This window comes from Nicotiana sylvestris, chromosome 7 (genome assembly GCF_000393655.2).
Source record: "Nicotiana sylvestris chromosome 7, ASM39365v2, whole genome shotgun sequence".
Taxonomy (NCBI): domain Eukaryota; kingdom Viridiplantae; phylum Streptophyta; class Magnoliopsida; order Solanales; family Solanaceae; genus Nicotiana; species Nicotiana sylvestris.
This window is the reverse complement of record NC_091063.1, coordinates 125,916,925-125,989,013: the sequence shown is the minus strand read 5'-3', so window position 1 is coordinate 125,989,013 and position 72,089 is coordinate 125,916,925. Positions and strand designations below refer to the sequence as shown.

The window sequence follows — 72,089 nt, the reverse complement described above, 5'->3', positions numbered from 1 at the left end:
CAAACGGCATTATATACGCATATATGGGTATGTATTCAAATGGCATTATATACGCATATATATGTATGTATTCAAACGGCGTTATATACGCGTATATATGTATGTATATATATGTATATGGGATATGGGAAAGGTTATGGCGTTATATATGCACCACTACCTGATCAGCTGGTATACGATGATGATTTTGCCCACAGTGGCTGATATGATATGATGGGATGCCCTCAGAGGCTGATGATGTTATGAAACATGTACCTATGCACGACATGATATTCATACGCATATGCATGACGCTAAAAGTAATTTATGATTTACAAAGTTATTCAGACTTACAGGATGAGTCATGTAGTCTATATTTCTTCCATGTCTCTTATGTACTTATTTATATGCCTTACATACTCGGTACATTATTTGTATTGATGTCCCTTTTGCCTTGGGACGCTGCGTTTCATGCCCGCAGGTCCCGATAGACTGGTCGAGAGCCCTCCAAGTAGGCTATCAGCTCAGCGGAAGATATTGGTACGCTCCATTTGCTTCGGAGTTGCTTGTTTGGTTAGTATGATTTAGACGTGTATTATTTGGTATGGCGGGACTTTATCCCGACCATTATGATATTTATGTATTCTTAGAGGCTTGTAGATGTATGTCGTTTATGTGAAAGATTGTACGGCCTTGTCGGCCAATGTTTTGAGTTTATAAAAGATCATGTTGCCCTATTAAGCATGTATGTCACGTGTATATGATGATGTATTAAGAAGATACGTTACATTGGTACTCGGTTGAGTAAGGTACCATGTGCCCATCGCGGCCCATCGGTTTGGGTCGTGACACTAAACTTCCTTTTTTTCTTTACATATATGTGCATTTAAGCTATCCAAACCTCTTTTACTTTAATTATCTGAATTTCCTTGATCATATATCTATTTAGACTGTGAAAGCTACTTTATTTTGCAAATACGCGCTTACTTGTTAATTAACTAATTCACATAGTTTAAGTTCGGTCGGGACCCACCGTTGTGGACCGCGAGGGGTGCCTAATACCTTTCCCTCAAGGTTATTTCGAGCCCTTACCCTAATCTCTGGTAATGCAAACTAGTTACACGAGTTAATTACTCTAGGTGACCTAACACACCTTAATCCGTTAGGTGGTGACTCTTCAAATTCAAATACCCAATTCCCAAAAGGAAACGAGTTTTCCCCTATGAATGTCTAAACCCAGACCCCGCGAGGGAAAAAGGGGCACGACAGGGCATACGGAACTTCTTAGGGATGGGCATCGGAGCCGCGCTCGAGGAAAACAACTTTTGTGTGAATTTTTTAGCGTCCAATCCTATTAAGACCGAGGGAGCCCTGGTATTTGATCAACATAGGAGTTATAGAGGTCTCCACCTTTTTGTCATTATCCTCTATCTTCTTTTCCCCAAACTCAATCCTCTTGGTGAGTTCCTCAAGCATCTTCATAATTGTGGGGTCAGTCCCCGAATCGTTCTCGTTTGATCTTTCTAGCACCGGTTCAGTACGTCAAGTGTTTCCTGGTTCGACTATACTTGGAGTTTTATTCTGACTCTGAAGTTGAGCGGTGGCAATCTATTGAGCTTGTAGAATCTCGAATATCACTTGGAGGTTGATTCCCCCATCTTCTACGCCCTGTGTTCTTTGGCCCCCAGATCTAACTTCTCTATGTACACTTGCTTTGAGGTTTGCGCCTAGATCCGCATTCAAATAAATATGTGAACTAACATCCACTGGCTCTACATTTGGCACTTCCCCAGGGTTTATCGGTGGTACATATACCCCTGGAGCAATTATGTTGTCATTTTCTCCGTGAAACCCAAGACCATCATCACCGTGTACGGGTGCATTCTGCGAGTTTGACATGTTTTATCCTGAAATCAAAGAATATTTGACAAGAACAAGTGTGAAAATAACGTGTGTTACCGAAATCAGTATTGAAATAAACACTATTATCTTTTGCCCAACGGTGGGCGCCAAACTGTTTACCTCGAAAATACGAGTAACAATTAAATTTGATTTGTGGTTTTAAAGATATGTGATTTAGTTCATTAATAATTAATAATCAAGAAATCTGAAGTATAGATGAAAGAAAAAAGTAAGACCAAACCAGTAGATGAGTCAGTTTCGACCTCGAGCCTAAATGACCTCGAGATTGGTCAAGAACAATAAAGCAAGAATAATAAAGCTATAGGACAATTATGATGAACAATGAGCGAAAAGTAGAGAGTATATTCTTTGACAATGATTAGATGATGTTTACAAATGGTCGGGGTCCCCTTTATATAATAGGGGAACCCTAAATAAGGTACATTTCTATTTAAGGTAAGGAATCTTATTGGGACAGTTGTATAACCGCCTAGTACGGATTTGTACTAATTCATACAAATCTATTCCGGAATTTACGCCTTGATCTTGGGGATGTGGAGGGAATCTTGTCCTTTTGTAAAAAACTCATGACGGCATTATCTCGGAGTTGGTCATACTTGGCTCCGATGTTCCTCGAGCACTTAGGTCTTCGAGCCTGGTATTCTACCTTCGAGCCCGAGCTTGATCAATATCAAACTTTTGCCCTCGATGCAACTTCTCGAGCCTACAAAAACCAAAGGCATATGATTTTGACCATATACATTGATATTGGTAACTGCAATACTAGGAAATCATGTGTATGTGTTCTTACCTAAACTTGAAATCATCTGAATGACTGGTTTGCACTTATGTCCCTATATTCCTATTAGTTGTTAATGGGTAAGCAAGAGATTTGCTTCTATGTTTGGTCCTGGTCTGTTGGGCCATGTTTGTTGTTGGATTTGAACGTTGAATCCAAGCGTGTTTTATCCACCCTTGTGCACATGTAATTTGGTCTTATGGGTTTACATGAAGAGCGAGGCTGGTGAAGTTCCATATGCATTAGTGGGTTACTTTATATTTGTAATTTGGGCATGTAATTATTCTATTTTGGTCCATAATAATTTGTAAGAGCAAGCGCTGGGGAAATTAGTAAAAAGGAGCTGGGATATTCTTATTCTTGTATGAATGGTTAGAAAGCATGTCTATAGGGTCTAAATGATTTTATTTGCTACTTGTTCAACATGCTCTATTTATATGCACTACTTGCCAATGGACAGCATGCATATAGGCCCTTAACCTCGCATATTCACTTAAAATCATGATCTAGGACTCTAATTAACTGTTAATGTTAATATTGCCAACAAAATTCATAACTTGTCAAGAAAACATGCCTATAGGATTCAATTGACCTCGTTTTCTATTTGTTCGGTATGTTTTATTTCTGCATAGATAGTATGCCTATAGACACCATGTTAAGTGATTGAAACTACTTTTTCTTCAACTTGTGTTCTATACATTCATCTGCCTAGAGATCATGACTATTGGGTTTGCAAATAAGAATTCGCCATTATTGTTTTGTCTAGAAGCGGTCCCAACCAGATCGTTTATAGAACTCAAACGATGCAACATGTTCACTCATCCTCGCATGAATCTTGTACCTGATTAATTGTAACTGGTCATTTACGCATTCACATAGAAATCATGCCTTAAGACTGATTATTCAAAATGCAGTAGTACATAACTGGTCGTCTTAATTTTACAACTAGAAGAGCATGTTCATAGGGTATTTCGCCTAACCATACTTCCACTACCCACCACTGTTAATCGTTATTCTCTTGACATTCATGCAAGTCTATTTGTGGGGGTAAACGTAAACCCTTTGTGTTAATTGAATATTTATATGAAGTCTTATTTATTTTAACTATGTGGTGCCTAGTCTTTTAATTTTGAGCAGCCTAGGTTGAGTTTACAACTACCTATATAGTGGTACAATACCTATTGGACCATAGGCATGAGACGGGTAGGCATGTGTAGGGCACGACTTAGAATTGAACTAGTGCGCTTTAGGTAAACAAGTTAAAGATAGTAATCGGGTAGCAGGAGATGATAATCTGTACTCCCTAGATAATATGAGCAACCCTTGTACTCAAAAGGGTTGCAAAGTATTATTTATGTTGCAAGGGGTGATCCTTTAGGCTAAAAAATTTAGGACTCCTCATTACGTTTAATTGTTCCTTGTATATCTGTTTGTTAAAGAACCTAGACTTGACTAAGATATATCTTATATCCTCCAAAGAACTGTACCAATTAGTTTATGTTCTTTCAAATTATTTCCTTTACTTGTGCATGATTTCTTTCAATTAGTTGCTTCATCTTATTCTACCTTAACAGACCAACTACTCTTTACTCTCCCTTAATTTTTATTCTCACTTAGAATAATTATCTATAATTTGATAATCCCCACATAATTTATAATTCGGCCGGGAACCACACTTATAGACATCGAAGAGTACCTGACGCCTTTTCTTTGAGGTAATTTGAGCTCTTACCCGATGTTTACTAAATCGGACTAGTCAAAATAGAGTTATTGGAAAATAGGTGCTCTAACGCACATTAAAAATTATTAGGTAGAGAATCTTCTTTTTAGTACCCATTTAAAAGAGTTATCACACATCGAAACTCACTTTCGAGAGAAAACGGGGGCAACATTTGTATGACTATGTGAACTCCATGAATCATGTTAGAGATCATGTCTAGGTGTTGATTCCATGTCTGAACATGATATACATTGTTATAAGGTGTATCCGCCTAATCTGAGCTATAATTATATACTTCGTACATGCATACACTTTAGCATGCTATTTATCAGTCTTTGGGTACATGATTTGATATTCGTTGATTGTATATATGTATTTATTGTACATGGTTTTTGTGTGATGGACTGGATTCTTAGCACGTGAGTTGTCTGTGTAGTTGTTGGAATTATGGCACGTGAGTTATCTATGTGGTGGTTATGATTATGGCACGTGAGTTGTCAGTGCGGTGATTAGGCATGGGATTTTGTCCGTGCAACATGTGGATAAGGATCCATCCCTATAGGGTCGTCCTCTCATGTTTCTCCTTGATGATATACCCGCGGATTATGGAAACTGGACAGTGGTTGAATTTTGTGTATCTTCTCTATATGAAAACTCTTTGGGTGTATACATGATCTCTTACTAAGTATCCTCTCTATATGCTAGTTCGGGAATATACACATGCCTTCTACGCATATCTTCTTTATATTCCACATGATATAAGAAATGATCAAAGTACATATGTTCTCTATATGTCAATCTGTGCATTATGACTTGTCTAATCATGCATATCCTCTGTATACGCCATTGTTGAAGGACTTCTTGGTATTTATGCATATTTTCTTTATATGGAATCATGGAAGGATTATTTGACATTTTACGCATATCTTCTATATATGCAAGCTCAAGGATTTAATGATGTTGGATGCATATTTTCTCCATATGTTGAGTTGTTTAACTGGAACAGTACCTATGCATATCTTCTCTTTATGCAATTGTTGATGTTTTATATTATATCAAATGCATATCTTCTTTATATGTTCGACTGTAAAGAGACTAGCGCACATCCTCTCTATGTGCATTATTTGATGGTACTTACAACAACAACAACAACAAACCCAGTTTGATCTCAACAGGTGGGGTCTGGAGAGGATAGTCTGTACGCAGACCTTACCCCTACCTAATGCAGGTAGAGATGTTATTTTCAATAGACCATCGGCTCAAGAAGGGCAAGAAGAAGAGGAAAGCAAGGAATGAAGAAAAAAACGTCGCCCACCGTGGGGCTCGAACCCATGACCACAAGGTTTAGAGCCTTGCGCTCTACCAACTGAGCTAGACGGGTTTTCTCACTATTTGATGGTACATGTATTTCATATTTTGTCTTTGATAATGCTGCTTGCCAAATTGATGTACTTTTAAGGTTTTGCACCTCTCAAGTAAAAAGAAAAGAGAAAAACAAAAGCATCCCGCTAAAGTTTTTCACAAAACTAACGAATGCATTCTTCAAACTCACGTTAGAAGAATGTAAGATAGAAAGAATCCTCACCCACACATTCCCCAATCCTGCAAGATTGCAAGAAGCATTGAATAAAGGAAGAAGAATGAAATAAAAGATCAATCACGTTTTTGAAGCAAAAGCTTAGAAAAACGAATCACCAATGTTTATTTTTAGCACATTGAGCCCTTTAAATAGACCTTACAATGAGTAAAATTGATAAGGTTAAGGAAAACTAATCCTAATTAAAATAGAATAAAAATAAGTCTTAGAAAACATATCCTAGCTAAAATAGGAAAAAGAATTCTACTAGGAAAGGGCTACCAACTAATAATCCTAATCCTAGTTTGACTAGAACTATAAATATAATCCTACTAAAACAAGAATTAAGAAATCTCAATCGTGGAAAAAAAATCCTAATCTTTAATGGATTCTTGGACTTCTTCAATTTCTTGAAATTCTTGGGTTTCAATTGGACTAAGGCTAATTAGTGTAAGCATTTTAAATTCGTGGCCCAATTCTCCAAATCCATTGGCACCTTCATGAGCCCAATAAGCCTCCATTGTTGTAGAAAACATGGCCTTCTTATTCTCATCATGCACGTTTATATTTTTGAGTTGTACAAGTTATATATAGTGAGTATCCTTGTTCTGAGACCTCGTCACTACTCCCACAAGGTTTATCAGGATACTTATTGAGTAAAAAAGGTCGGTTGTACTCATACTACGCGTCTGCACCTTGCGTGCAGATCTAGGATCCAAGCTGCTGTGAATGACGGAGGTTAGCATTGAATATGTACTTGCATTCCAGATATTGCGACAACTTGTTCTTGGTAGCTCAGGATTGAACTTCTTTTTAAGTATATTTGAATAGATGTTGTATTCATTCTTTTTACCAGCTTTGTAAATTTAAATCTTAGTGGCTCATGACTTGTATTACCAATCCTTGGGATGTTGTATGGAATTCAACTATTTATATTCTTTGTTAATAATGATCTTTCACTTGAGTTACATTATTCTATATTTGTCTTAACAAGCATGTTGGGGTTAGGTGTCATCACGATTAGGTCGATTTTGGGTCATGATCTGGAGAACGACACTGCCTCCCTTATAGGGTCTCATATGGAGCCATCTCGATACTAGACTAGTAGTTGTTATTATATGTAAACTTTGCTAACAGTAGAAAATGATCCCACTGGCCTCCAAAACCAATAATACAGGCCCGCAACATATCCTCCGAGATCTGAATGGTCCACCTGGACTGCCCGTTCTTCTGAGGATAAAATGATGTACTCAACTCAACTTGCGCGCCCAAGTCGCCCTGAACAGCCCTCCAGAAATACAATGTCAACTGAGTGCCACGATCCGAGATGATATAAACAGGTACACCATGCAAGCGAACATTCTCTCGGATGTAGATCTTAGCCAACTGCTCTGAAGTGTACGAAGTCGTGATCTGAATGAAATGCGCCGATTTGGTCAACTCATCCACAGTGACCCAAATGGCATCAAACTTCCTCAAAGTCCGTGGAAACCCTACCAAGAAGTCCATAGTGATACGCTTCTATTTCTACTCTGAAGATCCTCCCGGTCTTCGATGCTCATACTTAACCTGCTGACAATTCAAACATTGTGCAACATTTCCAACAATGTCCTTCTTCATCCTTCTCCACCAATAATGCTACTTCAAATCACGATATATCTTCATAGCACTTAGGTGAATGAAATACCATGAACTATGAGCATCCTCAAGAATTAACTTTCCCAAGCTATCCATATTAGGAACACAGATCCGACCATGAAGGCTCTATACCTCATCATCACCAATAGCCACCTCCTTATCATCATCGTGTTGCACCGAGTCCTTAAGAACAAGAAAGTGGGGATCATCATACTGACGTGTCTTAATGCACTTAAACAAGGATGACCGAGATACAACACCACCAGGAACTCTGTTTGGCTCCAACATTTCCAATCTCACCAACCTATTGGCCAACGCCTGAACATTCCTAGCTACCTCTTGTCACGACCCTAAACCTAGACCCAGTCATGATGACGCCTCTCGTGAAGACAAGGCCAACCAACACATATCCAATTCATTTTAAGCAATTAAAATAACACAATTTAAGTCTTTAACATGATTAACTCCCAAATAAATAGTGAGACAATACAATTTGCAAAATAGACATAGCCCAATATCAGGGTGTCACCAGTCATGAGCATCTAATAACCGATTAAAAGTAGGAAAAGTCTACATAGTCTATTACAAAACTAAAACAAGGGAACATAATATGGGGGAGAAGCACTAGCTGCGAACACCGAGCAGCTACCTAGTGAACTCCGAACCGCCTGAGCTGGAAGCAATCAGCACTGGCTATTGGGACCCGAGGCACATGTATTTGCACACAGGGGTGTAGGGAGTAATGTGAGTACTCCGACTCAGTGAGTAATAATAATAAATGAAGACTGAGCAATAATCACGTAACAATACAACAACATGCTATAAGGAAGCAATGTAAAACCAATAAAAGGCAAAGAAACAGTGAAATCTTATAAAAATACCTTAGTTCAAAATAAGCTTCTTTAAAACACTTTTTTAACAGTTAAACAAGTAAATGACAGGAAACTAGAAGAGATAAATACATAAAAACCACCCCTCGGGCACAATACCAACAGAATTAGCCCCTCGGGCTATATCTCATATCACAATGGGTACCCGTGCTCACTGGGAGTGTACAGACTCCGGGAGGGGTCCCTTACGGTCTAAGCGCAATATCAAGCCATCTCGTGGCATAATCAATAGGCTCTCGGCCTCATATCAAGCCACCTTATGGCGTACAATCTCAGGCCCTCGGCTTCATAATCATAAATTAGCGTATCACTGTTGCGGCGTGCAGCCCGACCCAAAAGTATCCTCACAATACAGGCCCTCGGCCTTACTCATTCAGAATCTCATAAGCCACTCGGGCAACAATAATATGCTCAGCCCAAAATATCATTTAAATATCATTTAATGTGTTAAAACAGAGTAAACATAGCTGAGTTATGAAAACAGTATAATATAGCATGACTGAGTACATATATTAAAATCAAAATAGTGAGGAAATAGCAGTAAAAATCCCCTAAGGGTCCAAATAGTTGGCACGAGGCCCAAATATGGCATTCAGCCAAATGGTTTTCAATCAAATACGTGGTAAACAATCATTCGGGATGGACTAAGTCACAATCCCCAATGGTGCACGACCACATGCTCATCATCTAGCGTGTGTGTCACCTCAATATAGCACAACGATGTGAAATTCGGGATTTCATACCCTCAGGATAACATTTACAATTATTACTCACCTCAATCCGGTCCAAACTCTAGCCTGCGATGCCTTGGCCTCTCGAATCGGTCTCCGGATGCTCCAAATCTAACCAAAATCAGTGCAAAACTATCAAAATATGCTAAGGGAACAAAACCCACTCAAAAGAAATCAAATCACAACACAAATCTCGAAATTGGCCAAACCCGACCCCGAGACCCACGTCTCAAATTCCAATAAAATTTACATTAATAGACTCCTTATCACTCCCCGAGTTCATTCATATCAAAACCACCAAAATCCATCCACAAATGACCCCTCAAATCCCAAATTCTAGGTCTCCAATTACAAGCCATAGTTCTTTAATATTAGGCTTAAATTCCATGATTAATTAGGAGAAAACACATTAGGATCGAGTATTAAGTCCATAAATCTTACCTCCAAGTGTTCTCCCTTGATTCTCTCTTCAATCCTCTTCAAAAATCTCCAAAAACGCTCAAAACTGGAGGAACTTAGCCTCAAAATCGGGGAATACCCCTTTTAAATCATTCTGCCCCGTCATTAAAATTCTTCTTCGAGAACGCGGTCAAAGCCTCGCGTTCGCGAAGCACAAACTTAAGTTGACCAAAATCCCCTCTTACGCGAACGCGACCAACCCTTACGAACACGAAAGCTTAATTTTCTTACTCACCATGAACGCGACACTCCACCCGTGAACGTGAAGAACAAACCAACCTGGACCCAGCTGCTCATCTTACTTCTACGCAAACGCGACATGAACCTCGCGAACGCGATGACCACGAGCCTCAACCCTTCGTGATTGCGGGACCCCCTTCGCGAATGCGAAGGCCAAATTCACAGATTCCCAGCCTAACCCTTCGCGAACGCGAGGGCCCACTCGCGAACGCAAAGGCCAAATGTCTGCAACACACACACAACAGTTTCTACAACTTTCCACAACATGAAATAGTCCGTTTGACCACTCGAAACTCATCCGAGGCCCTCAGGACCTCAACCAAACATGTCAATATATCTCATAACATCATTCAAACTTGTTACAACCTTCGGAACGCTCAAAACAACATCAAAACACCAAATTCGCATCGGATTCAAGCCTAAGAATTCCAAAATCTTCTAAATTCCGCTTTCGATCAAAAAGTCTACCAAACCACGTCTGAATGACCTGAAATTTTGCACACACATCCCAAATGACACAACGGACCTACTGCAACTTTCGGAATTCTATTCCGACCCCTATATCAAAATCTCACCTATCAACTGAAAAACGCCAAAATTCCAATTTTGCCAATTCAAGACTAAATCCACTCCGGACCTCCAAAACACATTCCGATCACGCTCATAAGTCCCAAATCACCTCCCGAAGCTATCCAAACCATCGGAACTCACATATGAGCCCTTTAACACATAAGTCAACATCCGGTTGACTTTTCCAACTTAAGCTTCCTCAAAAGAGACTAAGTGTCTCAAACCTTACCAAAATCTCTCCGAACCCGAACCAACCAACCCGGTAACACAAAATACAACTGAACAAGGCAATAAGAAGCAGAAATGGGGGAAACACAGTAGTAACTCATGAAACGACCAGCCGGGTCGTTACAACTCTCCCCTACTAAAATGAATGCTAAACTCCACATACTCTTCGCCTTCTTACTTAAGGCATCTGTAAAATCTTGCTTCTACAGAGCCGCACCTGGGGAACAGCCTTGCTGGTGCATGAAGGCTTCTGCGCCAAAAACTTTGCACTTACGAAACAGCCTCGCAGGTGCATGACTGCTTCTGTGCCAAAAACTCCACACCTGCGAACTCCTTATCCCCAGGCCCAAATTCTACTTTTACGCTCACCTGTCTGCATCTATGGACTTGCAGGTGCGAAAATACCAGAGTCTCACTGCCAACAAAACTCAAAATGGTCTGGAACTCATTCAAAACACATCTGAGCCTCCCTCCCCCCTTCCCGATCCCGTACAATCATACCAATAAGTACTAATACTTCCCCTAAACCTGTTCAAAGACTCAAAACACCAAAATTAATATCAAAATAAAGAATCATTTATCAAGATCAATCTCTTAAGTTCATACACTTTCAACTTCAAACCAAGCGTATGATTCAAGCCTAACCAACCCGGAATAAACTCAAACTTTGCACACAAGTCCTAAATACAAAAAATGAACTTATTCTAACTTTCGGAATTAAAATCTGAGTCTGATATCATCAAAGTCAATCCCTCCCCCTCCCCCTCCCCCTCCCGGTCAAACTTATGAACTTTCCAAACCTTCAAATTTCTAACTTTTGATAATTAACGCCAAATCCACCTAGGAACCTCCAAATCCAAAGCCGGACATACGCCTAAGTCCAAAATACTATATGAACCTATTGGGACAATTAAAATATGAATCTGGGATCGTTTACACAAAAGTCAACCTTAGACAACTCTTACAACTTAAGCTTTCAAAATGAGACTAAGTGTCTCAATTTACTGCATAACCTTCTCGAAACTAATTCCAATCATCCCCCCAAATCACCAAACATCAAATGCATATACGGGGATCATCAAATAAGGGAACTGGGTTAAAATACACAAAACGATCAGTCGGGTCCTTACAATTTTTTATGAACTTTTTGTTGGGCCATACTTCATATCATATCCTACTATTTAATCTTTAGCATATATTTTTTGAATTCGGCACCTAAGTCGCAATGCAAATGAGACTAAGAGCACGTCTGGTCAAGCTGCCAAAACTATTTATTTTGAAAAGTACTTTTATTCGAAAGTGCTTCTCAAGAAAACTACTTTCTGGAGAATAGTAATTTGTTTTTGATCAATTTATTTTACAACTCCTTTTTGCTATATTTGATAAGAAAATTATGTTTGGACAGTCTTTCCAAAAAATACTTTTGAGAATCAAATTACGAACAAGGACGATAAATGTTCAATTGATAATTAGTACTATTTGTAAGAGAATTGAATTTATAAAACACAAAGTAACGATATACGTTAAAGATTTTAATCAATATAAATTATTGTTATCCAAAGAAATAATATTGGGTATATAGATAATTCAAACATATCAATATACATCGTTCAGTATAAATTAAAAACTTCATAAATCATATATAAAATAAAAGATCTACTTTATAATAGAAAGATTATATATATATATATATAGTGGGAAGCCCTTAACTCAAAAATTAAATTACTTTTTCCCCCTGATAATAGGTGAATTTAACTATATTCAGGCCCTAAATAACCGCCTTCTTGCATAGTTTTGATAATAAAAGTGATAACAAAATGCTCTTATTAGTGCTTTTCATGACTTGCAGGTTATATATGACTAGGGAAGGCTAGGGAGTACTTTTGGAGTCAAAAATTGAAGAAAGAGAGGCCATCCGTGAAATATCCCAAGTGAACCACGCAAAAATAGGCTGAAGAATCAGAGAAATGATTTTGCCGCGGTTCCATCGCGACCGCGGCAGAACCGCGGTGAAGGCTGCTCGTGGACAGAAGGAGATTTAGAGGAGTTGTTTGGCCGCGGTTCCACCGCGACCGCGGCAGAACCGCGGCAGGCGCGAGAAAGTATAGGGACTAAAGTGCAAAACACGGGATTTTTAGCCCAAAACCCTATTTTAAATATTAGACTTCGCCAAAAGGAGGCATGTATTGATTTTTAGAGTTTCTTAGGAAGAAAACCATTGTGAGAGATCACCCAAAACATCTTCCTTCTTTTCTTTGATTTTTATTGCTAGTTTATGATGAATCTTATCTTAGTTTGTTTACCCATAGTTATGAGTAGCTAAATCCTTTGTCTAAGGTTTTGATGGAACCTATTGGGGGATGAACTTCTTGTTTATGTGAATACAAATTGCTAGTTTCAATCTTTATTTGTTCAACTATGTTCTTGTTGTAGTTAATTGACAGGATCCTCAATTAGATGTGCCTATTTAGTGCGCATAACTCGGGAGAGAGTACATATTTAGGTTATTGTTGAACAACACTACTCCCAAAGTATAAGAGGGATCTATAACTGCGGGTTTAAAGGCGGGATTAGGGATAACGAAGCCTTGAGTGCAATCTGAAGTGAACTGTGTTAATTAAAGCTAGCTAGTGTATCTCGGGAAAGTGCATTGAGTATATTACTGTGATTACTCGGGAGAGATTTGCGGTAAGATGAGCGTTCATGATTGATAGAGGTGTGTTGGTAAATTTGTATGAAGCATAAATAGAAGGGATTCTATCATTAGGGGAAGTCATTACCTTAGCGTTTTCTCATTATTGTTTACAACCTTAGTATCCTTAATTTGCAGTTGTTTATTTACTTGCAATTTTAGTTATTAAAGACACCATCAACTGTGATTCAATGTTTGGGAAATTGGTTCTCAAGAGTTTAGCGGGTTTAAAGATAGTGATTGATAGGTTAACTCTCTGTGTATTCGACCCTGGGCGTAATACTCGGGTTATATTTGCAAAGTCCGCAGAGTCCTTTTTAGAGGGCATAGTTGGGCGTGATCAAATTTTGGCGCCGTTGCCGGGGAATTAACGGAATTATCAATTACCATCGATAGAAATACAAAAATTCTTAGGGAAGTCAGTTTACTTTACACCAAATATTTGATTGAAATTTTTGACGGTTGTTGACGGGGTTGCTCAGGTGTATGCTGAGAAACTCTACGAGGACTGGAGAACTACTTGAAGGACTCTCAGACCCCGAGAAAACATTCCGGATATTGAACCGTACCAACAAAAGACTTTAACAACCTCATCAAACACACAAACTCGAAATTGACATGGGTGACGCAGACGGAAATGTCAGAGATATGGCACCTCCTGTGCCTGAGGCTGCACTATATGACTGGGCACAACCCACAGCTGACAATCTGGCCACTGCCATTGTTGTGCCCGCGATACAAGCTGAATCTTTCCAGATCACGAACAACATGTTGCACTTGTTGCAAAACAAGGGACTATTCTCTAGGACACCAGCCGAAGATCCTCAGCAGCACTTGAAGAACTTCCTGTCGATTTGCAAAATTCAAAGGCAACCCAACGTAACTCCGGAAGCAATCAGGTTGCTATTATTTCCATTCTCGGTGACAGGAGCTGCTCAAGTCTGGCTAAACTCACTCCCCATAAACTCTATAGAAACTTGGGATGAGTTAGTCAAGCAATTTCACATCAAATTCCACCCGCCCAACAAAACAGCTCAACAAATTGATGAGATCGTGAGTTTTAAACAGAAACCAATGGAGACACTGCATAAGACATGGAGCCGGTTTAAAGGAATGTTGGTTATATGTCCACACCATGGTATTCCAGATCAGATGTTGGGACAACGGTTTTACATGGGACTGTCAGATAGCATGAAGAATATTGTAGATGCCTCAGCTGGTGGGGCATTTTGAGCGAAACTTGGAGAGAAGTTCAGAGTCTGCTTGACAAAATGGCTCAAAATTCGGGGTGGACGACGAGGAATGCACCCATCACTCTAGTGGTGCACTCAGTGCCTTTTGACCCATCAAATTCTATGGCTGAAAATGTGGCGACGCTCTTGACACAGATGAGCATACTCACCAAAAAAGTGGAGGAATCAGGGCAGAAACAGTAAGTGCACATTGTAGATACTACCAATGGGGGCTTGTGCACACCTTGCATCAGTCAGCCAATGGGTAATCCTTGGAATGAAGAACATGATCATCATCAGCAGCACCCTGAAGACATGAACTATGTGTCAAACTATGGAGGCCAGAGACAGGGCAATCAGAACTGGGGTCAGCAAACTCAGCAGCCATACAGGCCACCTTAGCCACTGTACAACGCTGGAAACATGGGAGGTATGAGACCCTCCAACAATATGGCACATTATCCAAGGTTACAGGGGTACAACAATCAATAGCAAGGGTATCCCCCACCTCAGCAACAGCAGGGTGGAAGGCGAAAAGAAGAGTTCACTAGACTTGAAGCAACGATGCAGCAGGTTATTGGATCCAATGCAAAAGTAAATGAAAGAGTAGATGCACATGACGCAACGATCAAAAATATTGAAATGCAATTGGGCCAAATTTCAATGTCTCTGAACATTCATCCTCAGGGGACGCTACCTGCATATACCCAAATCAATCCTAAAGATCAGGGCTCGAAGCAACTGATGGCGGTGAGTCTCCGTAATGGCAGGGATCTTGATGTAGAGCAGGAGAGAGCTCGTGACAATATACAAGCTGAGACACTCATTCAGGTACCCATTGAGCTAGATGATTCCACAAGGCTGACAGATGTGACAATCCAGCCTGCTCAGGAAGAAAAGAATACTTAGCATGAGACCAAGAAAGTTGCTGAAGCAGTTGAAGAGCCGGTAGTAGAGATAGTAGCTGAGAAAGAAAAGTCCCAAGTGATTGGGAAGAAAAGACCTCCTGCTCCATTTCCACAAAGGTTGGCCAAGCATTAAAAGGAGGAGCAGTACAAAAAGTTCTTTGAGATGCTCAAGCAAATTCAGGTTAATATTCCATTGATTGAAGCTTTAAAGGAGATGCCTGGATACGCAAAAATGATGAAAGACTTAATGTCCCGGAAATTTGACTTCCAAGACTTGGCCACGGTGACACTTACTCAGACGTGCAGTGCAGTGGTAACTAGACCTGTTGCTGAAAAGCTCTCTGATCCAGGGAGTTTTACTATTCCATGCACTATTGGAAACTTTGCTTTTGCGAAAGCACTCTGTGATTTAGGGGCCAGCATTAATCTTATACCCCTGGCCATTTACAAAAGGTAGGACATTTGGAGAGCTAGACCCACCTCTATGTTGTTGCAGCTGGCTGATAGGACTGTGAAGCGTCCATTCCTTGATGATGTACTTATTCAGGTGGGGAAATTTGTGTTCCCTACAGATTTTGTGATATTGGATTGCAAAGTGGATGAAGAAATTCCTATCATCTTAGGAAGACCATTCTTGACCACAGGGAGAGCTCTTATTGATTGTGAGACCGGGGAACTTAAGATAAGGCTCAATGACGAAGAGATTATATTCAATGTGCAGAAATCTATGAGGCGACCAAGTGAGTTCGCCAATTGCTCTCTTATTGATGCCGTGGATGTAATCGTACAGTCTGATGATGAAGTGTTGACGGTTGAGGATCCCCTCGCTGCATGTTTGACGAATTTGGAGGAAGTAAATGGTGAGGACTTGGCAGAATGGGTGTTGGCACTGGAAGGTAGAGGGTCTTGGGAAAGAAATCTAGAGTTTGAGCCCCTACACTTAGAAAAGAGGGAGACTCCTCCAGCTAAGCCATCCATTGAAGAACCACCAAAGCTGGAACTAAAGCCATTACCAGCCCACCTCAGGTATGAATTTCTGGGACCTGACTCCACTCTACCTGTTATTATCTCATCTGGTTTGTTAGATGTGTAGGTCCAACAGCTTCTACAGGTATTGAAGGAGTGCAAAACTGCCATTGGGTGGACCATGGCAGACATCAAGGGAATCAGCCCCGCTTACTGTATGCATAAGATTCTGCTAGAAGAGGGGCACAAACCTTCCAGGGAACATTAGAGGAGGCTGAACCCAAATATGAAGGAACTGGTGAAGAAGGAGGCGATAAAGTGGTTACATGCGGGAATTATTTTCCCAATCTCTGACAGTAGCTGGGCTAGCCCAGTTCAATGTGTGCCTAAGAAGGGTGGCATGACGGTTGTGAAGAATGACAACAATGAACTAATCTCAACGAGAACCGTCACAGGCTGGAGAATTTGCATGGATTATTGAAAGTTGAATCTAGCCACCCAGAAAGACCATTTCCCACTTCCCTTCATCGATCAGATGCTGAATAGATTGGCAGGGAGGTCACACTTTTGTTTTCTGGATGGGTACTCAGGGTACAATCAGATTTCCATTGCACCTGAGGACCGAGAGAAGACCTCCTTCACATGCCCTTATGGCATTTATGCCTTTAGGAGGATGCTTTTTGGCCTATGCAATGCACCCGCCACATTCCAACGGTGCATGATGGCCATATTCACTGACATTGTTGAGGATATAATGGAGGTGTTCATGGATGACTTCTCAGTGGTGGGAAGTTCATTTGATGAGTGCTTGGTGAATCTGATGCGTGTGCTGAAACAGTGCATCGAGACTAATCTGGTGCTGACCTGGGAGAAGTGTCATTTCATGGTACAAGAAGGCATAGTCTTGGGGCACCGGGTGTCAAGCAAGGGAATAGAAGTAGATCGAGCAAAGGTTGATGTAATAGCAAAGCTGCCTCCACCAACTTCGGTCAAAGCAATCAGAAGTTTTCTTGGACATGCCGGTTTCTACCGGTGATTCATAAAAGACTTCTCCAAAATCACCAAACCTCTCTGTAAGTTATTAGAGAAAGATCACCCGTTTGTATTTTCTGATGATTGCAGGGTAGCATTTGAGGAGTTGAAGCAGAGGCTGGTCACATCACCCATCATTGTTGCCCCCAACTGGGAGCAACCATTCGAACTAATGTATGATGCTAGTGACTACGCAGTGGGGGTAGTGCAGGGCCAGCGGAAGGACAAATTGATGCACCCAATCTACTATGCCATCAGAATGCTGAGTGGAGCCTAGTTGAACTATACGGTGACTGAAAAGGAGATGCTAGCTGTGGTTTTCGCATTCGACAAGTTCCGATCCTACCTGATAGGATCAAAGGTAATCGTCTACACTGACCATGCTGCTCTCAGGTACTTAATAGAAAAGAAAGACTCTAAGCCACGCCTGATTCGTTGGGTGTTGCTGCTGCAAGAGTTCGATCTTGAAAGACATGACCACAATGGCACTGAGAATTAAGTCGCTGATCACCTATCACGACTTGAGGGAGCTGAAAATACGATTAAAGTTGAGGAAATTCTGGAAACTTTTCCGGACGAGCAACTGCTCGCCACCACTCATCAGGAAGTGCCATGGTATGCAGACTTGGCCAATTACCTGGCCAGTGGTATAGTTCCTCACGACCTTTCATCGGTCCAGAGGAAATGATTTTTTCGTGAAAGCTGCTTGTACTATTGGGATGAGCCCTATCTCTTTCGAATATGCCTGGATAACATGATCCGGAGATGCGTCTCCGAGATAGAACAATCTTCTATTTTGCAGGCTTGTCATGCATCGACTTATGGTGGACACTTTGGAGGGATCAGGACAGCAGCAAAGGTGCTAGAAGCCGGATTTTTCTGGCCGACTGTGTTTAAAGATGCTCACTCATGGGTGAAGGGTTGTAATGAATGTCAGCGCACCGGGAACATTTCTCGGTGCCACGAGATGCCCATGAACCCAATTCAGGATATAGAAGTGTTTGACGTCTGGGGGATTGATTTCATGGGTCCCTTCGTCAGCTCCTATGGCAATAAGTACATCCTTGTTGTTGTAGACTATGTGTCCAAGTGGGTGGAAGTTGTAGCGTTGCCCACCAATGATGCGAAAGTGGTGGTGGGGTTTCTAAAGAAGAACATATTCACCCGCTTTGGGACACCACGTGCGATTATCAGCGACGGAGGCACTCACTTCTGCAATAGAGCCTTCGAGAAGTTGCTTATAAAATACGATGTGCACCACAAGGTGGCTACTCCATACCACCCGCAGACTAGTGGACAGGTTGAAGTATCCAACAGGGAAATCAAAAGTGTGTTAATGAAAACTGTGAACGCCACAAGAACTGATTGGGCAAAGAAGCTAGATGATGCACTCTAGGCCTACAGAACAGCTTTCAAGACACCAATTGGTATGTCACCAGACAAGTTAGTGTTTGGGAAGGCCTGTCACCTACCTGTAGAACTTGAGCATAAAGCGTGGTGGGCACTGAAACAACTAAACTTAGACATGGAAGTTGCGGGCACGTCAAGAGTCACAGAATTGCATGAGTTTGAGGAGTTCAGGTATCTTGATTTTGAGAGCACAAGGCTGTATAAAGAGAGAATGAAGAGGCTACACGATCAGAACATTGTTGAGCGAAATTTCAAACCTGGGGACATGGTATTGCTATACAACTCAAGACTGAGGTTGTTCCCAGGTAAGCTGAAGTCACGATGGTCTGGACCATATCGAGTAGTTGAAGTTTTCCAATCAGGAGCGGTTGATGTTGCCACTGAGAATGACTCTCGTACATTTAGAGTCAATGGTCAGAAATTGAAGTTGTATGTGGGTATGAGCGAGCCCAAGGAAGGGTCTGAACTGCAGTTGACTGAACCACGGAGGTCGAGCGAGCCTTAACTGCACTCATCTAGGTCGTGTCGCGACGTTAAATCAGGCGCTGCATGGGAGGCAACCCATGAAATTGTTGTAAGTGTAACTCTTCTTAAAAAAAAAGGCGTCAGAATCAGAGATGGGAACATACCGCGGTTCCACCGCGACCGCGGTCAAACCACGGTCCTGACCCTTCTCTGAACCCAGGGCATCGCGGTTGCACCGTGACCGCGGTAAAACCGCGGTCAAAACTTGGTCTACCGCGGTCCTACCGCGACCGCGGCAGAACCGCGGCAGACGCAGACGGGGTCCAGGTAAGTTTGTTTTAATTTTTTTTTCTTTTCCCCTTTACCCAAAATACCCCCCCCCCACCTACCATTAAACCCTCCCCCACCCGCCCAGAACCACCAAAACCCCCCACTCCTTTCTCTCTAACCTCTCTCTATCTTCTCTCTTCTCCTCTCATCTTCACAAAACTTCATTATCATCCTCCCCTACTTTCCACCTTCACCACCCACTTTCCCTCAACCAAACAAGTAAGTTTCTCTTTCTCTCTCTCTATTTCATCTTTTAACTTAGTGTAAATTTGGTCTAAACTTATTTAGTTAAACCCTAGGTAGGAATAGTGTAGATTTCCTTTCAATTTTTGCTTCTTCTCTTTTTTTTTTTTATTGTTGTATTTGCTTCTTGTGGATTTATTTGGTGCTAAAATGGTTGGGTCTTTCTTCTACTTCGATTGTGGGGGTTGTTTACATGCTTTGGAGGCCTAGAAATAATTTTTGCGGTGTAGTTTGGTGGTGGGACCTTTTTGGCTGGAAATTTGGGGCTTGTGGTGCTATTTTGAGGCATTTTGTGCCTACCCTAGGTTGTGGTGGTATTGTATTTGGTTAATGGTGGTGTTATTTTTTACGTGACTCACTTGGGGGAGTAAGTGTGGGGTGTTGTATGCTTGTGGAGCCATTGTGGAGATTGTAACTTTGAACACATCACGAGTCATATGGCTTGTAAGAAGCAAAAGAGATCGACAGGCACATCCCAACAGCCTACTTATGATGATTCTAGTTTCGAATCCGAAGTGGTAGAGGACAACTTTCATGCCAAGGCCTCAAAGAGATTCATCCCTGAAATACCGATTGACAGGGCAGCCCTCCGTGAAGAAAAGGAGGAGATGTATGAGGAAATCCGGCGGAGGGAAATGGAGTTCTTATTTGATGAACCTGAAACGGTGAACAGGATGCTTGTACGGGAGTTCTACGCGAACTTCCCAGCTCATATGCTGCGGGAGGTGACTGTGCGAGGCACATGGGTAGATGCCTCAGTTAAAACTATTCGACAGGTATTGCGGCTGCCCCAATTTACTGGTGATGTCGACTATTACCAGGAAGCCCCAGGTGTCACTTGGGATACTATGACTGATGTACTCTGCGCAGGGGGGCAACCAATCTGGATACGTGACCACATTACCCTGAACTCCAATTCGTTCACCCATTTGGCTAAGTATTGGCTCACTGTCATTTGCAGCCGGTTCTTGCCCTCAGGCAATACGACTGATGTGAACTTCCAAAGAGCCCTTTTGACGTGGTGCTTCATCACAAAGAAAGATTTTGATACGGCAAGGCTTATTGGTGACGAAATGATCATACGGTCCCCGCTGAGGTCAAAAGGATTCTACTTTCCCTCCCTGGTGACTACATTGTGCCTGCGGAAGAATGTCCCCACAAATCCTGCTGATGGAGAGTTGCCCCCTAAAGCAGCCTTCAAAGCTTCGAGCATCAGAGTGGGCAGGGGTGCACGCACCACTATTGAGATCGATGATGAGGATGATGACCCAGTTCCCATGGCACCATCCAGGAGATCCTATGACAGTGTCGGACCCTCTCAGCACCCCCATGTTGGGGCTGGCTTATCCAAATCACAGTCCACCCATCCTATGTTGCGTTTTATGGAGGAAGAGGTCGCCGATCTTCGCACCTCGATGGAGGGCCTATACACGCGTATGGATGTCATGTCTCAGCGGCAGGCCAGGTTTGAGAGCCAGTTCATGTCCTGGTTCCGTGCTTTAGGGAGAGCTTGCCATGTGGACCCCAGCATAGTCTCCGACTCTGATTGAGTCTCAAGGAAGTCTTCTTACCCTTCTGCTCTTTACCTTCTTGATATGACATGGGGACATGCCATGACTTTAAGTGTGGGGTGGGAGACTTGCTTTAGTAATATGTGTACATAGACATTATGTGTGTTGTAGCATGAAATTGATGTTGTTGTATACAATTGACTGTACTTATATGAGGAGTCTGACTTGGCCCAACGACGGACACTTGTCGACGGGTCTCTTGAGGGTCCAAATTGGATATATAAAAAATTAAAAAATTAAAAAAAAAGGTAGAGGACTCTTCCTGAGGACGGACCACTTGGAAAAGTACTCTTGAGGGAAGTAGTCCATGAAGATTTTTTTTTCTTTTTATTTATTTATTTTTTCCTTTTTAGGTAGTGTAGTAAGTCCCCCTTGGTTTTTCTTTTGGCCACGGTTATTTTCCAAGGGTTTTTCTTGAACCGGGTTAGGTAGATTTTCCTTTTGTAGTTAGGACTAAGATGGGTAAAGGCTAGAATGCTACCCTGGATGTACACACCTGCAAACAACTAAAATGAACTTGAGAGTGTGACGTCTAGGCTCAGTTGTGGACTTGTAAATCTATGCCTTAATTTTGCACATCTTGCTTTGCTTGAACGCTCGTATGAGTGTGTTGATAAACTGATTCAGAACGAGTGACATGCTAAGTGTGTGTGAGATTTTACTTGCATTCTGTGCTTGCATGCGATACCTAGAACTTGCCCTGTGTGTTTGCAAAGCGAAATAGAAGTTGTTTGGTTTTAGAGATGATTGAGGCATTTCTTTGTGTAAGACTATATATAATGGTGAATCCATCTGTCTATATTGTCATAGTTAACCCTTTTGAGCCTGAAACATGTTCTTTGATAACCCTATAATGACCTATATCCCTGTGTTTGAATAGCTGATTGTTTGAACCTATACCTCCGAGAAGCACTTGAATCACTAAGGAACATACAAAGTCAAAGTGTGGGGTGGTAGAGAGTTAGCGAAAAAAGGGGAATCAGGAATGAATCATTTGAATAGTGCACTGGCATTTAAAAAAAACAAGAAGCCAATTGCACCTAAAGAAAAGTAGGGGTCACCTGTTAAACAAAAATGTGGAGGAATGATTAGGCTGAGCAGGGAAATTGAGATAAAAAGAAGTGTGTATTAAAAGTGCTTAAGGAGGTTAGTCACTACATCCAAATGTATCCTACCCGGCCCTTAGCCTGCATTACAACCAAATAAAGACCTCTTGATCTTTGACTAAAATAGCTCGATTAGTAGAGTACTACACTATGGCAAGCTTATGGTGTGTCTGTGTGGCATGTGAATGTTCTTTGCTGAGAGTGAGTGAATTCTTTCTATCTTCGGTTCCTTGTGTTTGAATTTTATGCGTGTGGAACTTCTCTCAGACTTTTGATGTGAGGGAATGTGACTCGGGAAGGAAAAGTAAGTCTTCACCTCTGTTAGAGTAACTAGAGTGAGCGCAAGTGTGTCATGGCAGTAGAGTCTGCATCTGGGGTATGACCGGCACATTGCTTAGGTTGTTCCGTCAAAATGGCGGGTGTGACATACTTGAGGTAATGCATCAAACGGTTAGGTTTAGAAGTGTGGTTTAGCTTGCTCGAGGACGAGCAAAGGTTTAAGTGTAGGGTATTAATAATATGTGAATTTAACTATATTCAGGCCCTAAATACTCGCCTTCTTGCATAGTTTTGATAATAAAAGTGATAACAAAATACTCTTATTAGTGTTTTTCATGACTTGCAGGTTATATATGACTAGGGAAGGCTATGGAGTACTTTTGAAGTCAAAAATTGAAGAAAGAGAGGCCATCCGTGAAATATCCCAAGTGAACCACGCAAAAACAGGCTGAAGAATCAGAGAAATGATTCTGCCACGGTTCCACCGCGACCACGGCAGAACTGCGGTGAAGACTGCTCGCGGACAGAAGGAGATTCAGAGGAGCTGTTTGGCCGCGGTTCCACCGCGACCGCGGCAGAACCGCGGCAGGCGCGAGAAAGTACAGGGACTAAAGTGCAAAACACGGGATTTTTAGCCCAAAACCCTATTTTAAACATTAGACTTCTCCAAAAGGAGGTATGTATTGATTTTTAGAGTTTCTTAGGAAGGAAAACCATTGTGAGAGATCACCCAAAACATCTTCCTTCTTTTCTTTGATTTTTATTGCTAGTTTATGATGAATCTTATCTTAGTTTGTTTACCCATAGTTATGAGTAGCTAAATCCTTTGTCTAAGGTTTTGATGGAACCTATTGGGGGATGAACTTCTTGTTTATGTGAATACAAATTGCTAGTTTCAATCTTTATTTGTTCAACTATGTTCTTGTTGTAGTTAATTGACAGGATCCTCAATTAGCTGTGCCTATTTAGTGTGCATAACTCGGGAGAGAGTGCATATTTAGGTTATTGTTGAACAACACTACTCCCAAAGTATAAGAGGGATCTATAACTGCGGGTTTAAAGGCGGGATTAGGGATAACGAAGCCTTGAGTGCAATCTGAAGTGAACTGTGTTAATTAAAGCTAGCTAGTGTATCTCGGGAAAGTGCATTGAGTATATTACTATGATTACTCGGGAGAGATTTGCGGTAAGATGAGCGTTCATGATTGATAGAGGTGTGTTGGTAAATTTGTATGAAGCATAAACAGAAGGGGTTCCATCATTAGGGGAAGTCATTACCTTAGCGTTTTCTCATTATTGTTTACAACCTTAGCATCCTTAATTTGCAGTTGTTTATTTACTTGCAATTTTAGTTATTAAAGACACCATCAACTGTGATTCAACGTTTGGGAAATTGGTTCTCAAGAGTTTAGTGGGTTTAAAGATAGTGATTGATAGGATAACTCTCTATGGATTCGACCCTGGGCTTAATACTCGGGTTATATTTGCAAAGTCCGCAGAGTCCTTTTTAGAGGGCATAGTTGGGTGTGATCGGCCCCCATTTTAAAATCTAATTACAGTATAAATCCCCTAAATTTTAAAGTTAAATTATCAAAATAACCTTCTTAAAAACCTAATTAATCTACTTATTTTTTTAAAAAAACAAAAACTAAAAACCAACGCTTCTAACAAAAAAAGCAACGCTTCATAAACACCTTTTGCACCCTGCTTCTAACGTTTCTCTGGCCAAAAAATAAATACTGCCTACAAATATTTTTCATCGATAGCCATGCAACTGCTTCATATGGGTATGTTATTCTCTTTCTGGTTATGCAAGATTTTCTCCTTTTTCAAGTATTCATTAGTCTCTATTTATATTTATTATTGATAATATAAATATATAACACTATTGTCATAGTGAATCCACTGAATCAGTACTTCTTTTGTTCTCTAAAAGTTTCTGCTGATAACTTTTGTGTTAGTGGTTTAATTTTCGTATACATATTGTCAATATTGAAAACTTCCCCTGGTGTTATGTGTGGGAGTTAGAGCATATATGATGTATATTAGTTATCAGTTGATTCAATATTTTGGGTTTTCATTCTCTTTTATTTCTTTTACAAATAAGTTATAGAATTTATAGTTGAATATTAATGCTACATTTCAACTGCTTTGCTTTGTCTTTTTGTCGTTATTATGTGACAATAAACCTACCTATATAAATTTCTTTGTTAACTATCTTCTCTCGGATCATGCAGTGGTCATGTTACAATAGAAAATAATTCTCTTTGTTTCTTAATAATTGACAAAGTTTGATTTGCTTAAGGTGGAAAATAGTTTTGCCTTTGGTGTGTTACTTGCGCTAGAGGAATATATAATTGCAGAGCGAGTGTCTTGGCACAAAATATTGTGCAGTCTTACAAGAAAGATTGCTGGATAAGGCCAAAAACACCATTTAGTCTTATGCATTAAATATTGATCACTATTAATAATAATCAGAAAAGTAAGTAGGTCTTTTTGTAACTTCATCCATAGATATCAATACAATTGCATTTCTCCTAACTAATAGTCATACCACACAGAATGAAAGCAATCAAAACCTTGATAAGAGCCGCATCGAAGACGGAGATCACTTATTCGCGCAAACATATCTACCACAAAAAGAGTTAGAGAAGGCTACTATACATAGGGCACTGATTTAAGAGATTTTAGTCGAGTGTTTAATTTTGCTATATGTGAAGGATTATTGGGTGTCTATTTCGTATGTATTTGCAATCTATGCTATATATACTAACGAGGTACTAATGATAATGGGTGCTTTATTTCTCTTCTTGTCGCTATTTTAAGAATTTATTTCAGTTGACCGTTTATTTTTTTGCTACTATAAACTTGTAGATGTTGTTGATACATAGCGCAGGGCGCAACTGAAGCGCTAAATTTAGTGAAGAACGGCATAGTTAAAAGGAAGACAAAAATTATACATATAAGCTCTAAAAATAAAGCCAAATAAGAACTGATCAATAGACCCAAAAAAATATTATATTTTTTTATAATTAAGCAAAATACGTATTGTTTAATGTGAGTACATGAGCAATAGATCGTTTTATAGTAAGATGTTTGGCATTATTCTTATAAAGAGACTTGACTCCTATAGTCAGTATCTTATACATGGGAACATTTCTCTGTAATGGAGTTACTGTTTAGTTTAAGTTAGTCGTCTATTTGCAAAGTTTTTTTTTTCTTTTTTCTTTTGAACGAACTTTCAAAGTTTAATTTATGTTTGGAACAAACTTTCTTTTGAAAATTATCATTCTTTTCCTGACATATTTTATCCAATGTTAGTTTGCTTTGTGTTCTTCTAACAGGTTTCTTGAATTTCGCCATCACACTATTGGTAAGACTTCTATTTTTTATTTCTATTTTTTTTTATTAATTAAAATTATTTTCATGCATCAACTAGAAAATATATTTGGACAAGCATCAAAAAACTACTTATTAAGCTACAAAGGTTTTACCTATCGTGGACTTTTATGCTTTTGTTTGAAGATTCAACTGGTGCAAATATAGTCCTTCAGGTAAATGAGACGGATGCTTTTCTACTCATTTATTAGTTAAATTGTTAACAAAAACGGTTGTTGATTGTGCCCTTCATTCGTACTTGTAGGCTACACTTTTAACACAAATGTAGCATCTAGGATTGTTGGTGTTTGTCTATAAGTATTAGGTGAACTACCCTTCATTACATATTTGTAAATACAAAATTAAAATAAGTAAAAAAGAATCAGATGTATCTAATTAAACTTTAATTATTCATCTTCGTAGATTCATACAATATTCAATTATCTTGACCTCAATAAACATGTCAGTATACGACAATCCACATTAATCATTTACAAAAAAAATTGTACTTTGCTCTTCATTTATAATTATTTACTCAAAATATTATTTTAATAATATTGGTATTATTTTATAAAATAGTACTATATCATATGACTCGATATACACGCAGCGCAAGTGCCGAGAAACTAGTATATATATGAAAAGGGAGAACAATGAAAAGCATGAATATCAGAGAAAAGAAGAAACGGATGGTGGATTCTAAAAAAATAGAAAAGTTAAGTTAATGACGAATAATTTAAAAGATATAGTTTTTTATAAGGATATTTTTATCTTAAAAAATACTAATTTTTTTGCTTTTACTTTTTGAAAGAAGTTAAAATTTGTAACTTGAAAAATTATTTTTGATGGTACTCAAAATCACTTCTTTGTTACATTTTAAAAAAAAATATTTTTGGCCTTCTAAAAGCTTGACAATTGATAAATACGATCGCAATTTAAACGGGACTTCTTAATTATAACTCGGAGTTGATAAGAACGACTTATAAATCAAATGCCACGTATTTGATCAAATGAAGGCGCACTTAGCAACAAAAAATTCGAAGCGTTATAACTTTATACATATTAAAACTTTTACAACAGCTGCGGGTATGCGTCGTTCATCTGAATCTTAGCAATTACTCCAAGAATCATAAAATTGGATCCCTGAGTAAAGTAAACTCATCTTGCACTCGTAATCTGGCCGTAGTATTTTACAACAAAAATGGGGATTGACCATGGAGTTGACTCCCTTATTGTAGTATTTCTACTGATGATTTCAATGGTTTCCGCTTGTGTGGCCTACCGCCCCGGTGACATCGTTCCAATGAGCAAAATGGGTCAATACCACTCTGTAAATTACAACCCTTAATTCTCTCATTTTATATCTTCTCTTTACATACATATCATGTAGAGATTTAATTTGTTTTTATGTCTGTTTATTAATTGCAGTCAAGGACTGTTTGGCATGATATGATTGGAAAACACTGTCCCATTTTTGGGGTTAATCGTGAGGTAATTTTCATTTTTACCCTCAAATTTGTTTACTTTATGCTTTATGGGGTTGTTAATATTTGGGATTTTATTGCTGATTTCCTTAGTTAGTGCTTATGGGATGTTTTTGGGGTTGTATTTGTTGGTGTAGGTGTTGATACCGATTCCAAAACCAACTGGTTACACTGGAGCTGATCCGTACAAGATGTGAGCTTCATGAAACACAAATCTTCCCTTTTCTTTTTTGTGTCAATTCGGTCTGCTTATGCCCTAGAAGTTTATTATGGTGATGTGAAACTTCCACATTCATGTTACCATCTGAAATGGTTGGTGTCGGCTCTATGAAACACACGTTGAATCTACCCTTACTAGTATAGCTAGGTTAGGAGCAGTGTCGATAAAGAGATGCGAAGCGAGGGGTCGTGCGCTTCGACTAATGACGTGCAAAGTGTTCCAAACGAGAAGCAATTGCTACTTTGAGTCTCAACATTGAGGCATTATATTTATATCAGTGATATAATTGAATGCTGATGATTATTTTAATTACAATTTGATTGTTATAGTGCTAAATTCATAAATGTTTAGTAGTTTAAATGATCCGTAAATTGTGTGGCTCACCTCTCGCTTTTTGCTTCAAGCCCCATGAACCTTGGCACTAATTGTTTTTTTTTGTTTGTAGAAACACTGACTAAGAGCATGTCTTTTGGGGTTAAAGTACTAGTTTGAGGTGATTGTTTTGTTTTGTACTTTGTTAAGGCTTACGTGTTCTAGATTTATCTAGGAAGTTGTACTTAGCCAAGATAACTCTCTCAGTTGCCAATATTGAATCGAAACCTGGCATACTTGCTCACTTTGGTGACACTTCCTGTTAACTAAGGTCATCATTCTGGTCTAAAAGCTTGACCGTATGGCCTAGTGGTCAATGAAGTGGGTGAGAATCATGAGGTCTCAAGTACAAATCCTAGCGGAGTCAAAAAAATACTAGGTGATTTCTTCCCATCTATCCAAACCTTAGTGGATAGAGTTGCTTGGTATCTGTTGCTGTTGCTGGTGGGAGGTGAACAGGTATCCCCGTGGAATTAGTCGATGTGTGCGCGAGCTGGCCAAACACCCTGGTTATCAAAAAAATAAAATAAGAAGCTTGACCGTCGGTCATTTTCTTACCATGTCTATTCCAGTCCAAGTAGGGGAGTACCATATGTCCCTGTGCGAGATATGATTTCATGCCATAATGCAAATGGATTATGATTTCAAGATGGTGACTTAATATTTGGTAAGAGGTTTTAAAGGGTTAGGGTGTAAAGTTCTCAATTACCTTTCCCCAATAGGATTTCAAATATAGCTGATATTATCCTACTTCAAATAGTATTCTTTGCACACTGCCTTAGGACCCAATAATCTGTGTACCCTTTCTTGATTGTTATATTTACTGATGTGATATGTGATACTCTTGTATTGGCTAGGAATATAGCTACAAAATTTAGCTATTATGTAGCCTAACCCAAGCAACCTTGTCCATTGGTGCTCAACTTGACTAACTTCAATGTAAATTTAGCTCCATGTCTAGCTGCCGTTAATGAGAAGCTAACCGCTTAAAATGTGGACATTCAAGAAGGGTTACTTGATGTAGATAACACGAACAGGTTAAAACTTCTGGCACATGGGCAGTGTTCTCAACTAACTTACATTGCAAATTCTTTATTTGTACATCTCACTTTCTGGAAATGAAGAAATGGACGTCCCAAAAATGAAGAAGCTTTGCAAGAAAGGCTCCCTTTATATAGCAGGAAAAATATCTGGAAGGAAAGAATATGAATTCCAAGAGTTATATGTTACTTCTTGTGCGGTCTCCAACTGCAAACAACAACAACAACCCAGTAAAATCCCACAAGTGGAGAAAACGACATATTTGCTGCATACCACATATTTGCTAAGACAACTCAACAACTATATTGCTTAGGGTATATCATGGAGACATGGATGATAAGCTTTATCTTCAAATATATGTTTCAACTTATACAAGATGGAAAGAAATTTGTTGGATACTTCGCCTGGTATGACAGAAGTAAAATTTGCTGATATCTAGGTGATGTGATGATTAGTTTTTCTGCCAAAGGTTTTGATGGTAATTTAAATGAGGCAATCAAGGTATTGAGAACCTTAACTTAGTATGAACAAATACTATTGCAATAATGAGATGATGCCCTGTATTTTTGCCATAATGAGGGAATCAATGGTGATCATTATCTATGTTGTGCGGACTCTCCAAAATGCTGCCGCACCCGTGTCGGATCCTCCAAAAATACACTACTTTTGAAGGATCCGACACGCATCCAGCGACATTTTTGGAGAGTCCGAGCAACATAGATCATTATACTCCATATATGAGCACCTCTTAGAATTTGGAATGCAAGTTGAAGCTCTTGTCATTGATATACGAGCCAAGAATCCTTTATTAAGCTGAGCATCATAGCTTTCCCACTAAGGACTTCCTTGACATCCTTTTTGTTGGTTTGCCAGAACGAAAGTTTGTGCTGGCTTTAGTGTGAGATGAAATTTGGGCTCCATCTCTTCACATATTCACTCTTGACAATGAACAAATCTGACATCTTTCCTATCTTTACATGGTTTCCTTATTGCTGGGAAGTTAATTCCTTTTTCTAGCTTATCCACACTTTTAACAACCCCCCCCCCCCAATCGTCAGCAATATAAAAAGGAATGATGCTTTTTATAGCTTGAACAGAAGCACGTTTTAGTTATTTGGTATTTTCACTCACTTTTGAAATAGTCAACCAAACTATTAATTTCTTCTCTCAGTGAGTGCGACATCAGTTGCAAATTCGTATTGTCTAACGTTTCTTCTAGTGCTGTCGCTGACTATTTATTTTGTAACATGGTAATATTACATCTGTTTAGTTTCAGCGTCTATCCAGTTGCCTATCCTGATTGTTATTCTGATTGCTAACTAATTCTGGAAATTCGTGAATACTTTATAATATTGTCAGCAATCTGCAGATCATTCCAAGTTGGAAGAGAAAAATATCACGTGCCGTGGCTCTTTGTGATCAATCGGAAAAGTTCTGAGGTTCCAATGATTGATGTGCATTTGGTAAGGCCTGTATTTAAGTAGAAAAGTAGGTCTTACTTCTTAGCTGATATATGTTGTTTCTCGCAATTATCTTGGTGCATGTTCTTTTTGTAAATTTTTCCTTTTATCTTTACCCCTTTAATATATATTTCCATGTTTTGTTTAGTGTTTCATGCAATGAATGAACTTTTCATTTATCACAGAGGTATTCTGGAGGTGATTTGCTTGGCGTTACTGCTAAAGTCATTGATATGCCTCATCACTGTATGTGTTCTTTCCTTTCAAATTCTTTTCTAGCTTGTCAATAGGAAGGTGCAGTGGTGGTGGTGCACTACAATCGACAGGAATTTTAGTAGATACATTCTTTTCTCATCCCAGCACCGCCCCCAAGTGTAACGATGCATACTAAACAAATAGGAAAAGAATTTTTATAATAAAGGAAGAAAAAGACAGACTTCTCTGTTAAGCTTGTCGGAATTTTTTTAATCTAATAGCTTTACTAGTTTATACCACTCTGTTTTGATCCACTGGTTTCTTGACACTTACGTGATACTCTTCTTGTTTATAGTAGTAACACCACGTATACTAATTAATTTTTTTTTTCACGAAATGAAAAAAAGGTTGGTCGTTTAACACTTATAGCCTGTTTGGCCAAGCTTCTTTCTGGCCAAAAGTGCTTTTTTTTTTTTTACCAAAAGCACTTTTGGCCAAGCTTTTGGAAAGAAAAAAAATGCTTTTGAGAAGAAGCAGAAGCAGTTTTGGAGAAGCAGAAAAAAGTAGCTTCTCTCCAAAAGCACTTTTGAGAAAAATACACTTAGAAACAGTTTTTTAAAGCTTGGCCAAACACTAATTGTTGCTCAGAAGTGCTTTTCAAACTAATTAGCCAAACACAAACTGTTTCTCACCAAAAGTACTTATGAGAAAAGCACTTTTGAAAAAAAAGCACTTCTCAAAATAAGCTGATTTTTGCAGCTTGGCCAAACGGGCTATTAGGTACATTGTGTGCGCAACTTAAATTACTCATCTTTTGTTGACGATAAAAATAGACTGTTCTAATCATACACCCAACATAGTGATGTAGGTTGTTTGTCGCACTATTTGGTGGCTCCATCACTGAGCAGAAGTTTTTACCTTCACATTATCTTTAATGCTATCTTTTCACAATTTTTTTCAACCTAGTCATGAACCATTTTTCATAGAATCTTCAGTCAACATAGGTCCAAGAACAAATTAAGTTCTTTTGTCCATACATAAGAGTACTGAAGACTTCTTGAATGGCCTTCATCAAGTTAATTGACTGAAGAAAAGCTTAAGATTCTCACTTTTCACTTCTCCTATTCACTATTATTGGATAAATGGTTTATCACGATGTTCCAGAAAACATGGTGAACGCTTGACATCCGTTTGTCTGCTTTCCAACGAATACTTTTACTGATCTGAAAAGTTCTGATGTATTTATGGACAGATGTTGAACTTCATCCTGATATTGGTAAACAATTTTGGGATCCACAACACTGGCCCAAGCACGTGCTTGCTAGATATACATGGTAACTTCCTCTAAACCTCTAAATTAATCTTTCTAGCAAAGTTTTGATAATATATGTGGCCTGTTCTCTGCAATAAGTTTCAACAGACACTTGATAATGAATGAACTGGAAGATTCAACTTTGTGATCATTCTGAATCACCTGCAACATGAAAAATAGATTCCATTTAGGCACTTACTCTTCCTTCAGAGTCGCTGGCTGGTTGGATTTTCAGCTTGTCATTTTTGGGAATCCTAAGCATGTGATTTTTCATATGTCACGTGAAACATTCTGAATATTGTTTATTAGTCCGTTATTGTCCTAGCTTGGATAGTCAGTGTGTCAACCAGGACAATGGAGGAAGTAAAGGAGGACGGAAAAGTGGTTAATGGATGTTGTGTGAGTGGTTAACGGCATGGTTGCAGTGCAGAGGTGGTGAAACTGAGAGTAAACTGACTTGAGAAACTTGAGAGTATCATATCTTGGGAGCATAATGGGAAATAACAGACTGGTCTGCCGTGATCTTCTTTAAGGATCTTACTGTTAAAGTTGTTCTGCTTGGTGGAACCACAGATTGTCCAGCTTCATTGGAGGTTTTGGTTTATAAGAGCAACTACCTTTCTTTTGGTGGGCTGGCTCTTTAAATTTTTGTTTCGACAAGAGCATAAACCACACAGACTGCAAATGCTCCTACATGTATCGCTGAGCACTATACTGGGTTTTTCCTGCTTTTGCTGCTAAAAGCTTCTCTCTTATCTTCTTCGCTGAAAGATGAAGATGATATAAGCAACTTTAATAGGGAAATGTTTTGGCTTAACCATAAACTTCTTTTAGGCTGATAAATTGATTGCGTCCTTACCTGTATTATTTAATGATTCCTTTGGCGATTCTTCTAGCTCGTTAGTCATCTTATTTGACTTTTTAAATTTGCACTAAACAATTTACCTTTGGACTTACAGTTTTAATTTTTATTTTATTTTTATTATTTCGTTTTCTTATAATATGTTTTCATTAATTTAAGGGAAGAGCAGTCAGAGATAGATGTGGCTTCAGGATTTTACGTTCTCTTCGGGTCAGGTAAACACATGCTTAGCTGAAGTGCTCTACTGACTTTCGCAAGCTTCATCATAATTCCATCTAAATGTAGCACACCATGTATGCTGGTACTGTTGCTAGTATGTTTCCTGATTTAGTAGTGTCATCAGACATCATTCTTTTTTGGGAGCCAAAATTGTAGATAGTAGTAGTTATTCTTTAATGAGATATAGAAGTGTGTCAGTACATAATAAATACTGTTTCTATGTTGAATTATAGTTCATAGAACATCCACATTTTCTTGGTTGTTATTATATTTGATTAATCTATTGCTATGACGCAAGCAGGGGTCATGCTATCCTTCATCCTTGCTGTCTATGTCTTGCAATCATCTCGAGATAAGTTGGAAAAGTATTCCCTTCTTCCTCTTAATATCTGCTGTCTTTCTGTATCCACAATAGTGTTGATTGTTTGATGGAGACATGGCATAAATTTTGCTTTCTTTTGCAGGTTCGTAAGGGAGACTGTTGCTGAGAGCAGCATCCCTGGTGTGGTAGTAGCGAAAATTGAATGATAGAGTTCGACATGTTATTAGAGAAGAAAGATTCTGAATTGAATTAGATGATGGAAGGATGAGATGTACAAGTTCATGACATTTGTGAAATTATAGAAATAGAAAGTGCTGCTTGAGTTCCCAGCTGTATTTGTTTCGCCACAAGCCTTTTGATTTCCAGATTTCTGATACACATTTACTCACCAAAAGGGTGGCAGAAAAGCAATTTTACTTTGTTTTTTCCCTTTTTGAATGCGTTGCCAAGTCTGGAAGTGATGTACTTGCAATTTATGGATATAGTAGACAAATACATGTCGTCTTTAGTAGAATGGAATGAGTGTTCCAAGGAACAGATGAACTTTATCATAACAAGTTTAAAGAGCTCGATTTCAAACTAAAAAATAAAATTGGATCCCGCACTGCTGCTCCTCCTGGTCTCTCAAGGTTACGCAACAATGCCAAGAGTGAAATCCCGATGCTTTATGTCAATACTTGTATATGAGGCCTAAGGTTTTTCGTAAGCAATATTAACATTTAAATATGAATAAATCACTATAACAAGCAGTGTCATTTTTCATATGTACACACAATATTTTCATTTCGGTTATTATCTATATATACATATTTAGTAAACAAATTCGATGAGGCAGTGTCCTGTGATACCACACGGACTAAGGTATATCTGCCCTTTTGTATGGAATGGAAGTAACACAAACCGAAAGAAGAAAAATATAGCTAGGAATATAAATTGAAAGGTGCAACAAAAATCATGTCACATATGAAGATCTCACTGGTTTCCAGAGAGTCAGTGAGTTCATCTCTCTTCTTATTCACTTCCCTCTGTTTTTGTGTGGGTGTGTTTGGTGCTTAGAGCACTTGTAATCTTCTTGTTGGTGGCAATGCGATCATCTTTTGTTGGCCGAGGAGAACGATCAAGCATAAACTAATGATAATAATCAATAATGATGTTTCACAACTGCAAACTTGTTTATCTCCGCTCAACCTTTCTGTTCTAGTTACATATACCAATACGTGGGGCTTTCTTCTTATTTAGTAAATTCAGTTGATATATCTCGCAGTTATATTCTATTTGGGAATGATGAATTTGTTTACCCTAAAATCTGAGTAATAATTAAACTTGTATTGTGGTTTTAAGGATATGTGATTCAATCCAATGCCAATTGATAAACAAGGAATAAAATAGATAAATTAGAGAATAACCACTATGTTAGCCAAATTTCGACCTCGACTTGTGATAGCCTCGAGGTGTGTGTTTTCCGTGAAAATGGTAATAACAATTAAATTTGTAAATGAGACTCTAAAAATACGTCATCTATTTTTATGCTAGTTGTTAGAGTAGTGGATGTTAAATGTGTGAAGTTTAATCGACGAAATACAAGCTAAAACAGGGCAGTAATCAAACCGAGGGGCTTGCTACCCGGGCCTCGGACTGGCCGATGAGGGGCTCGAGGTCAATGCTTGGGCTCGAGTTCGACCCGTCGGGGATAATCAGGAAGGAAATAACAGTTAGGATATAATTAAAGAAGGCTCTTTATGGCCAATATCAAGCAATAAAAGAAGAACAAGTATGAAAGCAATAAATAAAAAGTAGCCTCGGGCGAGTAAGTTAGAGAGAAAAAAGAGAGAGAGAAAATTGTTATTGATCTAGTGTAGAGCAGTTGGAGTAATAGCCGAGCCTTACAAAGTGATGGGGATCCCCTTTATATAGGAGGGGAATCCTGTTATAGTACAAAATGCATTAATTGTAAATAGGGGTGTTCATAAAAATTCGAAAACCCGAACCAAACCGAAAACCAAACCAAACCGACCAAAAAAATCGATAATGGTTTGGTTTGGTTTTGGTTTTAAAATTTAAAAACCGATCAAATTTGGTTTGGTTTTGGTTTTAATTTAAAAAAGCCAAACCAAACCGAATATAGGAGTAGCTATTTTAAATTTATTATTACACCTATATATATGTATACTTCTATACAAAGTTTTAAAAAATTTATAGTAAATATTAATCGTTTGCACTTTTAGTACAGTTCTTTACCTTTACATTCTAGTTTAATTGGTAGTTTTCTTTTGTTAAGTGTAAGAATCTATTTCATGTTAAAAATAATATATTTTAAATTGAGTCCTTAAATTATTTATCACTATTTGATTCAATTATCATCAATATATCTTGGTAAATAATATATTTCTCAAAGGGCAATTGATTTGATACTGTTACGTTGAAAATGTGGTCACCGAAATGTGTGTTTGGTAGTGTATGTCGTATATTTAAGAAAAAACTGACAAATAACCGAAAAAACCGACATAAATCGAATCCAGAAAAAACCGACTTACTTGGTTTGGTTTGGTTCTAATATTTGAAAAACCGACTTAATTGGTTTGGTTTCTTTTTAGAGAAAAACCGATCCAAACCGAACCATGAACACTCCTAACTGTAAAGGCATGGAGACGGGACGGCTGGACGTGACACCTTGAGACAGGCCCCGGATAGGTTAGTTTTGTCAGATTTAGCCGTGTGCTTTGGGAATTCCCTTCCCGCATACTATAGCCGTTAGTACGTAAGGCCCTCCGGGGCCGGTACCCGACGACCCCCGAGGGTGGGTCTCGACCTTGGCTTTGAGCCTCGAAGAGTATGACCGCGAGACGACCTAATGACGGGAAAATCGGGCCCCCAGATTTACCACATACAGATAGTCTCCGCGTTTCTTAGAGTGAAAGCGGTAAGAAACGATAAGAAACGATCCCGAATTTCTGCTTCCTTCGATGTTCTTGCAATCGGCGACGACTGGGAGGTGCCAAGATGCAACACTCGTTGTTCCTGCAGGTTTCCGCATTGATTGCGGTGGTTGGCTGCCTTTTGGCTTCCTTCAATGTGCACACAGTGCTTTTATAAATACTCCCCTTCTTTTTTTTTTCTATACCCCATATCGTGCCCAAAACCCCAAATAAGGTTCGTTCTTCCTTTGATCTTGTTCCTTTTCAGGAACGCAACTCTTTTTCTTCCTTCAGAATCTTCCAAGGATGGCAAAAATTTCCACTTCTACTTCCCAGGATGTTGCGGGTTCATCCTCTTCGCTTTTCTCTCAAGGCGAAGTGGCTACTCCTCTTTGTGCTGAGGAATGCATCCCAGGATCTTTTGCGATGACCTCCAACTTCAAGGTAGGGAGACCTTTCTCGAATCCAGGGCATCGCGAGCCTGTAACTCGGTATATTAGCTCGATAACGGATGTCGGGAGAGTGAGGGCTGACTGTTGCTAGGGGATACCGTGCTTGTGGAGATTCCTTCCCGGGAGGAAGATATTACGGCTCATAAAGTCGGCTGTCTAAGTGTATACACCTACCCATTTACCTCGGGGCCGGTGGGGCCATCCTCGCCCCCGATCGACCCCCTGATTCTCGACTTCTGCCGGAGTTATCAAGTGACTCTGGGCCAAATTCATCCTTCGTTCTAGCGTGTGGTTTATATGAACAGGCATTACTCGAACATGATAGAGGAGATTCCCTTTACCCCTAACCATATAATCCGGATGTATAGTCCCCGTCTTCTCCGTGGGGGCCTAATCAAGCTTCGCTGTGGAGCCCTGAGATCCCTTTTTGCCTGAACCGAGGAGCTCGGGGACGAGGGATGGATAAGCCGATTCGTCCAAGTGAGGATATCTGACCTGATTCCAGTGGAAAAGATGCGTTCCCTAAGAAGTGGAACGCTAGGCGTAAGTAAACGTATTGTTGGATCTTCCTTTGCTTCTTTATGGCGATATTTCTTCAAGCATCTAACTCTGATTCTCTTTTTTCTCAGCCGTAGCGATCTACCCTGGTGCGGTGTTGGATCTCCAGGGTTGGGTCGGCCGCTTACACTCGATTTGCTCATATACCAAACGAGTGTGGCGAGATTTATCCCCAGCTCGGTGGGAAGCCAAAGACCATGGAGAGCCCCGAGCCTTGTTGCATCCACATACTTTCACGTGGATCGCTATTAGTAGCGTTCTTTATCCTTTGTATTTAACCTTTGCATTCATATAGGTCTGGGGGAAGTCCCTTTGACAAGGGAGGCACCACATGTTGGAGGGGACGTCCTGGTGCTCGACGAGAAGAAGAGAAGGCAGGGGAGTCTGCCGATTGGGCCTCCGGAGCTCAAGAGGGTTAAGGCGGAAGATTCCAAGGTTGACCCGGAAGTTCTGACCTCCGAGATGATGGGAAACCTTTGAGCTGAAGGTGAGGGAGAAAGAAGCTTCTCAACGGTTCCCAAAGAGCATATAGATTTGGCCGACCCTCGGACCGTGGGGATGGATGCTCCCGGACCGGAGTCTGATGCCGCTGTAGCCCAGCTTTGTGGTGGCGAGGCAATGGATGGAGTATCGAGCACTACCCATGAGTTAGCAGGTGGCAGGAATTCTTCCCGAGCTGGGACGCCCTTGGTGGGCAGTTCGGAGGGGCCTAGATCTGAGGTCCAGGGTGAACAAGGGACGGAGATTTTGACTGATCCTGTTAACCCTTTGGTTGTTGTTAATTCTCCTCAAGGAGATATCCTACCGTCTCATGAAGTGCAAGATGCCCCGCATGAAGAGCCTTCTGAAGCAGCACTAGTCAAAGGCAGAGATGCACTCGAGAGGTCGCCGACCATTCTCGAGGGAGGTCCCAAGGTTGATGCTTCATTCATTTTCGGCGAGATGGGCAGACTTTGCGAGCGGGTAATTTCTGTTAACCTTGTCCGCCGCTCTGGGCTGTTCCGGTCTTCGTTTTTCTAACTTGTCTTTTTACTACCTTCAGGCTAAAGTGCTTTATAAATAGGCTTTCATCCAGTATCAGGATTAGGTGAGTCGCCGCGAGCATGAGAAAGCCTATCTTACCGAGCAGGTTACTCATCCCCTGTTTTTACTATTATTTGAATCCTTGTGAGATTCTACTACTTTTAACTTCTCGGACTTAATTTGTGCAGTTTGAGAAGGAGAACGCCCTGCTGAGAGGGGAGCTTCGGGCTAGAGATGCTGAAATTTCCGAGCTTAGTCGGTATGTAAACGAAATAGCTTCCGAGAGGGACACCTTCCACGGGAAGGTAACCTTGATCGAGCGTCAGCTCCAGGATGTGAAGGAGGATAGTGACAAGTACAAGGGTATCCATTCTGAACTGATGGCTGCATTGTTTCGGATCAAAGCCGAGGCCGAGGTGCTTGTATCCTCGCACGGGGAGGGAGCTGTTGTCGTAGATTCTCGCGTTGAGAAGGTGTTTGAGGGGGCTAGCCTGAATTTACCTCGAGCTACGGATCGTGCCTGGCTGGTTTCCCGAAAGTAGACCATTGGAGGTGCGTCGGAAGGCAACTCGGGTGGTGCCAAAAATGAGGGTGGATCCCCTGGGAGAGAAGATGCTGTTGAGAAGGGGCAGTTGGGGGACTCGTAGTTGCTAGGGTGCAACCTTTGGGGAGCCATTGACGATGCGGGTTTGGCAATAGATTATGACCTTTGCTGATTTTCCTATCGATTTTCCTATTGATCTTCCTGTTTGTATATAGTACTTTCATACTGGTATATGTATAAAGTGAATCCTGTGGCTTTGTTTCCCCTATTCCCCTCTTTTACCCGGAATTCAACAAGAATTGGCAAGAAACCTTAGATCTGTGATATGGCCCTGTGGCTCGTTAGGCAAGCTCGGGGGCTTTCATGGGTCCGGTCGATGCGACCTTTAATGTAAACTGCTGTTAGATCTCTTATACTTTTGCTCAACTATTTTGGGTTCAGTCTCCGAGTCGGGCTTCGACTCGAGCTTAATCGAACCTCAAGTTTTACATTTGCATGGGCTGGAGATAGTGGCTCTTATGCCTTGGGTCGAAGCGACCTTTTATGTATGTGGCCCTGAGGCTCATGAAGCTGGCGGCGAGGGCTCTTACGCTTTTGCCCTTAGGCATGCATAGTTAACTATTTCGGATCCGGTCTCTGAATTGGGTTATGACTCGAGCTCACTTTGACCCTTAAGCTTTCAAATTATTAAGCTGGCGATAGTGGCTCTTACGCTTTTGGTCGTTGCGATCGTTTTAGTGTGTGGCCCTAAGGCTCGTTTGGCTGGCGATAATGGATATTACACTTTTGCTCTTAGGCGTGTTTAGGCTTTGTTTTCCTCTCGTTAAGGTCTTTTTGAAATGATTTTGCCTGACCCGTCGTCGATTTGGGAAGAACCTCGATTTCAAGTCGTTAGCGGCGGTGTCCGAGCACCTCGAAAGGTTTAGCTCGTAGGCTGAGTAGCTCGAAGCCTTTGCGATTTGGAGCTGACATGGTTGAAGCTCGTTTGCCTGTCGAGGATAGCATGTTTTAACCGGTTCTTTTCGAAGTAGATTCGAAGTAATGGCATATGATTTTGTTAGCGATGGTCGAACATCCCCGAGTCGTGTTAATTTGTTTGGTGCAGCAATTTTGACCATAGTCATATGTGTTTGGCCAGAGCCATTTTTGATCCCGAGTGTGATAGTTTAGGCGTCTATATCGAGCGTATGCCCTTTCGGGAGCCTTACAAATGTGACACATAGCCTAAACTTCGGGATTGAGTTGTATGCCTGTAGTAAGGTCTTACAAAATTTTCATGCCTATTGAGGTCTTACAGTTTTTTCATGCCTATTGAGGTCTTATAGTTTTTTCATGCCTCTTGAGGTCTTATAGTTTTTTCATGCCTATCGAGGTCTTACAGTTTTTTCATGCCAGTTGAGGTCTTGCAATTTTTTGTTGTTATGTAAAATAGATCCGGATAGACCGAGTTTGCCCGCTCGGGGTCTTACGACCTCAAGTTTTTCAGTAAATGGCGATTGACGACAGTCTTCGAGTCATCGAGTTTGCTTAGTCTCGAAGGCCGTTACTCATGAGCTCGGAATTGCCTCGTTGGGGCCTCATGAACATGGAGTTCCGACCCTGAGGTTATGTGGGTGCCAAATTGTTGATGCTAAGTCTTTGAGTATTTCGGGACATACTCAATGGAGGGATCCTTGCCGTGAGCATGCTGAATTTTCTTTGGAGTACGAGATGCTCTTGGCGAAAGATATTCTTTGATTGCTTGGCATAAATACATGTCATTGTGTTGCCGTAAGCCCGGCTTATGCGGACACGATTCATTCGACCGTTTGGCCTGGTACATCATTTCCTATTGGAACCCCGTTTGTCATTTCCCGATACAGGGTTGATTGCGAAGGAAACCTGGTAAGTTTGTTGAGTCCTTCTTAGGTAGCGCGTGGACGTTGCCTTGTTAAAAACCTTGCCGGCAAAAAACCATTTCGGGATAAAAAAACTCAGTCGAAGGAAAAGAGTGCAACGTTTGCTCGAGGATCTTTGCGGGATTTTCTGATCGGGTGCCTTAGCAGTAATACCGTTTAAGCATCGATACATTCTAGTTGCTCAGAAGTTGTTCGCCTTCCATGGTGCCAAGCTTATAGCATCCCTTGCCAACTATCCCGAGGACACGATATGGTCCTTCCCAATTCTGGCCCAGCTTTCCTTCATTAGGGTTTTGGGTGTTGAGAGTAACTTTCCTTAGGACTAAGTCCCCGATCCCAAAATATCGGAGATTTGTTTGTCTATTATAGTATCTTTTGATTTTCTGCTTCTGGGCAGCCATCCGAATCAGCGAGGCTTCCCGCCTTTCATTGAGTAACTCGAGGACCGTTGTCATGGCCTCATTGTTCGAGTCCTCATTAGTGTGCTGGAATCTGGCGCTCGGTTCCCTGACTTCCATCGGTATCAACGCCTCGGCACCGTACACTAGAGAGAAGGGTGTTTCCCCGGTGCTTGATTTTGAAGTTGTTCGATATGCCCATAGCACCTCGGGCAGCGTTTCTCTCCATTTTTCCTTAGCGCTCTCCGGTTTCTTTTTTAAGTTTTGAATGATGGTTTTATTCGTGGATTCGGCCTGGCCGTCTGCACATGGATGGTAAGGCGTTGACAAGATTCTCTTGATTTTGTTATCCTCAAGGAACTGTGTTACCTTGCTCCTGATGAACTGCCTCCCGTTATCGCATGTTATTTCGGATAGGATTCCGAACCGGCATATGATGTGATCCCATATGAAATTGATGACTTTCTTCTCTCTTATTTTCTCGAAGGCCTGTGCTTCCACCCATTTTGAAAAGTAGTCAGTCATAAATAGAATGAATCTAGCCTTACCTGGTGCCATCGGCAAAGGGCCGACGATGTCCATTCCTCATTTCATGAATGGCCATGGTGATAAAACGGAATGTAGTTGCTCGTCGGGTTGGTGGATCATGGGAGAGAATCTCTGGCACTTGTCGCATTTTCGGACGAATTCTCTAGTGTCTTTTCCCATGCTGTCCCAATAGTAGCCCGCTTTGATCACCTTTCGGACCAAGGAATTGGCGCCCGAATGATTTCCACAGGTGCCCTCGTGGATCTCTCGGAGTACATAATCTATGTCACCTGGTCCCAAGCATACCTCCATAGGGCCATCAAAAGTTCTCCTGTATAGAGTCCTATTTTCGTCGAGCGAGAACCGAGCTACTTTGGTTTGCAAGGCCCCCGATTCTTTTGAATCTGTGGGCAGCTTCCCGTCTCTTAGATAAACAATATATTTATTTCTCCAATCCCATGTCAGACTGGTGGAGTTAATCTCCGCGTGGCCTTCCTCGACCATTGATTTAAACAATTGGACAATAGCTCCGGGGAGTAGGTCTTCTTCTTCAGCAGAAGATCCCAGATTCGCGAGGGCATCGGCCTCGCTGTTCTGCTCTCGGGGTACATGGACTAAGGTCCATTCTTTGAAGCGACATAACGCGACTTGGATTTTGTCCAAGTGCCTCTGCATCCTGTCATCTCGAGCTTCGTAGATCCCGTTCACTTGGCTCACTACGAGGAGCGAATCACATTTTGCCTCGACAGTCTCGGCCCCTAAATTTTTGGCCAATCCTAAACCTGCAATTATAGCCTCGCACTCAGCTTCATTGTTAGTCAATTTTGTGGTTTTTATGGATTTTCTGATTATGCCGCCAACGGGTGGCTTTAGGACTATACCAAGCCCGGATCCTCTTATGTTTGTGGCACCGTCTGTGAATAGGGTCCATACCCCAGAGGACGTGCCTGATTTCAATAAAAGTTCCTTCTCTACCTCGGGTACGAGGGATGGCGAGAAATCGGCCACAAAGTCCGCCAGGATTTGGGACTTGATGGTCGTTCGAGGTTGATAATCGATATCATACCCTTCGAGTTCAATGGCCCATTTGGCCAATCAACCCGATAACTCGGGTTTATGCAGTATGCTCCGGAGGGGGTACATTGAACGCAGATATGGTGACACTGAAAATAAGGCTTCAGCTTATGTGAAGCGCTTATCAGCACGAGAGTCAATTTTTCTAGATGGGGATACCGGGTTTCGGCATCCCCCGAGGTTTGAATTATGAAATAAATAGGAAATTGTGTACCTTGCTCTTCTCGAACTAGTACACCGCTTACCACTATTTCAGACACAGCCAGGTACAGGTATAGCGTTTCATCCTCCTTGGGCGTGTGCAGCAAAGGTGGGCTGGTCAGCTATCGTTTCAATTCTTCTAGGGCGTGTTGGCATTCTGGAGTCCATTTGAAGTTGCTCTTTCTTTTGAGTAGGGAGAAGAAATGGTGACTTTTGTCTGATGACCTTGATATGAATCTGCCCAGGGCCGCTATCCGCCCTGTTAGCCGTTGGATGGCTTTTACATTGTTCACCATCGTGATTTCTTTAATGGCATTTATCTTGTCAGGATTGATGTCGATCCCCCTGTTTGAAACCATGAAGCCTAGGAATTTGCCCGAACCCACTCCGAAGGCACACTTCTCGGGGTTGAGCTTCATGTTGTAGCTTCTGAGGTTGTCAAAAGTTTCCTGCAAATGGGTCAAATGGTCCTCTGCGCGCAGGGACTTGACTAGCATATCATCAATATATACCTCCATTGATTTACCTACTTGATGCTCGAACATTTCATTAACTAGGCATTGGTACGTTGCCCCTACGTTTTTTAGCCCGAAGGGCATTACGTTATAGCAATATGTACCATACTTTCTGATGAACGAGGTCTTTTCCCGATCCTCGGGATCCATCTAGATTTGATTATACCCAGAGTAGGCATCGAGAAAGGTGAGGGTCTCATGGCCGGCCATAGTATCGATCAGACGATCGATATTAGGCAATGGGAAGGAATCTTTGGGCCACGCCCTATTTAGGTTTTTATAATCTACGCACATTCTTAGCTTGTTCCCCATTTTGGGCACTACTACTACGTTGGCCAGCCATTCGGGGTACTTTACCTCTCTAATGGATCCAATTTTAAGAAGTTTCGCTACCTCTTCTTTGATGAAGGCATGTTTTACCTCGAAATACGGTCTTCTCTTCTGCTTCACAGGTTTGAATTTGGGATCAACGCTCAGCCTGTGGGAGGTTATTTCAGGAGGGATTCCTATCATATCTAGGTGGGACCAGGCGAAACAGTCAATATTGTTACTAAGAAATTGAATAAACCATGTCCTGAGTTCGGGGGTCAACCCCGTTCCCAGGTATACCTTACGATCCGGTAGGTGCTCGATTAAAATGGTCTGTTCCAGCTCTTTGACTGTCGATTTAGTCGCATCAGATTCTTCGAGGGCGACGAAGGTTTGGGGGGCGAAGAAATCTTCCTCGTCATCCTCGGGGGCCTGTGTATTTCTATCCTCATCCAGGATCGGGCATGTGGGGATCATCACCTCATGGAGGACCGCAAATATTTCTTTCGATGCCCGCTATTCTCCATGTATGGTCATGATGCCATCCCTCGTGGGAAACCTTATCACCTAATGCAAGGTTGAGTGTAACGCCCTCATACTGTATATTCAAGGCCTGCCGAGTATTGCATTGTACCTCATGTCGCCGTCGATGACCTGGAACTCGGTGTTCTGAATCACGTCGGACGTGTCAATTAGGAGGGTGATCTCTCCTTTCGTTACTTTGCCGGTCATGTTGAAGCCGTGGAGGATTCGAGGGACGGGAACGACTTAATTGAGCAGCCCCAGTTGTTCTACTACCTCTGATCTAATTTTGTTGGCCGAGCTGCCTGGATCCACGAGCACACGCTTTATCCTGGTATTGTTCAAAAGAAACGAGATCACCAGCGCATCATTATGCGGTTCTATCATGGCCTCGAGGTCCTCCCCACTGAATATGAGGGTGTCTTAGGCATGCAGTTTCGGGTCGGTCCTTCTTCCATAGTGGACGTTCTTGTTCGTTTGAACATGGGTCCTTAGGGAATGTCGGTTCCCCCAATAATCATATGGACGTCATATCGGAGAACCTTCCCTTCCGCCCGGGTTGAGTTCGGTGGTGTACCGACATCTGGAGCAGTCGTGTCCTTCTCCCAATTGTTTTCAAGGTTCTGGTTCCCCATTTTGCTCACCGAGCTAGGCGCTTTATCCTAAAATCAAAGATCTTGGACAAAAAAACATGAAAGATAACTTGCGTTGTGTAATGAAACCAGCAAGAAAATAATCATTATTATTTTTAGCCCCACGGTGGGTGCCAAACTGTTTACCATGAAAATAGTAATAACAATTAAATTTGTAAATGGGACTCTAAAAAAATGTGATCTATTTTTATGCTAGTTGTTAGAGCAGTGGATGCTAAATATGTGAAGTTTAATCGACGAAATACAAGCTAAAAACAGGGCAGTAATCAAACTGAGGGGCTTGCTACCCGTGCCTCGGACTGGCCGTTGAGGGGCCTCAAGGTCAATGCCTGGGCTCGAGTTCGACCAGTCGGGGATAATCAGGAAGGAAATAACGGTTAGGATATAATTAAAGAAGGCTCTTTATGGCCAATATCAAGCAATAAAAGAAGAACAAGTATGAAAGCAATAAATAAAGAAGTAGCGTCGGGCTAGTAAGTTAGAGAGAAAAGAGAGAGAGAGAGAGAGAGAGAGAGAGAGAGAATTGTTATTGATCTAGTGTAGAGTACTTGGAGTAATAGCCAAGCCTTACAAAGTGATGGGGATCTCCTTTATATATGAGGGGAATCCCGTTATAGTACAAAATGCATTAACTATAAAGTCATGGAGACGGGACGGCTAGACATGACACCTTGAGACAGGCCCCAGATAGGTCAGCTTTGTCAGATTTAGCCGTGTGATTTGGGAATTCCCCTCTCGCATACTATAGCCGTTAGTACGCAAGGCCCTCCGAGGTCGGTACCCGACGACCCCCGAGGGTGGGTCTCGACCTTGGCTTCGAGCCTCGAAGAGTATGACTGCGAGATGACCTAATGATAGGGAAATCGGGGCCCGAATTTACCGCATACAGTGTGATAATAAGAATAGCAAATGATGAAGCAACTCTAATAAACAGTAAGCAAAATAGCAAGAAAGTAATGAGTGTATATATTCTTATCAGTGAACAACCATCCTTACAAATGAATGTGATCCCTCTTTATATAATAGGGGAGTCCTAAATAAGGTACACTTTTAATTATAGTAGGAAATAATATTTGATAACTGATTAACTACCGAAGATCAATCTGTTCTGAGATTTACGCCATGATTCTCGATCAACTGCAGATATCTCGCCTTTTCCGTTATCGAGCTACGCCGATGTCGCTCGAAGTCTGCCTCTCTTCGGTCCGCAATCGAGGTCTACCTCGGCATTTTAGCTCTTCGACGTGACATCTTGACCAAAGGATGAAATCGGGTAGCCTCAATTTCCACCGTATGCAGATAGTCCCCTCGTTTCTTAGAGTAAAACGATAAGAAATGTCTTGAGCTTCGATTTTTCGAATACCCTGATAATGATGTCATCCTTATGAAAAAGCGATCGAACTGACCGAAACATCCTGTCGGTACAGTTCCCCAAACCATTAATGCTTTCCAGTGACGATCGGCTACTAGCACTACCAAACCGTCGCCGTGAGCCTATAAATTTAGGCTCTTCGGTTGAAATCAAATTTTACTTTCACCTCTGCCAAATTTTCTAAGTTCCTTACTCTCTTCTCTTTCACCACCCATTGAATTAACTCTGTTAGTACTAAAAATACCAATTTCATCTCTTTCTGCTCCCCTTTAATTGAAACAATGGCGAAAACTTTCAAGACCGTCCCACAAAAGGAGAAAGCTTCTTCTCGGCCGGCCGGTGACAAAACGTCGGTAGAACTGCTCCCTCACGAGTACATTCCCGGTCCTTGTGTCTTAAAAACCAACTTCAAAGTCAAGAACCCTTCGTCGGTCCCTAGCCGATGTAAACATGTATCGAGATATATCTGCTCGATAATGGCAAAACATCTCGAGGCTGTTAAGAAAGACTGCAATTGGGGGGCCTGAAGAGAGTATCACCACTCACGTGAAGGGGTTTCTAAGTGTCTACACTTACCCTTTCACATTGGGTCCTCTTGACCCAGTTATCATTGACTTTTGCAAGACGTATCAGGTTACCCTCGGCCAGGTTCATCCCTCATTCTGGCACATAGTGATCATTCTCCGCTTCTTCTCCAGCAAGTCGAAGGGGTTGGAATTCACTCTCAGCCAACTCATACGTTTGTATCGACCTCAACTTTTAGAGGATTAATCAAGCTCTAACGCCGATCAACGAAGTCCTTTTTTGCGAGCATCAATAAGGATAAGGACCGAGGTTGGATGAGCCGATTCATGTGGCTAAGGACTTGCGACCTCATCCCAGAGGAGAAGTTGTCTTTCACCAAGAAGTAGAACCCTGATCGTAAATAATGAATTACCCATTAGTCTTAGAACTTTGTTTTTTGCTTTATGTAATGCTTTCATCTGTTATGTAGCGGTTGCCTGGATGCCTCATGCAGTCCCCGACCTCGAAGATTAGGTTCGGAAGTTAGCCTCGACTTCCTCCCATGCTGAGTGCTACTGGCGTGACTTGGCAAGGGTCAGATGGGAGGCCAAGAATCACGATAAGTTTATCATTTACGCTTTTGATGCCCGTTTCTGAAACATTTCTTTTTACTTACACTTGACTCCTTTTTATGCAGGCCTCGGGGATATTGCTAAAATGAGGTCGGCCCCGCCTGGGGAAGAGGTGGCTCCCAAATCGGCTAACGATTAGAAAAAGAGAAGGGCCTCGCCTTCTGATACCGCGAAGCCCAAGAAGAGTAAGGGTCGTCAGTCGAAGGATGAGTCTGCCGCTCTATCTGAGCTATGAGATGAAGAAGAGGAGGAGAAGATGTTGGTTGTGAGTTGGTGCCTCGAAAGAGGTTGAGCGTCGAAGCTTCAAAATCAGCTGGGCCACTGATGCTCAAGGAGACTCACCCTCGGACCGAGGAGATCTCGTAAGGTGCTCCGAGCAAAGTCCTCGAGCCATCGGGGTCAAAAATATTTTTTGCCGTGATGAACAACCGGCGAGTGTTCCCAAAGGGTCTGGTAGTAGGGCTCTTCAAAAGGGGGAGAGTGCCCCAAGTGACTTGCTTGGGGCAATCACTATTGATGACTCGCCGCCCGTCCCTAAATTTTCTGAAGGGCAATTTTGGGAGGCTCGATCTATGGAGACCCCTGATGTGGGAACAACCCACGATGGGGAAGACATATTCTATGGCTTCCTTGTGAGGGTCGATGATGTTTCTGACCTAGATGTGTCGATCATTTTTGATGAGGCTCGTCGTATCCTAAACCAGGTAAACTTTATCCCCCGTTATTATGTTTGTTTTTATTTCCTTCTGTCTGATTTCTTTCCTTTCTCCATAGGCTGTGACGCTTCATCAGAAAGCGTTCACCAAATCCCAAGCTGAGCTGACCGGTGTGAGGCCAATCTCAAAAACTTATTGAGGAAAGAGAAGCCCTCAAATGCCTCTATATGTAGAAAGAAGAAGAGCTCAGGGACCTCTGAGCTGAATTGGCCCATGCTCGTAAGGAAGAGGCCGAGCTAGACAAGTAGGCAACTATCCTTTTGAAAGAGTACGGTCTCGACCCAACTGTGGAGGCTGATACTTCAATATCTCAGTTGCAGCAAAATCTGGAAAGGATCGAGCTGCTCCAAGGGAAAGTCGACCAAGTCAAAGCCGATTGTGATCGATGGAAGGAGAACATGGACCGCCTTGCTACGGAGAAAGAGGCTACCTTGGCCAAACTGTCATTGGTCGAGGTCCAACTTCGGAGCATTAAAGAGAAAAGCTCAGCCTGGGCTAAAAGTATCGAGGAGCTTGAAGCCGAGCTTGCTCAGGACAAGGCGGAGGTCGAGAAGACGAAGATCGTGGCTAACAAGTCCATAGTCGTGTACCTGGCTGATGTTGAGGCTGCTCAAATGCAGCTAAGGGAGGCTTCCGATTGAGAGCAACAGAGCAATGACTTGGCGAAGTGTCAATCCGGAAGGAAGACCCTCGAGGAAATCCACGCTTGAGGTTTTGACCTCTCCAAAGAGATAGCTCAAGCTAAGGTGCTTGAAGCTGAAACCAGGTTTCTTGTCTCCTCCGATGATGACAATGATGATGAAGGCATCCAAGGCGGGTCAACTAATGACGCGGGGCCCGAAGGAGAAGCTGCTCTTAAGCAGGAAGAAACCAGCCCGGGGCATATTTAGGATTTTTTTTTCTTTTCTTTTTTGTAAGACCCCCGTCGGTCTCTTGTACATATTTTTGTCTCTATATATATGAAGAAATTTTCCCTTTAGAATGCCTTCTCAACTTTTATCTACAAACATGTTTTTACTTTGCAAAACTTTAGCATAATCTTATGCTTTGAACGGTGCGTTCGAGATTTTGGTTTTGGGTGGCTTCCTCGAAGTCACCACAGTCAAATTTGAATAAGGTTTGAACTTGAAGCATAGGCCCTTTAGGGTTTTTATTGAATAATTATGAGTCCACGAGCCATAGTCAAGTCATTTTTTATTTGGGCTCGGGATAGTCGAACCCTTGGGTTCAGATGGAGTGAGAACAAGATCTCGAACTATAAGCATATTGGCCCTTAGGCTCTTTAGATCGGGACGATATGGCCTCTAAAAGATGGCTATTATACCCTTATTTCGGCTTAAAATACTTAGTAAAAGTTTCTTTATGCCTTAGCATGTATTTTTTACCCATTGGGTTTTTTGACGGCTCGATGTCGATTGAAACCCCTCTGTTTTTGTGCCTTAGCACGTTTGTGTTAGGATAATTTGATACCTCTTAAGATTTTTCGAGGGCTAATTTTATCGAAGCCCTTTTTATTATTGGGTAGCCTTTTTTAACCATTTTTGCAAAGAGTTCGAAGGCCTATTGTGATTGCGGGATTCGGACGTCTCCGAGTCGCATTAATTTGGTCGTAGCCTTTGGGTATGCCTCTTGATCTTATTCCCCAATAACACTTAGAACTTGTTCGAAGTGTTAGGCCCCTAGAATGATGGCCTTGGCAAATATATCGTGGGGTGCCTCTTTGAGGTCTTATGAATTCGAGTTTAGATTACTCGAATATGTCGATTGTCGATGACACTCCCCGAGAGTTCGAGGTATATTTATGCTTGGCCCTTGAGCCATTTCTCACAAAATCATAAGTATGGAGCTCGTATAGTAGAAAGCTTTCTTTGAGACACAAGATGTTTGATGTAAAAAGAATGCTTCTTGAAATGATTTATACATGCGTACATGTTTTGCCATCGGGGCTCGACTAATCTATATGGACATGGTTCATTTGACCGTTTGGCCCATTACAAAGTTTCCCTATCAATACCCTTTGACATGAAGTACTTTCCTCAAAAATATAATATTCGAGGATGATGCCCCCCAGTATTCGAGGTTGATTGCAAATAAGCCTTGAATACTGTTGAATTTTCCTCAAGTAGCACATAATTATTGTCTCGTTAAAAACCTCGCCGGAAAAAACTATTTGGGATAAAAACCAATCTAAGGGAAAAAGAGTGCAATGCGTGTTTTAAAACCTAAGGACATCGTGTTGAAGAGTTTCTCGACGTCTTCAATCGAACACCTGGAATAAGTTAGTATCAAATACAAATGGAAAGGGGGAAAGTCATACCTTAGCAATAATACCGTTTGAGGAGTGATACGTTCCAATTGTTTGGAAATTTTTCACCCTCCATTGTGCCAAGTTTGTAAGATCCCTTTCTGATGATACCGAGGACCCGATATGGTCCTTCCCAATTTGGGCCTAGTTTCCCTTTGTTTGGGTCTTGAGTATTGAGGGTGACTTTCCTCAGAACTAAGTCCCCGATTCCGAAGTGGTGAATGTTGGTTCTTCTATATCACATCTCTTGATTCTTTACTTTTGCGCAGCCATCCAAACGAGCGCAGCTTCTCATTTTTCATCCAATAGTTTGAGGCTAGAAATCATAGCCTCGTGATTTGATTCTTCCATTGTATGTCGAAATCTGGCACTAGGTTTCTTGACTTCGACCAGAATCAAGGCCTCGGAGCCATATACTAAGGAAAACAGGGTTGCTCCCGTACTGTACTTTGATGTTGTTCGATATGCCTAAAGGAATTCGGGTAAAATTTCTCTCTACTTTCCTTTAGCGTTGTTCAACCTTTTCTTTAAGTTTTGATAGTCTTGTTCGTCGATTCGACCTATCCGTTCCTACTAGGATGATATGGTGTTGTTAATATCCTTTTTATTTTGTGGTCCTCAAGGAATTTCGTTACCTTGTTGCCGATAAATTGTTTTCATTGTCACACACTATTTCGACGGGGATCCTAAATTGATATACGATGTGATCGCAGATGAAGTCTATAACCTCTTTCTCTCTCACTTTTTTGATTGCCTGCGCTTCAACCCATTTAGAGAAATAGTCTATCATACATAAAATAACTTAGCTTTATCTGGGGCCGTTGGCAGAGGGCCGACAATATTTGTCACGCCCCAAAATCCGAGGAGCTCGACCGGCGCTCAACCGAGTAAACCTGACTGAGCAAGCCTGTTAGGTTTCATACTACCCAAATTCATATTTGAATAAAGAGGAAATGTACATCGTTAATCAAATTCTATAAACATGTCATTAACAAGTTCATTTCAATTTTATTAACAACTTCGTTCACAATTTTGAAAATATTACAAGTTTTATACATCATTGCCAAACATCAATATTTCTACTTTAATTCCAATACCCGACACTATCCACAACCTGTCTACGGAGCCTCTAAATACAACTGAAGAGTAATATAGAAATGTCGGCAACAAGGTTCCGGCTATACCTCAAATACAATGTACATGATAAATAGATGAAACAGGACCTCGAAACGAACTGGGGCTCACCAAGTCAGCTGAAAGGATGATACGGCACTAGCTGCGACTAGCACTGCCTGCTATAGAAACACCTACATCCATTTAAAGACATAGCGCCCCCGGCAAAAAGGACGTTAGTGCTATCGAATAACACTAGTATGTATAACTAAACACCATCTAGTTAGAAAGAACTTTCATACAAAAATAAGGAAATCACAAGTATAACTCAAAAGCTTCAAACGATCATAACATTATCAACGTAAAAGAATCATACAATTCTCACATTTGTTTCCATAGCCTTTAGTTTGGGGCATTTCAATACTATTCATCATCATTCACAATACCATCGCTTTCTTGAGCGGAGTCCGATCACGGCCCGATCGGCAAAGCCGTATCACTAGAGGCATACACTTCAATTACAATCTCATTTTCCCTTTTTATCTGGGATTCAATATCAACACAATACCACCATGTGTGCGGCATGGCATCCAATCTCGTCCCGATCAGCTAGGCCACCTTACCAAGGCGTTTCCCTTTTTCCATCAATCATGTCAATTCAATCTTTGTTTCACATATGTCATTTTATATGCACTTGGGGCCACAGCTATCACGTCATATATTTGGCACTAGGCCACATTTCACATCATTCCCAATTTCAATGTTAGATTTGTAATTTAGGGTAATATGTGCACACAAGAGCAATTTAAATTGTGAGCATAGATAAGACTTCACATAGATGGCACATTATATGAAGCTTCAATCTCAATTTAAGGTCTAAGCATTTCAATGCACAATTCATATCTTTTGCCCCTTTCAAGTTATCAAGATAGCACGTTGATCATGTTGAGACACATCTTTCATGCATATAAGGTTACAACACCAATTCATGTAAAATAACAATAGATGCAACAATTCAACTTTAATTTTACCATATTCACACAAACATCGATGAAGCTCGATTTTTAAAAGACGGGGTTTTAGCCATACATACCTGAAATTTGCCCCTTAATGATACTACAATGATCCAATACACTTAAGCAGCTTCAATCTACAATACAACATTCAATAGGCTAATATTAGTAATAAATTCCATAACTTATGTCATTTAGGCATATTATCAAACACCTTGTAGGTATATATCTTTACATCACATAACCGTAGTATTAGTTCATCCAACTATCACTATTAACCAACAATTTATTCCACCATCCAACTTTAGTCTATTATGAAATTTTCTAATTTGGCTTAGACTTAGGCCTCTCCTTAGACCCCAAATCACTTATAATATGACTTATACGCTTAATAACATATCCAATTGATATCAATTATATCATGAATCCTCATTTGCATGCAAGATAAAATAATTAGCCTACCTTGGCACCACGAAATCTTAAATTACTTAGCAAAATTTTCTGGGGCTTTACATTCTCCCCCGCTTAAGATCATTCGTCCTCGAATGAGGATCAAGGTTCATTCATTAGCCATCCTTATGTAACATTAGCTTTTTCACATCATGGAATATATCAACAGCCTCGAATTTGGCTAACTCCTTAAATTTCTGAAAATTTTGCCAGAGTTTCCTTTGTAACTAGGCCTATCCACCTGTCAGAGGGCCCCAGATACATATCCTAACATCATATACATGTTCCATAGACATAACATAACTTGTACAACACCAACCATGGCCACATAGGCAACATATATAACCAAAATGGAATAGTTTAACATGGATCAAATCAAAAGATAAGAGTTCATAGGAACCAAATGCATAAAAGCTATTACATGACTATTCAAACAAATGTGGGTACTTCTTTCTCATTTCTTCCTCGGCTTCCCAAGTGGCTTCCTCAACTTGCTGGTTCCGCCATAATACTTTTACGGAGGCAATTTCCTTATTTCTCAATTTTCGAACTTGCCTATCAAGAACTGGAATTTCTTCATAAGATAGTTCTTCATTAACCTCAATAGTTTCAACTGGCACAATAGTGGACGAATCTCCCACTACTTCAACATAGACACATGGAAGACCGGATGTACCAACGACATCTCGGGTGGCAGCTCGAGCTGGTATGCCACCTGACCAATCCTATGAATGATTCTGTACGGTCCGACATGCCTCGGACTTAATTTCCCCTTTTTTCCCAAATCGCATGATGCCCTTCATCTTCTTTGAACTCCAAATCTCTGTGACGAATGTCCGAATAAGACCTTTGGCGACTCTGAGCAGTTTTCAACCTTTCCTTAATAATCTTGACTTTCTTCATGGCCTGATGCACGAGGTCCGGCCCTATCAATTCAGCTTCTCCAACCTTGAACCACCCAATGGGAGATTTACATCTCCTACCATACAATGCCTCAAATGGTGCCATCTGGATACTAGCATGAAAGTTGTCGTTGTAAGCAAATTCTATGAGTGGCAAATGGTCATCCCAACTACCTTTGAAATCAAGAGTATAAGCACGCAACATGTCCTCAAGCATTTGAATAGTCCACTCTGCTTGCTTGTCGGTTTGAGGATGGAAAGTTGTGCTAAGATTTACCTGCGTACCCAAACCTTGCTGAAATTTCTTCCAAAAGTTGGCAGTGAACTGAGCCCCTCGATCTGAAATGATTGAGACCGGAGTTCCATGTAACCTGACTATTTCTTTGATATACAACTGAGCATACTGTTGTGTCGGTAGATTTAACTAGCAAGAAGTGTGCTGATTTTGTGAGTCGATCCACAATCACCCAAATTGAGTCAAACTTGCACGGAGTGCACGGTAACCCTACCACAAAATTCATATGATCATTTCACATTTACACATTGGGACTTCTACGCTTTGTGCCAATCCACCAGGCCTTTGATGTTTTGCCTTCACTTGCTGACAGTTTGGACATTTTTCCCCAAAGTTCGCCACATCCCTTTTCATGTTATTCCACCAATAAACTTCTTTGAGATCATGATACATTTTCATAGAACCTGGGTGTACATAATACCTGGAAGTGTGAGCTTCTGCCAAAATCCTTTCCCGAAGACTATCAATATTTGGAACATATAGGCGCCCTTGGCACCGTAGGGTACCATCATCAATGCCCAAAGAAAAAGCTGTGATCTTGTGTTTATGAATTCCCTCCTCCAGCTGTACCAACAATGGATCGTTGTATTGCTTCTCTTTCACTTCTTCCACAAGTGACGATTCAACTCTATTCTGTACAATTACTCATCCTTCATTAGAGTCCACAAGACGAACTCCCAAACTAGCCAATTGGTGAACCTCCCTGGCCAACGGCCTCTGATATGCCTCCAAATGAGCCAAACTACCCATAGATTTTCGGCTAAGAGCATCTGCCACGACATTGGCCTTTTCCTGGGTGATATAGAATATCGAGGTCGTAGTCTTTAAGTAACTCAAGCCATCTTCCCTGCCTCAGATTCAATTACTCCTGTTTGAAAATATATTTAAGGCTCTTATGATCCGTGAATATATCCATATTGACCCTATACAAATAATCACACCAAATCTTCAATGGCAAAACCACCGCCGCAAGTTCTAAGTCATGTGTCGTATAGTTCTTTTCATGATTCTTGGGTCGCCTAGAGGCATAAGTGATCAGTTGGCATGTTGTATCAATAGTGAACCATCTATATCACATTTCTCTTACATATGACCTCCTAGGATTTGAGTTCTTCAATAATTTTCTTGATATGATTACAATCTTATGTGAGTACTTGCAACTTGCTCTTCCAGATTCTGAACAAAAGACATTACTGGATGAGTTTTATTATAGGACCTTCTATTTCAAAGGAATAACATCTTCTAGCCTGCATACACACCTTAATATCATCAACATGCACGACATTACATCAAATGCAATGTAACATTGTGCTCAGACCTTTCCTAGTCAACCTCTTTCCTCCTTGTGTTCCTTATAGGATTTAAGAAACCACTCTACTTACCTTGTGAACATTCTCATGATCCCTCCACATTGTTAAACACTTCCCAAAACATGTATCAACAACCTTAATACATATTCAATTCAGAAAGACTACTGGCCCGAACAACAACTTTAAATCCTCCTAAATTCTTCTACAAAAACTTCTTGTTTTCCTTCTAAGTGTAAGAATTACTCCATCCTCAATAAGTAACTCACCTTATTCCCAATATTGTAGCTACCAATAGTGTTTGTTTTGCCCTTTTTTTATTCTCCCTTTCGGTCTAGCCAATACATTGGTACTATCTTTTCTTTGTGATTGGGACATTCATTTCCATTCCATTTTGCTATAATGCATAGTAGATAGCCTTATTTAGCCACGCACTTGTCTGCACCCCATGGACTCGTGGTATCATTGTGTCTGGTTTGTTGAGTTTATCACACCACTATTTCACCACCAGTAGTCTCACTTTCCATTGTAATATGTAGACATGAACTCCCTCTAAATATTTCAGTTGATATTCAGTGTCACCCAAGTCGGTAGCATTACGGTTAGTCTTTATACCTTCTATTAATACTTGTGCTCCAAGCGAGTCCACCAATCTGATACGAACTATTTTGCAATAACCATGGACATCTCAATTTATAGATTTTCTTCCCATTTCTTCTCGCCTCATTATTCCTAGCTAGTGAATAGCCACACACTCTTCCACATGTTATGTGGTCTTTTTCCTTATTTTTTTCATCCCGCTCACATCTTAACTCTTATTAGGATATCCGTGGGAAAGTGTGTTCATCGTCATATCACTTAACACTTGTTTGCTTGTAAGATTCTTTAGAGACTCTCCATCAAGCCCAAATACCCTCTTGTGTTATTATAGCATCACATTTATTTCTCCCGCTCGTTTCGCCTTTCTTAACACCTTGGTACTTTGGTTAAATCACATATCTATGATTAACCCATTCTAAAAACTCGCAACCTTCCACATTTGACATATAGTACTTCCTTAGGTTCCATTGTTCCTGACCCTCTAACTAGTATAAAATCCCTTTACAAACATACTCTTAGTTTCTAGGATCGTTCACCCTATCATTAACATTGCCCTGTATGAAGAATTTACCTTCCTTAACCTTCCACTTTTTTGGGGGGTACTAGTGGTCTATCATTACCATATCCTTTCAGATAATCACGTTATCCATTATCACCTTTCTAGATTACGCATGTCTTCAACAAAATATTCAAACATCATAGCTACATGGTCTTACTCTTGTTTCGTTGTATTTATGTGGCCTTACTATGGCCCTTCCTCCCCCACTTAGGGCGAATGTCCCGAATTTTGACACAAGTCTTGAATTTAGCAACTTCATGGATATTTGTTTCATATCTCTATCCCTCACATATATGTTTTACTATTAGGGAGATTGAAGTCACCATTGTATTAACCTCATAAGTTCTCTACTCTTATTTAACCACACGGACTTGGGATTCCAATTCCTCATGTCAATATCCTTTAGGAGTGTAACACAACTTCATACACTTATGGGATTCTTATAGCATTCATAGCACAAGGGTCTTCTCATTATGGGTTCAATTGACTCTCATTTCATGACTTCTTGTCTCTCGTGAGAGACCTACATGTTTGTCATTACTCTCTTGGTCATGCCTTACATATAGCACATGCTTATATAACAAATTTTTCTTTTACACCTTAGGATCATATACATGCTTACCACACTATCAACAAGTGCCATATAAGCTCGCTTCTCATTTATCAAGTCAATGTCTCTTTGGAGGTGGGTGATCAATTTTAACACTTTTCTCATATAAAGTATGCTTCTAGTACTATGTATGTATCTCATATATCCGTACAATTTGTTCAACATGATACATGTGCCATCTCATTAATATTCAGGCCTTTCCCATTGGTCATTCCATATGAGAACATTATTAAAATAGACAAAATAGCGTTTAAACTTACCTTGAAGCTCAACGCGCGAGTTAGAAAACAATCTTATAGTCAAGCTTTATCGCACGATCTGGAGTGTTGAAGAAGGGTCACATTCTTAAATGTCCATGTAGCCTCCAACTTATAGATGTGGTCGACAAGACACCGATAATAATGACTCTACTAGACACGGCTCCGAGACATCCTAGGACACTTTAAAACCTTAGGCTCTAATACCAAGTTTGTCACGCCCCAAAATCCGAGGAGCGCGACCGGTGCTCAACCGAGTAAACCCGACTGAGCAAACCTGTTAGGTTTCATACTACCCAAATTCGTCTTTGAATAAAGAGGAAATGTACACCGTTAATCAAATTCTATAAACATGTCATTAACAAGTCCATTTCATTTCCATTAACAACTTCGTTCACAATTTTGAAAATATTACAAGTTTTATACATCATTGCCAAACATCAATATTTCTACTTTAATTCCAATACCCGACACTACCCACAACTTGTCTATGGAGCCTCTAAATACAACTGAAGAGTAATATGGAAATGCCGGCAACAAGGCTCTGGCTATACCTCAAATACAATGTACATGATAAACAGATGAAATAGGACCCCGAAACAAAGTGGGGCTCACCAAGTCAGCTGAAAGGATGATACGGCACTAGCTGCGACCAGCACTGCCTGCTATAGAAACACCTACATCCATTTAAAGACATAGCTCCCCCGGTAAAAGGGACGTTAGTGCCATCGAATAGCACTAGTATATATAATTAAACACCATCTAGTTAGAAAGAACTTTCATACAAAAATAAGGAAATCACAAGTATAACTCAAAAGCTTCAAACGATCATAACATTATCAAGGTAAAAGAATCATACAATTCTCACATTTGTTTCCATAGCCTTTAGTTTGGGGCATTTCAATATTATTCATCATCATTCACAATACCACCGCTTTCTTGAGCGGAGTCCGATCACGGCCCGATCGGCTAAGCCGTCTCACTAGATACATACACTTCAATCACAATCTCATTTTTCCTTTTTATCTGGGATTCAATATCAACACAATACCACCATGTGTGCGGCATGGCGTCCGATCTCGGCCCGATCAGCTACGCCGCCTTACTAAGACGTTTCCCTTTTTCCATCAATCATCTCAATTCAATCTTTGTTTCACATATGTCATTTCATAAGCACTTGGGGCCACAACTATCACGTCATATATTTGGCACTAGGCCACATTTCACATCATTCGCAATTTCAATGCTATATTTGTAATTTAGGGTAATATGTGCACACAAGAGCAATTTAAATTCTGAGCATAGATAAGACTTCACATAGATGGAACATTATATGCAGCTTCAATCTCAATTTAAGGTCTAAGCATTTCAATGCACAATTCATATCTTTTGCCCCTTTCAAGTTATCAAGATAGCACGTTGATCATGTTGAGACACATCTTTCATGCATATAAGGTTACAACACCAATTCATGTAAAATAACAATAGATGCAACAATTCAACTTTAATTTTACCATATTCACACAAACATCGATGAAGCTCGATTTTTAAAAGACGGGGTTTTAGCCATACATACCTGAAATTTGCCCCTTAATGATACTACAATGATCCAATACACTTAAGCAGCTTCAATCTACAATACAACATTCAATAGGATAATATTAGTAATAAATTCCATAACTTATGTCATTTAGGCATATTATCAAACACCTTGTAGGTATAGATCTTTACATCACATAATCGTAGTATTAGTTCATCCAACTATCACTATTAACCAACAATTTATTCCACCATCATTCCTAACCAATTTATAACTTCCAACAACATATGTATGACCATCCATTTACACTCAACCATCAACCTCCTTAATTAACCCATTTCACAATCTCTACAACACCAACACAACCTAGGTTAGGCACTTGTGGCTTCCAATTACCATCCCATGAGTTCTAACACATATATCATACATAAATAATCACCATGGAGTAGTTAGAGATGATAGACATACCTCTTCTAGTAAGAATCTTGAGAATCCCCACTTGTAGTGTTCTTGACCAATTTAGGGATTTGAATGGGAATCTATGGATTTTCATGATCAATCCTTGTTAATATAAGTGTTTAGGAGTAGTAATTAACTCAAAATACTCCAAAAACATTACCTTGGATCATAGGTGGCCGCGCTCTTACCGCGGTCTGGCCGCGCTCTTACCGCGGTCTGGCCGCGCTCGGAGGCAGAAACCATAAGTTTTCCCGCGGTCGCGCCGCGGACACGCATCTGACACAGGTCCGGTAAAATGGTCATAACTTTCTGTATACACCTCCAAATAACAAACAGTTTGATGCGTTGGAAACGAGACTCAAAGTGATTTAATTTGATATGTTTTTCATCACACAACTCCTTATATAACTAGAGATATGATTGTCCAAAGTGAGGTATTGTGCGTATTCATTTACAACTTTAGTCTATTATGAAATTTTCCAACTTGGCTTAGACTTAGGCCTCTCGTTAGACCCCAAATCACTTATAATATGACTTATACATTTATTAACATATCCAATTGATATCAATTATATCATGAATCCTCATTTGCACGCAAGATAAAATAATTAGCTTACCTTGGCACCACGAAATCTTAAATTACTTAGCAAAATTTCTGGGGCTTTACAATATCCATCCCCCATTTCATGAATGGCCACGGGGATAGGATCGAATGAAGTTGTTCTTCGGGCTGATGGATCATTGGTGCAAACCTTTAACATCTATCACATTTTCGAACAAACTCCTTAGTGTCTTTTTCCATGCTATCCCGGTAGTATCCTACTCTAATAATTTTGTGAATCGACGATTTGGTGCCGGAGTGGTTCCTACAAGTGCCTTCATGGACCTCTCGTAAAACATAATCGGTGCTCCTGGTCCTAAGCATACTGCCAATGGTCCATCAAATGTCCTTCTGTATAATGTTCCATCTTCATCTAATGTGAATCGAGCAGCTTTGGTTCGTAGGGCCCTCGACTCTTTGGGGTCCGATGGGAGCTTTCTATTCTTCAAGTACTCAATATATTTATTTCTCCAATCCCAGGTTAAGCTTGTAGAGTTTATCTCGGCATGACCTTCCTCAATCACTGATCTTGAGAGTTGAACGATAATCCCCGAGCTGATCTCGTCTTCCTCTACCGATGACCCCGAATTTTCAAGTGCATCAGCCTTACTGTTTTGTTCTAGAGGTACATGTTGTAAAGTCCAATCCTTGAAACAATGCAAAGTTACCTGCAGCTTGTCCTAACACATTTACATTCTATCCTTTCGAACTTCAAAGGTTTTGTGTACTTGATTCACCACCAGTAAGGAGTCACACTTGGCTTCAATGACTTCCGCTCCCAAGCATTTAGCTAGCTCGAGACCTACAATCATGGCCTCGTACTCGGCCTCATTTTTAGTCAAACTAGAAGTTTTGATAGACTATCTAATAGTGCTACCCATGGGAGGCTTCAAAATGATGCCTAGCTCGGACCCTTCACATTCGAAGAATTGTCTGTGAAAAGGGTCCACACCTCGATATGTGCCTGATTTTAACAAAAGTTCTTTTTCAACTTCGGGTACGAGGGTTGGCGTGAAATCGGCCACGAAGCCCGCCAAAATTTAAGACTTGATAGTCGTTCGGGATTGATACTCGATATCGTACCCACTGAGTTCGACGGCCTATTTGGCCAATCGGCCCGATAGTTCGGGCTTGTGCAAAATATTACGAAGTGGGTAAGTGGTTAAAACGCATATGGGGTGACATTGAAAGTATGAATTTAACTTTCTAGAAGCGCTTATCAGTGCAAGTGCCAATTTCTCTAAGTGTTTGTATCTAGTTTCTACTTCTCCTAAGGTTCGACTAACATAATAAACAGAAAATTGCGTACCTTGCTCTTCTCGAACCAGGACACCACTTACCACAATTTCTGATACTGCCAAGTACAAGTAAAGTTTCTCATCTGCCTTTGGAGTGTGAAGCAGTGGCAGGCTCGACAGGTATCGCTTTAGTTCCTCTCGTAGGCATTCCGGGGTCCAGGCAAAATCGATCTTCCTTTTGAGTAGAGAGAAAAATTTGTGGCTTCGATCCAATGACCTCGAGATGAAACGGTCTAAAACACCTATTCGTCTAGTTAGCCTCTGCACGGCTTTTACGCTATCCAAGACCGTGATATCTTCGATGGCCTTGATTTTGTCGGGGTTAATCTTGATCCCCCGATTCAACACCATGAAGCCCATGAATTTTCCCGAACCGACCCCAAAAGCACATTTCTCGGGGTTGAGTTTCGTGTTATATTTCCTCAAATCTCGAACGTTTCCTGCAAATGAGCCAAATGGTCCTCTGCGCACAGGGACATAACTAGCATGTCATCGATATAAACATCCATTGACTTACCTATTTGTTCTTCGAACATTTTATTTACTAGGCATTGGTAAGTAGCTCCAGTATTTTTTAGCCCGAAGGGCATTACATTATAACAATATGTTCCATACTTGGTGATAAATGAAGTCTTTTCTTGGTCTTCCGGGTTCATTTGAATTTGATTGTACCCAGAATAGGCATCAATAAAGGTAAGGATCTCGTGGTCAACCGTGGCATCGATCATGCGATCGATGTTAGGCAGTTTAAAAGAATCTTTAGGGCATGCCTTGTTTAAATCTTTATAATCTACACACATTCTAAGTTTGTTCCCTTCTTTAGGGACCACGACTACATTGGCTAACCATTCGGGATATTTCACTTCCCAAATGGACCTCATTTTGAGAAGTTTAGTTACATCGTCACTTATGAAAACGTGTTTTACCTCGGACTGGGTTCTTCTCTTTTGCTTCACCGGTTTGAACCTAGGGTCAAGGCTTAGCTGATTAGGGATCCATGTCATATCTAAATATGACCAAGTAAAACAATTTATGTTATCAATAAGAAATTGAATAAGATTTTCATGAGTTCGGGAGTTAATCTCGTTCCCAGGTATACCTTTCGCTCAGGTAGGTACTCGATCAATATAACCTATTCCATCTCTTCGACCGTTGATTTGGTGGCGTCAGAATCTTCGGGAATAGTAAAGGTTCGAGGGGTTAGAAAATACTCCTCTTTTTTTTCTATCTCCTGCTTCCCCAATTCGATCGTGGCTGGTGGCTGTGATTGCTATTTGGCTTCCAGTTTGCCTTTGAAGCTCGACTTTTTCGAGGTTGATAACGTCGACATCGGCATTACCTCATCAACCGCAAACATTTCCTTTGCAGCATGCTGTGAGCATGTGATTTTTGCCCTACTAAAAGATACTCCTACAAAATTATAGAAATAGATTTTTTCCAAATTGTTTTTAATTTTATAGGATTTTTATTAATTGTGTTGTATTTTTCTACACGTTTAATTTAGTTAAAATTATGAAAAATGCCCCAAAATGTCAAAAATATCATGCATCGCATATTAGATTTTGTGTTCATATTTTTAGGATTAATTGGTTAATTAATTACCTTATTAAATAAAAATCACAAAAAAATATTGTTCATGTTTACATTTTTAGTGACTAGTTTTAAATTAGTAAGTTCCTCCATTAGTTTTAAAGTTAATTAATTGTTCAACTATCAGAAATAGTTAATTAGGTTTATTTCATAATTTAGATTTGATTTAGGACACAATCTAGGTTTTTAAATTAATTAATTTAGGATTTAAAATAAAAGGAAGGAAGAAAATGCAAAAGGAATTAAAGAATTGTGAAAAAGCTGGGCCAAAGTTTTAAATGGCCCAAACAATGCCCAAATCCGCCCAAAATTTAAGCCCAAACCCTTAGAGATCCGACCCAGTTTGTCATTATGATCCAACGGCTCGCAACTGGTCTTCCCCCTCCCTTATAAATGTCCGAATGGACCCCCTAACCCCTAAAGATCTCATTCAATCTCTCTTCTCTCCCACTCTAACTAACCCTAGCCGCCCAAAACCCCTCACCATCTCCGCCGTCCTCTGCCGCCTAGAAATCGCCCCATGGCGGCGACACTACTCCAAATCACCCCAAAACTTCACCTCGTGATCTTCATCTCCCCCTCATCTCATATCCCTTTGTGTATTCCTTCAAAACTCCTCAGACCTCTCCAAATTTTGGATCTGAAAAGTTAACTTACCCAACCCCCAAATTTGTCCGAACAGACCACTCCCAAACCCAACCAAATCGCTACCCCATACTCCTCACCTCACCCTCTTCATCATTCCACCATTAATTTAACCCAAAACCCCACCTCCCCCAAATCTAGATTTAGAAAAACAAACAGGAAACCCTAGTTTGTCCTCTTCTTAATTTTTTTCGAGCTTTCAAGACTCGATTTGATCGAAACCTACGCTAGTTGATTGTTCTCGACGAAAACTATTGATTAGAGTTATTTTTGGTCTATCTCGAAGATTTTCGGATTTGTTGGAGTCCACTCAAGCCAGCTAGGTATCTCTTCTGTTCTTTCTCCCTATTTTCTTTCTCCTGTTCCTTCTTTCTTCCTCTTCTGATTATGCATGTGCTTGGCCATTATGTTTAATTGAGGTCATTTGATGATTCTAGATTAATCAATGTTTGGTTTAGAATTCAATGATTAGGTTAATCTTAAATACTATTTAAGCATGCTAAACTATTTGTTTAAAGTAAATTAGTTTAATTACTTGTTAATTAGTTTAATTGCATGAGTTATTAGTTTAATCAATCTTAGGTTAATTAGGTATTAAAACAAGTTAGTTGTTAAATAGCTTTGCTCTTGCATTATTGTTTTTATTCTTACCCGTATGGTTTTGTTCATTCATCATTCACCAAAATGCGAAAAGGTATGTTTGGGAATGGAAGTAATTTGTTAATTCAGTTTGTTTGAGCTTGTGTAATTCTTTGGGGTGGCTATTTGTGATTAACAGAAGCAAAAGGGGTCTAAAAGAGAATAAGGGAAGTTAGGGCATAGAAAATCAGAAACTAGGGTTAAGCAGAACTTAAAGGGGGTAATTTGGAAGTAAAAATGGATACACTTTAGGTAAAAATATCAGAAGGTTCTAGTATTGGATAGATGCCCCTCTTTTAAGTGTGAAAATGCTGAATTTGGGTAAAAGGGCAGACAGATGTACCGAATCTGTTAAAAAAGATGTTGTACTATCTGACCTTTCTGAATTTTAGCATAGAATATTCCCTTTTTATGCTTATCTTTGTGCATTCTATATAAGGACTAGACCCTCATTCACTCACACAGACATTGATTAGCATTTTTGCACCTAAAACTTCATAATACAAAGAAAGGTTTCTGAAACTTTCTTCTTGGCTAAGAACATGGGTTCTATGATTAAAATCCTAGGTTGATTCTCTCTAAGTGCTCTGATTTTGAAGTCTGAGGGTGGTTTTCTTTGGTTTTTCTCGGCTACTTTCTCCTGGTACTCTGATTTTCTGGGTTGTCTTCTCTACTACTGTTGTTTGTTCTTAGTTGCTGCTCCATTTTAAGATTTCAACCAGCACTTTCAGTTGCTTTTTCTGTTGGTTTTACTTGTCAAGGTACTGGTTTCAACTTCTTTTTATGTACTGCCTTGTTTGAATGATTATAAAATCAAAATTTATAAATTGTATGAATGTTCCTTCATGTAGTAGTTGATTATCTTATTATGGATCTGGTTATTTTTGCTATGTGATTTTAAGTGTGGAGATCAATTAACATGAGCACTTGTTTGGTCAGCTGATATTTGTAGTCCTCTCTTAAAAATGGCCAAAGTCTGAATTTTACTTAGTTAAAATTTCATATTGAATCTGAACTTTGATTGCTGAAGTTGTTTTTCTTCCTTCTTTCTGCCTGCTTTGTTGTTTAGTTGATAATACATATTAAATGGATTCCCCACAAATACTGAAACCTGCATTTTATTTCTGCTATTTGTATGTGAGTGGCAATAAGACAAAGAAACCTCAGAACTGGAATTGAATGTTGGCTTGTAAGAAACAACTCTATAGCTGATTTCTTGCAAGCTGAAGCTAGTTTGATGGACTTTGTAATAGCTGAAAGGCTTAAAGTTAGGAAGAATGCTACTTTTTACCTTAAATTTTTTCTATCTTTTCCTTTAGACACATAGTTGTATTTAAGAGCATGTTGTAAACTTATGGACTGTCAGCAGTAAATGGATTGTTGGAATATTTTAATTTCGAATTTGATTATGTTTGATTACTAGTTTAGGTTCATAACAGTATGATTTCTTTGTTATAGCATAGCCCATTATCACAGAATTGCTTGAATGTAATACAAGTTGGGCCAGACTTACAACAAGGCCTTATCTGGGAATCACCTGAGCAAGTTTGGGCCCAGGCGGATGGGCCTGGGCATTGAACCCAACAGTTTGACCCCCAGTTATAAATTTCCCTTGTGAGTTATAGTATAAATGCAATTATTATGTTTTGCAAATCATGTGTAGTATAATTAATCTCAAAAGCTGAGTTGTATTCTGATTTTCCGATTCTGATTTTTCTTACATAAAAGTGGATTGATTTACAATTCTAAACAAATTTGTACATTGTGTAAGTCTTGTTAGCTTAAAACACAAGGACAAGACAGGCCCAGCTAATAATTAATCGTGATTGGGCCAAGCCTGGTGTTAGCCCAAAACAAGCTAGCCGCGGTCAAAAATTGGGCTTGGCAAGGACTTTAAGTTTATTTTATTTCTGGGCTAAATTTTGAGCCCAAGCAGCCTCAGCGCTGATTGATCCTTTGGCCAAATAACCTATTGGGCTGGATGCTAGCCTAACTCCTTTATCCAAAATGATCAAATATGTAATACATCTACCCCAAGCATGTGTACAATTAGCAATCCTTGGAAATAAATTGAGGCGTACCATCCACAAATGAATCTCATAATCCATGGCCCTCACATTAATACCAAAGCTAGTGTGAAAAATACTTGGAACATTCATAACTAGTGTTGAAAACACTTTGAACATTCATAGTTTTCTTTAGGCTCGTTTATAATAAAATTATTATAGCTACGGGTATGGTTCCCGTGACGTAGTTGTGATACATAATTTCCAAATCCGGGGTACATTTATGTGACCCAGCCACAACTTCTAATAACATTAATAAATTAAACATGTTGTAGATCGTGGGTACGGTTCACGTGACACGATTCGCAATGTGTTATCAAACAAATAAGTGTACGACAATCGTAACTTGTTCCAGAATAACTCCATAAATAATTAAAAGCAGTTACAAAGTTAAAAATACACATTAGGTTTAAAACATGTAATAAATCAGATATTTAGGCCAATTATTAATAGTTTAAGCAACCGTGCTAAAACCACGGAACCCGGGAATGCCTAACACCTTCTCCCGAGTTAACAGAATTCCTTACCTAGCATTTCTGGTTTCGCAGACTTTTAAATAAAGTCAAAATTCTCCTCGATTTGGGATTTAAAATAAACCGGTGAGTTGAGACACCCAATAAATTATTCCAAGTGGCGACTTTGAAAAATTAAATAAAAATCATACCATTTCGATTTATGTCACTTTAATTGAAAAAACTCCCTTATATCCTTTTTCGGGTGGTAAAAAGGAGGTGTGACAGCTCTAGCAACTCTGTTGGGGATCATAACCCAGAACATTTGGTTCAGGGTTCAAGAATTTGAGCTTAGAATAACTTTTATAATTGGCTTTTATTTATTATCTGATTGTTTATTACATGTTTGGGCCTAATGTACTAAATGCCGCTTTTACCGCTTTGATATTATTCTAACTGTATACAAACTGTTGCGAAACCCCTCTCTTCTAATCTTCTGGGAAATGCACGTTGGCGTGACTTCTTTTCTGTTAGTGTCATACCCTAATTTAGAATGAGGATCGGATCAGTTACAAAGCCAGATGGCCTTTTGGTTCCAGGTATGTAGCCTCCCCCCCCCCCGGCTCGAGTTGTCCGCTCGGGTAAGCCAGGTCTAGAACAATACACCCAGGTTTTAGCAGTGTTTATTTGAATTTTGCAAAATGACCCTTTTATCAGCTTTAATAAAATGCACTTTGTTTTAAACCAATTACCTTAATCTAAATGTGCAGAATGAGCACGAGTCAAAACTTACCAATGAAGGTTATGACCAAGATTCTATTGGAACTACATATGTGGTGGGAAGATTTGGGTAAGCAAGGACGAGACATGGTCAACCATTACTTGGGGGCGCTCACCGAATTACTAAAGATCAGGCATATGGGAGACATAATAAAAGCACTGGTGACATTTTGGGACCCATCTCACAACGTTCTGCATTTCTTGGACTTCAAAATTATGCCTACTTTGGAGGAGATAGTGGGTTATACTAGGAGTACAGAGGGTCTAAGACATAAATACCCAGTAGCTCCTAGGGCCGTCACTCCTTACAAAATAAGCAGGCATGTCCACTATGCTGATTTGGCGGGTGGGTTTTCCACTCTACACTTCATATACCAGTGATATGGACATATAGAGGGATTTGAAAACCCGGGAAGCAAAATCTGTAGTAAAAGGAACCGACCAAAGTGGGAAGAGCATAGATGTTTCGCTTTCATGGTGGCTTTCTTAGGTCTTCTAGTGTTTCTCGAGAAGGATGGGAATATTGATTTACGGATAGCCAGAGTCGTCAATACTTTGATTACCAATGCCAAGAGCACCCTCGCACCTATGATAGTATCAGAAATATTCCAAGCTCTTACAGCTTGCAAATTCGGGGTAGATTTTTTCAAAAGGTGCAATTTGTTACTACAAATGTGGATGATTGAGCCTCTGTATCATCGTCCTCGGTACATGAACTACGGATCTACAGGGAAAAGCTGCATAGAGGAGTTTGGTATAAGGGTCAATGGGTTTGAGATGCCAGAAGGGGTTGTAGATTGGATATCCTACCTTCGCTCCATAACTGCAGATCAGATAGAATGGATGTTGGGTTGGCTTCCTATTAATGAGATTGTATACATGCCTGCCACCAGTCCTCACTTCCTCCTAATGGGTCTCAGAAGTATCCAACCTTATGCCCCGTACCGGGTTTTGAGACAGTTGGGAAGATGCCAAATAGTCCCCAAGGACGAAGACCTTAGCAGTCATGCAGTCGAGATCCGCTCTGGTGGCCAATTTCATGTGGCGGTGGTTCACCAGATTTGGAGTGAGTGACAATATTTGACGGCGAACACCCGAGTACGTGATTTATCCAAGGGTGAAGTCTCGTCCGGTTACCTTGCTTGGTATAAAAAGAGTATTGAGTTTGGAAAACCAGCTAAGAGACCCCACCTCCAAGAATTTGTTGAAGCATCACAAGAACAATGGGATTGGCTGACCAAAGAAAATGAATACAGGGCCACCATAAGCAAGTTGGAAGGGCAAATCAAAGATCTTAAATTTGATAGTGGTTTGCAAGCCGCTGTAGATGAGGGTGAAAATAAAAGGTTGGCCCAAGAAAATGAATCCCTCCGAGCCTAGATCCAAAAAATAAAGATAGCTGTTGAGAATCCGGGAAGGAGCCAAGCAGATGAAAGACTCATAAACGGTCTTAGGCGGAAAGTATGTGAGTATGGGAATGATTTGGAAAAGTCTGAAGGTAGATTGGCAAGAGCCCAAGCAAAGTTGGCGAAGAACGTAGAAGGACAGGCAAAGTTTGTTCAACAATTAAAAGGAAAATATGATAGAGAAGTAACAAACTTAAAGAAAAAGCTAACCACCCTCGAGAATGAAATGGCTCAACAAACAAAAAACTTCAGGGCATGGAGGGAACATTGCTATGCATTGATGTCTCGACTGGAAGAGGACATGCAATAGTTGCAGGAGCAAAGCCATAATGACACCCAAGTTCTGGAAGCTAGATCTAAACAAATTGGGCGCCTTCTCCAAGAGAAAGGCGCCATTAGAGAAAGGATTAGGGGAATTGTTGACTACATCGTCATGAAATACCATGAGCGTAAGGATATGGTTAGATCTACTTTTTTCGCTGCAGTGATGACTTTTGTTCGCCAGATAATGGACGAACTGGATTTCCTCCAAAGAGATCTTGCACGTAGGCCCGCGTCGAGACCGACTGATGTCCTGCGGGCCCCTGGAGTAGTTTTGGGGGCACTTATGTATTCCTGATTTTATCTTTTCAAGTCTGTATTTTAGTTTCTTTTAGAGTCTGTTAGTCTACTTTGAGTCAGTTTTCTTTGCTTTTTAGTTCTAAAGTCTGTACGATGGAGTCGTTGTAATAGAGAAAATTAGAATTTTTTATTTTAATGAAAATTTAAAAAAACCAAAAAAAAATCTGTCTTTTTCGCATTTATCCCCTGAACTACGTAATGATCTAATTTACGCGGCATTGTATACGTAGGCAATCCCCATTGGATAAGGCCATGGCTTTAGATAACTCAAATAAAAGAGAAAATTATGAAAAGAGGACACAAGAAAATAGCGAAAACAAGAATAAGAGAGAAAACAATGCAAAAAAAAGAGTGCAAAGAAAAGAGAGCGAATAATGAAAAGCACAAAAAGAAAAAGATTCAAGACCTGGGAGATAACAAAACCTGGGATGAGACACGCAACCGTTTCAAAATACGTAGAAAAACGTTTAACTATCTAGGTGCATTGCATTCCTCGAACGTGCAATTCCCTATATGTTAAATATCTCAAACTAACCGGTTTGTTGTGTATGCTATTGAGAGAAGGTTCTGTGTTTAAGGTGGTTGGTTTTGTAGTAACCTGGCTTCGCACTCTTACTTTACAAGATCTAAAGGAAGTGTCAAAATGATGTCAGAGAGTCATCTACCAACAGTTCCCCCCTCAGAGGATAGCCCGTTGTTGGTTATACTGATGTCAAAATCAGCAACTACTGAAGAGAACAGGGCACTGCGCCTCCGCATGTTGGAAATATGGGACGCTTGGTCTAACGGTAGAGAGCCACCTAGCGCAATACCTGGTTTTCCCGAGCTGATTTCCAGAACAAGTGGAACTTCCAACATCCCTATAAATTACCCGACCACCCCATTCGGATACCCCACTATGTCGGCCCATTTCCCTGGAACGCCTTCTGAGATTCACCCCGAGGCACTTATTTCGGGAGTGGCTTCCAACATATTCATCGCACCACCAACCTCAGATACAGCATAGCCAACATTACCCAGGCCAAGTTTTGAGCCGCCATCCTTCACTTTCCAAATACCACCATTTCCATTGGACACGGCTCATGTCACCCCAAACTCCTACCCTCAACAACCTCGGTATGAGTTTACCACGAGACAAGAGAGAACTGTAAAGAATCCTGAGCAAGAAGAGATCACTCGGAAAATGAAAAGCATAGAACAAAGCCTCAAGAACATACAAGTCCTAAGTGGTCACAAGAGTGTCTCCTATGCTGACTTGTGCATGTTCCCGCATGTTTATCTACCTATCAGTTTCAAGACTCCCAAGTTTGAAAAGTATGATGGACATAAAGACCTCATAGCCCACCTGAAAAGGTATTGCAATTAGTTAAGAGGAGCGGGCGGAAAAGAAGAACTCTTAATGGCTTACTTCAGGGAGAGTTTAGCCGAAATTGCATCCGAATGGTATATGGATCAAGACATCTCCCACTGGCACATATGGGATGACTTAGCCCGAGACTTTGTCAGACAGTTCCAATACAACGTGGACACAGCTCAAGATCGAAATTCTTTATCCAATTTCAAAAAGAAGTCTTTAGAGAGCTTCCAAGAGTATGCTATCAAGTGGAACGAACAAGCTGCTAGGGTGAAACCCCCAATGGATGAGACCGAGATGGTCAATGTCGTCTTGCAAGACCAAGAGGCTGATTACTTCCAGAACATAATGTCCGCTATGGGTAAGCCATTTGCAGAAACCATAAAGATTGGGGAAATAGAAGAAAATGGTTTAAAAACAGGTCGCATCCTAAGCCAGTCGGATATAAGAGCCACCTCTCAAGCAATCTAGAGCGGGTCACGGGCTACAGCAAACCGAAAAAAGAAAGAAAAAGTGGCAATGATGGCCTCAAGTATGAGAAACCCCCGTCAACCCCGAGGTTACTTTGGTTCCACTTCAAGC

General features: G+C 40.5%; 3 protein-coding genes across 3 annotated transcripts; 2 read left to right on the top strand and 1 right to left on the bottom strand.

The window, feature by feature from the left end:
* The first annotated feature begins 19,087 nt into the window (after positions 1-19,087).
* Positions 19,088-19,477, top strand: LOC138873742 (uncharacterized). The gene has a single exon (XM_070152219.1). It carries the CDS (start codon positions 19,088-19,090, stop codon positions 19,475-19,477), a length of 390 nt encoding a protein of 129 aa, XP_070008320.1.
* A 7,797-nt stretch (positions 19,478-27,274) lies between these two features.
* Positions 27,275-34,345, top strand: LOC104217607 (uncharacterized). Its single transcript, XM_009767900.2, has 9 exons — positions 27,275-27,674; positions 27,773-27,835; positions 27,966-28,021; positions 30,831-30,924; positions 31,107-31,167; positions 32,369-32,450; positions 33,450-33,505; positions 33,811-33,874; positions 33,974-34,345. The coding sequence occupies exons 1-9, from the start codon at positions 27,546-27,548 to the stop codon at positions 34,035-34,037; spliced, it is 669 nt and encodes a 222-aa protein (XP_009766202.1). The 5' UTR covers positions 27,275-27,545; the 3' UTR covers positions 34,038-34,345.
* Positions 34,346-54,945: 20,600 nt separating this feature from the next.
* Positions 54,946-56,135, bottom strand: LOC138873741 (uncharacterized). Its single transcript, XM_070152218.1, has 2 exons — positions 56,106-56,135; positions 54,946-55,356 (listed from the first exon to the last, which is right to left on the bottom strand). The coding sequence occupies exons 1-2, from the start codon at positions 56,133-56,135 to the stop codon at positions 54,946-54,948; spliced, it is 441 nt and encodes a 146-aa protein (XP_070008319.1).
* Positions 56,136-72,089: the final 15,954 nt, after the last annotated feature.

Excerpts from the sequence above, each read along its gene's own strand:
- LOC104217607 (XM_009767900.2), top strand. The coding sequence starts at position 27,546 with ATGGGGATTGACCATGGAGTTGACTCCCTTATTGTAGTATTTCTACTG. Across the intron at positions 27,675-27,772 it reads AAATGGGTCAATACCACTCT|TCAAGGACTGTTTGGCATGA; the intron begins GTAAATTACAAC and ends TATTAATTGCAG. Across the intron at positions 33,506-33,810 it reads TTACGTTCTCTTCGGGTCAG|GGGTCATGCTATCCTTCATC; the intron begins GTAAACACATGC and ends TGACGCAAGCAG.
- LOC138873742 (XM_070152219.1), top strand. The coding sequence starts at position 19,088 with ATGGAAGTTGCGGGCACGTCAAGAGTCACAGAATTGCATGAGTTTGAG.
- LOC138873741 (XM_070152218.1), bottom strand. The coding sequence starts at position 56,135 with ATGTGGAGGGATCATGAGAATGTTCACAAG. Across the intron at positions 55,357-56,105 it reads ATCATGAGAATGTTCACAAG|AATAGAGTTGAATCGTCACT; the intron begins GTAAGTAGAGTG and ends GTAATTGTACAG.